Source organism: Glycine soja, chromosome 13, assembly GCF_004193775.1.
Source record: "Glycine soja cultivar W05 chromosome 13, ASM419377v2, whole genome shotgun sequence".
Classification (NCBI taxonomy): domain Eukaryota; kingdom Viridiplantae; phylum Streptophyta; class Magnoliopsida; order Fabales; family Fabaceae; genus Glycine; species Glycine soja.
Window position 1 is genome coordinate 14420975 of NC_041014.1, and position 62567 is coordinate 14483541.

A 62567-nucleotide genomic window follows, 5' to 3' on the forward strand; every position below is an offset into this window, starting at 1 on the left:
TTCACTCATTTATTAGTATTTATTCAATAATATAGTTGAATATAATATATACTGCCTGGATTGAGTTGGTTTTGGCCTGAATTGGTTTTTTTTTTTTTAATTTACAAGTTTGAGTTCATTTAATAAATAAAAAAAATATTAAAAAAAAATATTCATTCTCCCCAAAATTGATGTTGCAAGTACTATACAATATCAGTTATGCCAAAATCGATGTCGTATAGCACAACATCGGTTTTTCTAAAAAACCGTTGTTGTAAGTACTATACAACATTGGTTTTGGTAGAAGTGATGTTTTATGCTTTTTTTTTATTATTTGCTACTACTATACCACATCGATTTTGGGAATAATCGATGTTGTATAGTAAATTTCAACATCGATTTTTATAACCAGTATTAAAAATAACCTACTTTTAATGATGTTTGTTTCAACATCTATTTAAAACTGATGTTGAATGTTCAAAATAACCGATTTTAAAAACATTATTTCTAGTAGTGTGTAGTGTGTATAGGTTATTTCTTTATTAGTACTTTACCCTTTTTTTAGAAATGCATTATTGTTCCTTACATTAAAGTATATTATTTTAGTTTAATTGTGCATGGTTTATTAATGATTGAAGCTTTGCATAACAAATTTAACACCTCATTAACCATCCTAACTTGCTTAGTTGAGGCCTTAACAAATAAGAGGCAATCACATGCAAAAAAGAGGTGAGAAATAGAGGGTCCAATCCTAGAATTTTTACAAGTTGCCAATCACCTGAATCAACTTTTTCCTGGATCAAAATAGCAAGTTTTTCCGTACACAACAAAAACAAATAGAGAGACATAGGATCACCCTAACCCATACCTCTGTGAGGAATAAAACTATCAAGCTAAAGCAGAATTATTCCATTTAAGAGCATAAAAGATAGATGAGGTGCAATTTAGAATCAATTCGATAATCCAATTTTTATTCTTCTTTTATCATTTGTAACTTTTTACATTCATTTAAAGAACATATAGAAGCAAAAATAAATTCTTGGGGAAGCAATTGAACCCATACAATTCAACATGGATTGATTTCGTAAGTTCTATAAATTGCAAATTATACAAAGCCAAGAAAGTTGATTTAACTATGAGCGAAGTTGAAGTATCCTCCAACCAAATCCAACGATCATTCCCTTGACTTCCCACTTTCATATTTTTGATAATGCAAGAAGATAAATCATTCCGTGCAATAAACGCCTCCATAGTATTAATTTGTTGGAGATAAAATATCATATGGGTCACTAAAAAATATAGCAATTTCACATTAGTCTGTGAAAGTAAGAAAATTCAAAAATATCCTTGAAAGTGTAATCCATTAACCAATTTAGTCCAAAGTTCAAAAGCCAACTTGCATTTAAGTTGAATAGAGTATTCAAGTTGACGGTTCAAATAGAGGCATCGGTCTTAGTTCTCCTATTCCTTTTCCAGCACGTCCTCAAAGAATTTCTACTGGAAGAGAATTATTCTACCAGTCATTAATCTTTCTAGCAAAAATGTGTTCAAAATGCACTCTTGTGCTCTAGTTTATTTGTCAACCATGATTTCCTTAATCTTGGGCTTTATATGATTGAAAACTCAACATCAAAGAGTTGTAGGTTTAAAATTCAAATGTCTGGTTCCAACATATTATTAAACTATTAGAAGTTTTGACTGTGTTACATTGTGCAATATTTCTATAGGTAATTTGTTATGCACAAAATCTTGACTCTCTCTTCATCATGTAGGAGATGGTCTTTCAATCTTGAGGGCAGAACTTAAAAGTCAAAAGAATCAAGTTAAACATTTGAAAAAAGAAAGTCACTATGGTCTAGAAGTTTGGAGGAGGTAACTTTAGATTATTATTGTACAGTAATGATTATAATATCTTATTCTCGTCTACTTGACATGTTTTATCCTTTCATTACATTCTATCCATGTATAATGCAATAACAAGTACAAAGACTCTAAATTTTTTTTATTGATAGAGGTGTGTTCTTTTTTAGCATAACATACATGGAAATTTGAGAAAAGTATAATATAATTCATAATCTAATGGATCACAAGCAATGTATATGAAATTATTATTATTAGCAATTTTATCCTGATATTAATATAATTATTAGCTCTATTATTATTATTTCAGAATATATGAAATTGAAATGACATATGACTAGGATAGAAATCTGAGATTGATTGAAAGCAATGTATATGAAGTTTTTAATTTTCTTTTTTTAAAAAAACACATTCTAAGATGGTTCTCTAAAAAATCGTCTTAGAATGTTACATTCTAAGACAATTTTTTGGGAAAATCATTTTAGAATCCTCAATATTTTTAATTTTTTTAAAAAAATCATACATTCTAAGACAATTCTCTGAAAAAATCTCTTAGAATGTCTATCATTTTAAGATGGTTTTTACCTAAGAACCATCTTTAAAATGTTTTATTCTAAGACAATTTTGAGCTAAAAATCGTGTTAGAAAGATAGCATTTTCTAAGATGATTTTTATGGGTTGGCTACAACGACGGTTAATAACTAATGGCGTAGACAACTTTTAACCGACATAGAATGACTTTATTCTAGCAGTATAGGGGATTCGAAAGTTCCTAAGTTATACTAACTATGGAGAGCAATTTTCCAGAATAATATTGTTGGAGAGCAGTTTTATATAATTTCATAATTTAACTCACATTCTTGATTATTAACATTTAAATTTTTGTATTTCTTTAAGATAAAAAAAATCTCATGAAACTTTGTTATAACATACTTAGTTGATGTTATGTATTCCACTACTCACTTGGACAAAACATTATACCTATATTACCTAGTTAACTTATAAATGTGAATCATTTGATTTAATTTCAAGAAAATAACTTTAAGGAATGGAGGTAATTGGTGACAGAAATTAAGTGTTTCACGAAAGTTGACAATGACTTTAGGTTTAGGACCATGCGTTATTGTGTCACGTTTGAAACTATCATTGAAATGAGGTTAATACTGATTCATGTTGCCAATGTCATTTGTAGATTTGGATTAATAAATTACTTTAGAACCAAAAAAGAATGAATAAATTGCTAATAGTTTTGAAGTTAGTTATGATTTCTTTGTGTTTGCTATGTGACTAATATAATATAGAACATATGCATTATTGCCTTCATGTACTTTTTATTTTGTGTATAACCTATTTCAATTTTGATGATTGAATGACGTTTCATGCTTGTAATATAATAGGTGACAATGAAAAAAAAGTTAAAAAAAGTCACATTCAAAGACGGTTATCTCACAAAAATTGTCTTAGAATGTGACACATTTTAAGATGGTTTTAGCGAGATAACTGTCTTTAAATATAACCCCTACTAAGACGATTTTGCCGCCAAAACCGTTTTAGAATTGGCACGAAAATCATCTTTGAATGTAACCCCTTCTAAAACGGGTGGTGAACCATCATCATATATTCTACAATGTTGCCTACGACGACGGTTAATAAGCAACGCTGAATGTGTAAATTAACTAACTTAGAATAACCTTTCTTTAGTAGTGCGACTTTTCCGATTAGAAATCTCTGTCGAAAATCTTGTTGACCACCTTTAATGGGATCTTCCCTTTTAATCAGATTTTTTTACATTTATAAGATTTAAATCTGAGACCTTACTTAAAGAAATTGAATTCAGTACTACTCAGATCAACAATTTGTTAGTATATATTGTTGACTGGATGTCATTTGAGGCCTACATGAATTATTCAAAATTGTAATGGCAAAAAGATATAACTATGAAGAATGAAGGTGATTTTCGAGGGCTTTACATGTGATATATATCGGCCGGTTGACAGGAGTGTGGACACTTCATCATATTTCATTTAACGAGTTATCTTGGATTTAATGAGATGGGGTATGTTTAGATAATGATAATTACATTTTAGGAGATGTAAGTGGATGATTTATAGTTGTTATTGCTCATGTCCTCAATCTTATTGTATGATCGACACTCTTGCATATTGTAAGATTTGGGATCTGAATATTGAGGTTCTGTTTTGAGTATATGAATGATAGATTTTGTAAAGAAAATATTTGATAGACACTTAATATATTATTCAATATTTAAAAAGAGTAAAATAAATTATAAATATAATAAAATTTATAATATGATGATAAAAAGAAAGAAATAAAAAAATAAGAAGTTTTTAGTGAAATATTTAAAATAACGAATAATTTATGTATCATAAATTACTTATTTTGTACCGTGGGAACATGATGGATGGTTACTTTAGGCTATAATTCTTGTATACTAACACACATCTAGCTTGTGATGTTCTTTATTTATAATTATATATATAAGCAATATAATATGATATTTTGGTATACATATTTTTATGTTTATTTTATCTCTTTAATTACATTCATAAATTATTATTTTATACTTGTAACTACTCTCACAAACCACTCATTAACCTTTATTATTATTTTTTATTTAAAAAAATGAAAAAAGCAGTTAGACACGAATTGTCTGTTTTTCCTAGTAATAATATTAACAATTTTATGTTTGCAGACAAAGAAGAAACCATGTTTATGTATCTGCGTTTCCCACGTCTAACAATAATTTATACAATATGATTATATGCACCATGTTAATATTATAATATATATATATATATATATATATATATATATATATATATATATATATATATATATATATATATATATCCGCAACGCCTACGTGTAATATATAATACTAATATTTCTAAATTATTATTTATTTTCACTATGCACCGTGCTAATATATATAGAGACTGACTGATTTTTTTTAATAAAAGGAATGAGATTTATTATTTAATTATCATCCAACTAATTTTTTTTTTATATTGAACAAACTATTTTGAGGCAGGATTCATCCTGAAATCTTGGGGTTCAGATAAAATAATAATAAAGATGTCCACATATAAATATTTTACATATATATATATATATTATAAAAAAATAGATTTATAATTTGAGTAAAATAATGAGGAATGTTAGAGATATTTTCTCATATATTTTTTTTATTATTATATGATATCGGTAGAAAATATTCACCAATTTTATTAATAATGATCACTCCCCACTCAAAAATTTAATTGGTTATTTTTAGTGAAGTTTTTATTTTAATAATTATTTTTTCATCGATAATTATTAAACTTAAAACTTTACTTAACAACATCTAACTTAATTTCACACATACGAATGTTTTGTTAATAAACATTTTCCTTTTATTACTTTATACTTGATTGTAATTTATTAAAAATTATTTATTTTAATAAATCTCATTTTTAAATAGGTAATTTTTAATTAATTTCAACCAATCATAATAAATAGTGTCAGCAAAAGAACATGCTAACATTTTTTTTTAATGATACCGATCTATCATAATATTTATTATTCACATGTTACTATCTATCAATTAGTTTACACCTGCAAGAAAATTATTCACACAAATATTTATATATAAAGACACCCCAAAAAAACAAATATACATAATATGTATATATTTCTCCTCTCCGCTTCATGTTTTTCTTCCCACCGAAGATGATATACCTCTCTAGAAAACTATACAACCATCATTTTTAAATATTTTTAAGTTCTCTCAAAGTTTTTTATAAATGTTTTTTTTAATAAAATTAAAGAAACATTATTTCATTGGTTGAAACAGATGAGTGGATTGGGTTAAGAAGCAAAAGAATTCGCTATCGCTGGGACAGTTTTTGTTTGACAGCACAGCACTCGGAAATTTCTGGCGATCTCTGCGTTTTCCCCTATTTTTTCTGAATCTAACAACAAACATTCCTCTGGTGCGCATTTCTCTTCTTCCCTTTCCGATCTATTATGCATGCATGCTATTCCATTCCAATTCCACGCCGTTTCTTGCGTCCCTTTTCACTCTTTTCTCTGCTTATTATTATTACTCCCATTTTCCCCTCCTTCGTTAACCTGCAAAATTACAATGAAAACAGTGCACTGCACCTTAACTAGATTTGGATCTCCCCACCTTTTGAAACCGAATTAATTGTCTTTTCGCCATCGGATACAAATTTATTTATTGTATCAACTGAATTTCGATTCCATGCTATGCTGGTTAGCTCTTCTAGGTTTTTTATCTGAGAAAAAAACAAACATAATATCAACGATTTCAGAGAAGTTTGAGTAAGGTAATTAATCACAGTGGTTGATAACAAACTGAATGGTTGATCTTGTAATCAAACGATTTTGATTACTTGCTTTAGTCTATAGAGTGAAATTGTTCACTTTAGAGGAGTTGGATCCAAATTTGACTGTGTAAAATTTGTGATTCTGTATTTGGATGATCCCTGCTTTCCTTTAATTTCATTTTTAAGTTTACTGTCTTATGAAGTACTGACACCGACATGGACACCGGACACTACACATATATATCTATATATATATATATAGACACGTGAACACCTATAATGTCCAAAATATAGAACGTAGTACGGGTGTAGTACGGGTGTTGTGTCGGTGTCGGACACGGACGCTAGTCGAATACCGGACACGACAAAGGAATGGAGTGTTCGTGTTTCATAGATACTGTCCCTTCTCACTATTTATTTGCAAGATCTTCGATTGCAACCGGATTTAAAACTTGGCACGTGTGAAACTGATCTGAAACCTCAATATTAATGGTTGCAGTCTTGCAAACACAGTTTGAAACTGTTTTCGACTTTGCAAATCAAGCTAATTGTGATGGACAATGTTCTTATCCCATATCCCAAATCAAAGCATTTTGATATGCCGTTTTGGTGTCGGTGGCTTCCTCCGTAGTTTCGGATTTTGGCCAGTTGTTCTGTTTTGTGTTAATTTCAATATTCTTCTGTTTTCGTAAATCATAATTTTGTAACCTCTTTACTTGCTTATTATTATATTTATACTTTACAAGCTACCAAAATTTGTGTCTTCTTCAACCTCTCTGTTCTCTAGTATGATTGTGATGGTACCATGTGATCGAAATTTCCTTTCCTGTTCAATTCTTCATTTACCTTCTTTTTATTTAATCTGGATGTAAATTAAATGTATAGTGTTTATTTAAAATTTTATCTTATTCTTATCTCACCTTATCACAATAATAAAATAATTTGGTGAAAGATTTCATCACAATTTAATGACTTTATAGTATTATTTAAATAATAATGTGCAAAAGCTTTCTGTTAATATCTATTTAAGATAGATTGGACATGCAAATTCAAACTTTTTGAAATTTATACTAGTTTTCATTTTTTATTTTTTAAATATCCTCCTTTAAATATAATTCTATTCGAAATAGATCTTTTAACAATAATTCGAATATTATTAAGTCACCATGTTATGACGGTAGGTTTAATTTAACTATTTAAATAAATTCACAATTGGCATTTCCCAATCGTGGTGGTAGGATCAATTGTGGCCAAAACGGCATATCAAAATCTTATCCCATATCCGATAATTTTGGTACATAATTGTGTCCATGATATTTTTCTTACGTCCTATATAATTTTGAAAACAAATGATCAATTTGTGTAGCAATGATAAGCGCTCTTCGCGGGACCATGTTAAAAATTGGTGAACTTATATAATTTTAAATTAACCCATACATTCATTTTAAACGAATACAGAATTTCACGCGTTGAGTATGTACTTTTTATTTTTGCCTTTTAAATTTCCAAATCAGGGTGGTTTCTCTAGTGTCAAACAATAAGACATGGACAGTTATTTTTTACTTTCCAAATTCAGAAATATATTTTCCATGGAAACTATTTTGATGTTAAAATCAATAATTTACATATCATTGTTATCATCACACTGTTTGTTAACTCTCCCTTTTTACTGTCCCTTCTTTTTTGTCTTTGTTTCTTCACTTCCTTCGAATTGTTTTTTTCTGACAAGGCAACAATCATCACTATTAATAAGAGTTCCTTCCTTCACTCTCACCCAAGCCAAAGAAAGGAACAAGAACAAGACCAACAAAGTAACGTGAAAGAGAAAGAGATGGAGGCGATTGTTCCAGTGGTGGATTTCCAGAGGCTTTCAGAGGAAGAGGAGCGCAAGAAGCTGAGAAAAACATGTGAGAAACCAGGGTGTTTCAGAATCATCAACCACTCAATTCCACTAACACTCATGGCTGACATGAAGTCAGTGGTTAAATACTTGCATGACCTTCCCACGGAAATCAAAATGCGCAACAAACCCTCCGTCCCTGAGAGTGGCTATAGGGCGGCATCGCCAACAAGTCCTCTATACGAGGGCATGGGAATATATGACATGCATGCATCACCACAAGCATTTGAAGATTTCTGCTCCAACTTGAATGTGTCACCCCGTCACAGGTTCTTTATGTTACTCTCATTCAATCCTTCTTTATTTGGCTCCAACAATATAGAATTTATTTTTGTATGCTTGAAAATTGTTATATATGAAAGTTAATTAATCACGTTTAATTACATAAATTTTAATTAAAAGTTAATTTTCCTCCAATTTATATCTTTTACTGGAACTTAGTATTAGGAATAAAAAATAGTATTAAAATTAAAATCTTAATAAATGAAGGTTGGTTTATAGATAGTAGCATTAAATGAGGTAAAATTAGTTGAAATTATTTTATATTTGAAATTAAATGATGTAAAATTAGTTTATTTTTTTTATATTTGAGGCCAATAATTTTCTTTTATATTTAAGATCAAAGTAGCTTTTGTATTTGTACGAGGGTAAAAAAGTAACTTTTTTCCTTTCTTATGTTCTCTGAATGATCTTTCCTCTTCTCCAAATGATACTTGGCCAGCCAAGGATGAGGTACCTATAAAAGGTACTTCAATGCTTAAGTAATAAGATCTCAAAAGTGTTTTATCTCGATATTCATGTAATTATTTATACACACGGGGTGGACATGAGTCAAATCAAGCCAAACTTTACTAGGCTTGAGCTCGGCTTGAGTTGAATACGCAAGGCTTGAGCTTGACTCATTACTTATCATAGGCTTTTTTTAGAGGCTCGGCTGGACTTACGTAAAAGTCTGGTTTGGCCTACGAGCCTACTTAAAGACATCTTTAACCAATTAATTGTTTTAAAACCTAGTGAAATACTAACCAAAAAAACAATTATAAAATTTTGTATAAGTAATGTACAAAATCATATTGAATTCAAGTTATTAAAACACAAAGTATATCAAAAGAAAATGAAAAAAAAGAACATAATATTTAAAAATATATGAATTAGACATGATTTATACTAATATAGCCAAATAAAAATATTTAAATTGTCTGAAAATGTCTTTACAAAACATTCTTTTCTTTGGAAGTATTAATCTGGTTGTATTATCCTTTTAATTTAAGTCCTTTTCTTTTTAAAAAATTTTCACATGCAAGGGAACTCTCTAAGCACTTTATGCCACTTCATCCTGTCATTCATAATGCCATAAAAATGTTATAGATAATAGTTATTATTATTATTACTTAAACAAGTCGGCTTGTCAAGCTTAACAAGTTTTTTTTTATAGTTTGACATTGGCCTTTTTATCTAAAAAAACTTTTAAAGAGCTTAAGCTTGACCTTTATAGTAAACAAGTCGAGGCGAGCCTTAAATAGGCCGAGTCATAGGTCCTTAACAAGCGACTCAGCTTATTTTCATCCTCACCTTAGTGGATCTTCGACCTATGAGTTTTTTCTCAAGATTGCCTCTTTAGATAATGTATATGTAATTGTCATTGGGGAATTGATCTTATCCCTAATGATACTTTCTCAAATAATCAGGGTGATCTTTTTTTATAAAGATCATCATAAGTTGGATGAGACATGTTTAGTATTCAGTTAGACTCCGTACCTAGTAAAGGGGTATCAAGTATTTGGATAGGCCAAGGACCTGATACTATAGGGGATATCAGGTATTAGGCTAGGGCAAATATCTACCCGGTATAGTACAATTAAAGATTTTTAACCACATGTTTAGATTGGATAATGTTGGAGGCAAGGAAAATTGGACATAGTATGATTTATTTATTTTCATCTATTTGCTTGGTAGAAAAAAGAGGGGTGTGGATTCAGTGACTTTGGAGGAAAACTCACTCATTTTACATCAACCGATTAATTTGATGGTTCAGATTTTACCACTTGTTTTAATAGATATTTTTTACTTAAATTATTAATTTAATACTTATATTTTTATATACTTTAAAATCATAATAAATGAAGGTTGGTTTATAGATAGTAGCATTAAATGAGGTAAAATTAGTTGAAATTATTTTATATTTGAAATTAAATGATGTAAAATTAGTTTATTTTTTTTATATTTGAGGCCAATAATTTTCTTTTATATTTAAGATCAAAGTAGCTTTTGTATTTGTACGAGGGTAAATAAGTAAGTTTTTTCCTTTCTTATGTTCTCTGAATGATCTTTCCTCTTCTTCAAATGATACTTGGCTAGCCAAGGATGAGGTACCTATAAAAGGTACTTCAATGCTTAAGTAATAAGATCTCAACAGTGTTTTATCTTGATATTCATGTAATTATTTATACACACGGGGTGGACATGAGTTAAATCAAGCCAAACTTTATTAGGCTTGAGCTCGGCTTGAGTTGAATACGCAAAGCTTGAGCTTGACTCATTACCTATCATAGACTTTTTTTAGAGGCTCGGCTGGGCTTACATAAAAGTCTGATTTGACCTACGAGCCTATTTAAAAGCCTACTTAAAGACATCTTTAACCAATTAATTGTTTTAAAACCTAGTGAAATACTAACCAAAAAAACAATTATAAAATTTTGTATAAGTAATGTACAAAATCATATTGAATTCAAGTTATTAAAACACAAAGTATATCAAAAGAAAATGAAAAAAAAGAACATAATATTAAAAAATATATGAATTAGACATGATTTATACTAATATAGCCAAATAAAAATATTTAAATTGTCTGAAAATGTCTTTACAAAACATTTTTTTCTTTGGAAGTATTAATCTGGTTGTATTATCCTTTTAATTTAAGTCCTTTTCTTTTTGAAAATTTTTCACATGCAAGGGAACTCTCTAAGCACTTTATGCCACTTCATCCTGTTATTCATAATGCCATAAAAATGTTATAGATAATAGTTATTATTATTATTTCTTAAACAAGTCGGCTTGTCAAGCTTAACAAGTTTTTTTTATAGTTTGACTTTGACCTTTTTATCTAAAAAAACTTTTTAAAGAGCTTAAACTTGACCTTTATAGTAAACAAGTCGAGCCGAGGCGAGCCTTAAATAGGCCGAGTCATAGGTCCTTGACAAGCGACTCCGCTCATTTTCATCCTCACCTTAGTGGATCTTCGACCTATGAGTTTTTTCTCAAGGTTGCCTCTTTAGATAATGTATATGTAATTGTCATTGGGGAATTGATCTTATCCCTAATGATACTTTCTCAAATAATCAGGGTGATCTTTTTTTATAAAGATCATCATAAGTTGGATGAGACATGTTTAGTATTCAGTTAGACTCCGTACCTAGTAAAGGGGTATCAAGTATTTGGATAGGCCAAGGACCTGATACTATAGGGGATATCAGGTATTAGGCTAGGGCAAATATCTACCCGGTATAGTACAATTAAAGATTTTTAACCACATGTTTAGATTGGATAATGTTGGAGGCAAGGAAAATTGGACATAGTATGATTTATTTATTTTCATCTATTTGCTTGGTAGAAAAAAGAGGGGTGTGGATTCAGTGACTTTGGAGGAAAACTCACTCATTTTACATCAACCGATTAATTTGATGGTTCAGATTTTACCACTTGTTTTAATAGATCTTTTTTACTTAAATTATTAATTTAATACTTATATTTTTATATACTTTAAAATCATAAACAATATTATTAATCGTGTTAATTAACTATTAAAATAAGATTACCTCTAATGAAAGATATACACGATGTGCATAAAAAATTATAAAAAAATGTTGTAGATCTTAAACTGTAAAAATTTTCATTTTCGGTAAAAGATTTTTTATAACTAAATAATTATCAGAAATTTTTAGACAATTTGAATAATACTAGAGATCACTGGTTAAATTAAAATAACTTTACATTAATTAATTTATGCGCTCACCGCTCAGTAGTATTTTTTATAATTTTAAAGTATAAAAAATATACGAACCAAGTCAATAATTAAATTAAAAGTATTTTTTAAAATAAATGCATGGTAAAATCTAGACCATAAAAATTAATCTAATGGCTTAAATGGGTGGAAAATGAAGGTGATTTTCCCGCTTTAAAGTCACTGAATTCGATTACAAAAATGAGAGGTAGGGGTTACGAAATTTCGTGGATACTACCATTAGGGAAATCTTTCCAATTTGCCTTGAACGAGAGATGCTTTGTTGGTGCTAATGTATTTCTCTTTTAATTTCTTAAAATTAAATATTTTTATAATTAATACATACATATATATATATATATATATATATATATATATATATATATATATATATATATATATATATATATATATATATAAAGAATAACAATTTAAAACTCATTCAAAGTTGGCCTAATTGTAAGAGTTAGAGTAATTAATATAAGGTATTAGATTTGAAGCTCATTGTTGTCATTATACAATAAATCATTGTTGTTATTATATAATAAATAATTGTGTCGTGAAGAAAAATGATGCAGCAAATATATTTTTTTAATTAGTATATAAAAAATTTTCATATAGTTTTTTTTTCACTCTTTATGATCATCTAAATTAGTCAAGAAAAAATTATATATTTTATTTCTCCTCTATTTTTTTCATTCTTACTTCAATTCTTTCTATTGTGCTTTAAATTCAGATAAAAAGAATGAGCTTGATATCTTTAACATTCATTAAGTTGATTTATTTTTTCTTCATAGGCAAATAATAAAGGAATATGGTCAAGCAATTCATGACTTGGCATCAAATTTATCACAAAAAATGGCTGAGTCTTTGGGTATAATGGATAATGATTTCAAGGACTGGCCATTCATTTTGAGGACTATTAAATATAGTTTTACCCCAGATGTTATAGGCTCCACGGGAGCACAATTGCACTCAGATACAGGATTTATCACTCTACTTCAAGATGATGAACATGTTAGTGGTCTTGAGATGATGGATGATTTTGGCTCATTTAAGGCAGTTCCTCCCATACCAGGGGCCTTCCTTTGCATTGTTGGAGATGTTGGACATGTAAGCATAGATTAACAAGATATTTTTATGTATTTGAATCACATTAGCTAAACCTTATTTTAATTTTGAACATTATGTATCCACTATAAAATAAATATATCTTTGTACAGGTTTGGAGCAATGGAAAATTTTGGAATGCCAGACATCGTGTAATATGCAAGGAAACGGGTACTCGTTATTCATTTGGTGCATTTATGTTATCACCAAGGGATGGTAATGTTGAGGCCCCAAAAAAATTGGTGGAAGTTGACCATGTACAACGCTATCGACCATTTAAGTACGAAGATTTGAGGGATTTCAGAATCACCACAGGAAAGAGGGATGGCGAAGTCCTTGATCAATATCGCATTTGTTAGTCATTTTATGCATCGAAATACATCGCCAATAGAACTTTATTTTGAAAAATAAGTTGGCGATAAAATAAATGTTGCATCCATTCTAAATAATTTAAATAGTTTGGTGTCCTTGTTCGTTCATGAATCCTAATTCGTCGTGTTTTAATTTGGATCATGTTATTGTATTTTGTTCTAGTTGAGTTGTGTTACTATTGATATGCTTGCTGTAGACCAAGGAAAGTCTATATATGCAGCAGGTTATGTGATGAATTTGAGTGTGATCATTAAAGTTGCCATGGTTGATATCTTCAAACAAAATATTTAATAAGAGTCCTTAGATTTATTATTCACCAAAATAAAGTCCTTAGATTTATTCAAAGCACTCTTGAGTAATCTTGTTAGGGAACATGTGATGAGAGGAACGAGCAAAAATAATATCAATTGAAATAGAGACATTCATTATAAGAAAACTATATAACTAACAAGCAAGCTAGTACGGTTTTCTTCATAACCAACCCAACACACCTAACAAGGAAGTGGTTGTAACCTCTACTTTAGAAATAAGTGAAATGAAGTGTGTGTGTGTGTTAATTTACCGATACAGGTAAATATAGATATATAAGAAATGAGTGAGCTTTTGTGACGAAAATAATCTTAGGTTTAAGACTTAAGAAATATGATTTGATGAGTGTAGAAAAATATGTTGAAACTTAATCAAGAAGTAATTGTAAAATTTGAATTTGTTGCATCTCCCTAGGTGAATATAATTTGATGTGTATGGTTTAAGTACAAATCATTGTAAAGTGTAGCATTAAGGTGTACTTTAGAAAGTACCACTACTTGAAAAATATGTTTCTACATCGGTTTTATGGCACATTAAAAGTCGATTATAGAGCCAACAATGTGAAAAGTCAAATTTTTTTATGACGATTCTTAAAAAATCATCTTAAAAAAAGTTGTACATTCTAAGACGGTTCTCAAAAAAATAATCGTCTTAGAATGATTACATTCTAAAATGGTTTGTCAAATAATTGTGTTAGAATATAATTTTTTTATAAATAAAATTAAAATAAGTATAAGATTCTAAGACGGTTTTTTAGAGAACCGTCTTAAAATGTTTTTCAAACAAAAAATGAAATGATTTTAAAATTCAAAAACAATTTTCTAAGATAGTTATTCTGAGAACCGTCTTAGAATATTTTTTTGTATAAGAAAATTAAAAATCCATACAGCTTATTCAATTCCTCTTTTCATTTCACTACACACAGACGATTATTTGGGACTGTCTTAGAATATGACACGATGATAAACTTGTAATTAAAATACCCAAAAATTGTTTTTTACAACTCACATTAATATACATTAGTGGTAATTTTGTAATTATTAACAAAACAACAACCACACTTTTAAGAGAAAACCGCCTTCGTTCTCCACTGGGCGGACAGGTCAGGACCTTTGATATTCTTTGTTTCTCAGGAAAATTGATCTCACCCTAGTAGGAGCCAATAAAAATTTCGAACCCGTGAACTCTTTTTCTTACTAGAAATGCAATTTCTCTCTCTCGACGAGGGGGATAAAGAGAGTGACAATATCGAACAGTGAGGGAAAGGGATTGGCAAAAATGACGGTAGTGGCGGCCGGCTCTGATTGCCGGATATCGGCTCCGACGGTGTTTCCGGTGGTGCTGGTGTTGGTGCTCGGGATTGTGCTGCCATTTCTGTTCGTGAGGATCACGATCTTGATTCTGGAATCTGCTGCGATGTGTTCCTCATTGGGTAATCTATTCCTCCAACTTTTCACTTTCCTAACTTATCTTTCTTATTTTGTGTTCATTTTCTTCTTTTCCTTTCACTTTCACAACAATCTCACACTCTCATCACACTCCATTTACTTAATTTTTTTCAGTTTAGTAAACGCGAAACTTTGCTTTTTCAAGTTTACTTGAACATTCGTGATTGAATGATGCGACTTTACTGTTTTTAATTCTTTTTAGTTTTTGCTCTTAAAAGAAAAAGAATAACCTGAGAAGAGAGAGCGAATATCATTTATGAAACGTGATGTTTGATTATTAAGTTTATCAGCTTAATGGAGAATTTGAGGTTATATTCCCTCAGTTTGAATAATAAGATTATAAGAGCAAATTAACAAAATTTGTAAACATCGTTTGTTTGGCAGATACGTGCTAAATAAGCTTTCAAGTGATTGGTTATTCCACACACAGTATATTCTTTACTCTCCCTTTTTTTGTTTATTTATCCTTTGCAAAGCATAAACTGTTTTCTCAGAATTTTGGCAGTATATACATGTTTAAATGATTTTCTCCCCATGAAATTAATTGGATTTTTTGTGTTTTGCTTTATACTGATTCTCAGGAAGGGTCTTACTTTACCACCAAGTACCACAGTACGTGCTTCACTTACAGGTTGCGACTTACTTTTATGCTAGAACTTGTCCTTTTTGTTTTGAAATAGACAAATATAGTAACTTATGTTTTTTACTTTATTTGCAAGTAGATGTGAAACCTGGTGTGTCCTTGGAGGAAAAAAAACTACCCAAAGGAGAAACTTGGTCTGTTCACAAATTTGGTGGAACCTGTGTGGGAACCTCTCAAAGAATAAAAAATGTTGCTGACATAATTCTTAAGGATGATTCGGGGAGAAAATTGGTGGTTGTCTCTGCAATGTCAAAGGTGAAAAATATGATGTATGACCTTATCCACAAGGCTCAATCACGCGATGAGCTTATATAGCTGCATTGGATTCTGTTTAGGAGAAGCACAATGCAACTGCACATGACATACTTGATGGACATAATCTTGCTAGTTTCTTGTCTAAATTGCATCATGATATTAGTAACCTTAAGGCAATGCTTCTCTTTGATACTCTGTTCTGTTTTCTCTTGTTCAGTTATATCTATTTCTTTTGTAAATCGTCATTTGAACCTAGGATGTTATCTTCAAGTTGTCATTGTTTATTATAAGTTGACATTTATGGCTTTCACTTTCTGGTGTTGTTTTCACATTGTAATGGTATTGATGTTGATCTATATTGCATTAGCTATGTCTTGGTTGCTATTTTATAGTATTGATCATTGCTTATGTCTTGGACACTATTGTATGACCATAATAATAATATTATGGTAAGAATATTAAATGCACAGTTCTACTCTACTTTTCTACAACTTCCAAAAAAGGTCTGTCATTTCAAAGGATTGGAGTTCTGATATTTAGTTGGGGAGCCTTTCATGTTCAGTTTGATTTTTGTTTTTTTTCTGTAATGTAACTAATCATTACCAATGCTTTGGATGACAGTGTTGGAGCGTAGCATCAATACACTTTTTCTCACTGAAATGGTTTGAGGTTTAATGCTGACACTGAAACACTTCTTCGAAACAAAAGTTACAGCAAGTGTCTTCTAAAACTTGTTGCTGGCCAAGATTATTGCAACTTCTTTTTAAATGCATGATTTTTAATGCAGATTAACAATCCTTTTGAGAAAGGCCCTTTGAGCCCCCGTTTCTATGGTGAACATGCACTCCGATGACATCCAATAGGGGAGGAACGTTGCATTGCTTGCAAACTTTGTGAAGCTGTAAGTCTTTGATTGTTTATCCTATAGTTTTGGTTTAACGATCATTGAGACCATGCATTCTACCCAGCATTGTCTATCCAACAGGGGAGGAATGTTGCATTGTTTATTTACTTTGAATTTTTTTCTTTATTACTGTACACTAGTACTGCTTCAACATTATACCTGTAATGTGGGACAAACATATTAAGCTAGTAGAGAGTAGGGATAGAAGCTCATGTACATATTAATTTATAGGAGGCCAAAGCATCTAGTAGTCCCTAAACAATGAAATTACAATATTTTTTTAAAATGAAATATTAACCTAAAAATTTAAGTTTAACATTACGGATAAGGTTAATAGTTTTTTTGTAAGATGATTATTAATTATTAATATGATTAATATGATACGTTTTTTTAAGATGATTTTATTAATTAATTTTTCATCATTGATTTTTTTGTGTTATTACAAAACCTTTAATATGGTTCTATTATATTGATGCAAAGTTTTAATAGAATTATTTTATTTTTTAATGTGGATAATGAAGTTTCATAAATTAGTGCTTGTGAATTGAGGAACGGTGTTGAACGGTCCAACGATAACAAGAATACAAGATCGAATGCAAGTATTAAATATGCACGATGAATGAAAATGAAAAAAAATATATTAAATTGTAAATAAAAAAAAGTATCTAAGTCATAGATTAATCATTGTTGCACTTGCTTCAACACTAGGTATGGTATTGATGCCATGTGGTATTAAAGTACCAGATCCAAAGTTTTGCTTCAACACTAGGAATGATTAAGTGAAAACCTCAGTAAATTTTGTCTTCTATCAGAAGAAAAATTGTTATTCATTTTTCAAAGAGATAAGGACGTTATTCGAATTTCAATTACCTAGTACAGTTTGTATTTTGATATATTCGTTTTTATTGATATACTTTTGCTTTATTTGGTGGCAGAAAATGTATACTTCTATTTTGTAGACACAACTCCTTTTGTTGATAAATACTTCATTGAGAATAAAGGCCATAGCTACGATTGGAGAGGCATACTACCCAGGAAGCGTTACATTTCTAACCTTCTCAAGTTAATTTTATTATGAATTCAAAAATAATAATTAGTATATATAATTTCATAACAAAACATTTAAATGTCAAGAAAGATAAGCCCTCCTATATTTGATATCCTTTCTTATCATATGTAGTTGTAGATAATTCTAGATATATATTTTTCGGTCGAATGGGAACTTATTTCTTCACAAGAAAATGAAAATGGCAAAATATATATTAGATCGTGATTAAAAATAGTTTTATGATTTAATTATCAGTAGAAGTCAAACTTCTTTCTAAAGGCATAAAGACATATGTCTGAAACCAAGCAACAATAAATGCCACGCATGCACATATGCATTTTGCATCTTTGATATCCAAAACTTGAACGAGACATTGTAATACAGGGCAGTTTAGCCTATGCGTTAAACTGTGTTTTTTAATTTTTTATATTAATTAGTTTGATGTTATCAATTTTTTAAATATATGAGAATTTTTAAAAAAATCACAATTTTTTTTTACATATGAAACTGTTTTAATAGATTTTTTAATGAAGTGATTACTTGATGACAAAAATTAAAATAAAAAAATAAAAAAATTAAAATTAAAACAAAAACCTTTAAAAATAGCTAAAATAAAAACAAAAACTCTTATTTATAGGACCAAAACGTTACTTAAGAGAAAAAAAGATATATAACAGACATACTAATAAAAAAAAATTTGCTCTGCCAGACGTACTAATAGTATATTAATGAAGATTTTATATAAACTAACATAAATGCAAAGGCACAGTCTGAACCATGTTTCACTCCTCTCTACCAAACATACAACAACGAAATCCATAGTTCTACTAATTATGGATTTTAAATAAACTAATTATGGATTTTGTTGTAGTACTCTTGAATGAAAAATTGTGTCTGCTTCTAAACTGAAAGGTCTTTCTAGAAATTTGATTAAAGCAATATATGAATGCATTTTGGAAATGGGATTATTTTTTGTGTTTAGTATATAGGTGATCTTGTTAGATGTTTATTCACTACTACAAAAATTCGATTTAACATCGAGAGATTAATATCAATTTTTGACAAAATCGATGTTAACATAAATGCAGTGGCATAATGGTAAATAATGTGTTTCTGTTAATATCGGTTTTCTTAAAATTTGATGTTAACGAAGTGACGTTTACATCGGTTCTTGTAAAACCTATGTTAACATTAATTTGTTAACATCGGTTTTTCCAAAACCGATGTTAATATCTCTTCGTTAACATCGGGTTTGAAGAAAATCGATGTTAACCTATGTTCGTTAACATCGATTTTCTGAAAATCGATGTTAACGTATGACCAGTTAACATTGGTTTCTTGAAGAAAACCGATGTTAACGTTAACATCATTCTGTTAACATCGGTTTTGTATTGAAAACCAATGTTGGACTTACATTTTAAATTATATCATACGCGACCTATTTTGCTCGCGCTCTCTTCTTCTCCATGTAACCTCTCTTGTTCTGCATCTAAGCTTGTTGTTCTCCATCGCGCTAAAGACCGTGACAACTCACTTTTTGTTGTCCATCGCCAACTTACCTAGGTACATTTCGTCTAAGCTTCATGTCTTCATTGTAACTTACCCGTGTTGTTATATTGAAAACCTAGGTCTGTTTCAGGAACTCGTGGTTAACCCAAGGACCTTTTTCGGTTTCTAATGCAAGGATTGGGGAACTCGTGGTGACCTGAGGTATAAGGTAAGCTTCATGTCTCTGTGCCATTGTCACTGATCTCAATGTCAGTCTCGCTGCCATTGTCACTGTCGGGTTCGAGGTAAGCTTCATGTCTTCATTGTAACTTTGTGCCTCCGTGTACGTGCTAAATTTGAGAAGCAATGTTGCCTTTTTCCAACTCATAAGGGATACATAGACAATATATTTAGAAATGTTGCAGTAGTTTTGTTTATTTCACTGGCTCAATTTTAATTCAAATAAATTTCTTTAGTACCAAATTACTACGCTTTTTTCCATATGCTTCAAGCAAACATATACACCAACTTCTTTTTATCGATTTAACTTTGGAAACAAATGTTCTCATTTGAAATAATCAACAAAAAATACCTATGTGTACAACTGTATATTTTGCCAATATAAGTTGTCATTGTTTTTCTTCATCAAGAACTTAGTATAAATTCCAGTTAATGTTGTTTGATTTATAGTTTTCAGTCATTGATTGATGACTTTGATTTACAAGGTTGCTTCAGGAGCTCGGGTTATAATCCAATCTAAACTATATTGAGACAGAACAAGTAACAACTCTTAAAATATTTTTGTTTTAGAGGTTGGACAGCTACCAAAACTGCTAGTTTTTATCTTTTGTTTGAATGAAACATGATGATGGTATATATTTATGTAGGTCCTTGATGATGGTATATATTTATGTAGGTCCATGTGATATATTTATGTAGAATAATTTTATTTTTTTTGCATGTATTGCCTAGGATTATTTGCTATCAAGATGCCAAAAGTTTTGACACTAGTTAATTAATTTCAATTTTACCTTAACACTTAACTCTTTATTGTACAAATTTTTGTATGAAGAGATATATTCTTTATGTAGGTCCATGTGATATATTCTTTCTCTTTATCTCTCTTCATAACATTGTGGCCATCTTATTACATACTTCCCAGTCTTCTCATCCTATCTCACTCTTTATTGTACAAATTTTTGTATGAAGAGATTTTATGAATACAATTTCTCAAAGCAATAATGATAAGAAAGTACTCAAAATTGGATTTCAGTGCAGGTTGAGATTGTCACGTTATTTGATGATGATAGAATGAGTGGCTTCTTCAAATTTTATGGTTCTGAACCAATTGAGGCATATATACGAAAAAGAATCCACACACACTTGCACAAATAAAAAGAACAAAAAATCCACAGTAACAACCTTATCTCTGTAGTCGTCAACACCAATGGGCGAGATCTGCATAACAATTCTCTTTTCCTCTTTTTTTTTCTTCAATTACCATCAATGTATCATTCTGGGTTCTGATTTTTTTTTTTTTGAATAGGAAGAGAAAAAACCAGAGGAAAAAAAAGTGGAGGAGAAAAAAGCAAATGAAGAAGAAAAGAAAGAAAAAGAGAAAAAACCAGAGGAATCAAAAGATGACAAGGAATCCAAGGAGGAATTTGCACCGCCAGAAATCGTGCAAGGCACAACCTTTGCAATGCATGGACACTTTAAGCATGATTTTTGGCATCTTTTAAGTTAGGGACTATTTTGCAACAATTATGCAAAAGATATGGACTATTTTGAATTTTTCATTAAATTAGGGACTAATATACAACAGGGGTACAAAGTCAGAGACTAAATTGTCTATTTACTCGTTTTGTTATCATTAAATGACGTGACATCTTTTAGGAGACACGTCCGCGTGTCATGCCACGCCATCTTTTAGTGTCATGTTGGATAGTCCACGTGACACTAAAATTGACCTCACTAACGGCGTTACTTTAAAATTTAATGAAAGAATTATTTTGCAACACTTATGCAAAGATAGGGACTATTTTGAATTTAATATTAAGTTATGGACTAATATGCAAAACGGGTACAATCTCAGAGACTAAATTGTCTATTCACTCATTTATTAGTATTTATTCAATAATATAGTTGAATATAATATATACTGCCTGGATTGAGTTGGTTTTGGCCTGAATTGGTTTTTTTTTTAATTTACAAGTTTGAGTTCATTTAATAAATAAACAAAATATTAAAAAAAAATATTCATTCTCCCCAAAATTGATGTTGCAAGTACTATACAATATCAGTTATGCCAAAATCGATGTCGTATAGCACAACATCGGTTTTTCTAAAAAACCGTTGTTGTAAGTACTATACAACATTGGTTTTGGTAGAAGTGATGTTTTATGCTTTTTTTTTATTATTTGCTATTACTATACCACATCGATTTTGGGAATAATCGATGTTGTATAGTAAATTTCAACATCAATTTTTATAACCAGTATTAAAAATAACCTACTTTTAATGATGTTTGTTTCAACATTTATTTAAAACTGATGTTGAATGTTCAAAATAACCGATTTGAAAAACATTATTTCTAGTAGTGTGTAGTGTGTATAGGTTATTTCTTTATTAGTACTTTACCCTTTTTTTAGAAATGCATTATTGTTCCTTACATTAAAGTATATTATTTTAGTTTAATTGTGCATGGTTTATTAATGATTGAAGTTTTGCATAACAAATTTAACACCTCATTAACCATCCTAACTTGCTTAGTTGAGGCCTTAACAAATAAGAGGCAATCACATGCAAAAAAGAGGTGAGAAATAGAGGGCCCAATCCTAGAATTTTTACAAGTTGCCAATCACCTGAATCAACTTTTTCCTGGATCAAAATAGCAAGTTTTTCCGTACACAACAAAAACAAATAGAGAGACATAGGATCACCCTAACCCATACCTCTGTGAGGAATAAAACTATCAAGCTAAAGCAGAATTATTCCATTTAAGAGCATAAAAGATAGATGAGGTGCAATTTAGAATCAATTCGATAATCCAATTTTTATTCTTCTTTTATCATTTGTAACTTTTTACATTCCTTTAAAGAACATATAGAAGCAAAAATAAATTCTTGGGGAAGCAATTGAACCCATACAATTCAACATGGATCGATTTCGTAAGTTCTATAAATTGCAAATTATACAAAGCCAAGAAAGTGGATTTAACTATGAGCGAAGTTGAAGTATCCTCCAACCAAATCCAACGATCATTCCCTTGACTTCCCACTTTCATATTTTTGATAATGCAAGAAGATAAATCATTCCGTGCAATAAACGCCTCCATGGTATTAATTTGTTGGAGATAAAATATCATATGGGTCACAAAAAAATATAGCAATTTCACATTAGTCTGTGAAAGTAAGAAAATTCAAAAATATCCTTGAAAGTGTAATCCATTAACCAATTTAGTCCAAAGTTCAAAAGCCAACTTGCATTTAATTTGAATAGAGTATTCAAGTTGACGGTTCAAATAGAGGCATCGGTCTTAGTTCTCCTATTCCTTTTCCAGCACGTCCTCAAAGAATTTCTACTGGAAGAGAATTATTCTACCAGTCATTAATCTTTCTAGCAAAAATGTGTTCAAAATGCACTCTTGTGCTCTAGTTTATTTGTCAACCATGATTTCCTTAATCTTGGGCTTTATATGATTGAAAACTCAACATCAAAGAGTTGTAGGTTTAAAATTCAAATGTCTGGTTCCAACATATTATTAAACTATTAGAAGTTTTGACTGTGTTACATTGTGCAATATTTCTATAGGTAATTTGTTATGCACAAAATCTTGACTCTCTCTTCATCATGTAGGAGATGGTCTTTCAATCTTGAGGGCATAACTTAAAAGTCAAAAGAATCAAGTTAAACATTTGAAAAAAGAAAGTCACTATGGTCTAGAAGTTTGGAGGAGGTAACTTTAGATTATTACTGTACAGTAATGATTATAATATCTTATTCTCGTCTACTGGACATGTTTTATCCTTTCATTACATTCTATCCATGTATAATGCAATAACAAGTACAAAGACTCTAAATTTTTTTATTGATAGAGGTGTGTTCTTTTTGAGCATAACATACATGGAAATTTGAGAAAAGTATAATATAATTCATAATCTAATGGATCACAAGCAATGTATATGAAATTATTATTATTAGCAATTTTATCCTGATATTAATATAATTATTAGCTCTATTATTATTATTATTTCAGAATATATGAAATTGAAATGACATATGACTAGGATAGAAATCTGAGATTGATTGAAAGCAATGTATATGAAGTTTTTAATTTTCTTTTTTTAAAAAAACACATTCTAAGATGGTTCTCTAAAAAATCGTCTTAGAATGTTACATTCTAAGACAATTTTTTGGGAAAACCATTTTAGAATCCTCAATATTTTTAATTTTTTTAAAAAAATCATACATTCTAAGACAATTCTCTGAAAAAATTTCTTAGAATGTCTATCATTTTAAGATGGTTTTTACCTAAGAACCATCTTTAAAATGTTTTATTCTAAGACAGTTTTGAGCTAAAAATCGTGTTAGAAAGATAGCATTTTTTAAGATGATTTTTATGGGTTGGCTACAACGACGGTTAATAACTAATGGCGTAGACAACTTTTAACCGACATAGAATGACTTTATTCTAGCAGTATAGGGGATTCGAAAGTTCCTAAGTTATACTAACTATGGAGAGCAGTTTTCCAGAATAATATTGTTGGAGAGCAGTTTTATATAATTTCATAATTTAACTCACATTCTTGATTATTAACATTTAAATTTTTGTATTTCTTTAAGATAAAAAAAATCTCATGAAACTTTGTTATAACATACTTAGTTGATGTTATGTATTCCACTACTCACTTGGACAAAACATTATACCTATATTACCTAGTTAACTTATAAATGTGAATCATTTGATTTAATTTCAAGAAAATAACTTTAAGGAATGGAGGTAATTGGTGACAGAAATTAAGTGTTTCACGAAAGTTGACAATGACTTTAGGTTTAGGACCATGCGTTATTGTGTCACGTTTGAAACTATCATTGAAATGAGGTTAATACTGATTCATGTTGCCAATGTCATTTGTAGATTTGGATTAATAAATTACTTTAGAACCAAAAAAGAATGAATAAATTGCTAATAGTTTTGAAGTTAGTTATGATTTCTTTGTGTTTGCTATGTGACTAATATAATATAGAACATATGCATTATTGCCTTCATGTACTTTTTATTTTGTGTATAACCTATTTCAATTTTGATGATTGAATGACGTTTCATGCTTGTAATATAATAGGTGACAATGAAAAAAAAGTTAAAAAAAGTCACATTCAAAGACGGTTATCTCACAAAAATTGTCTTAGAATGTGACACATTTTAAGATGGTTTTAGCGAGATAACTGTCTTTAAATGTAACCCCTTCTAAGACGATTTTGCCGCCAAAACCATTTTAGAATTGGCACGAAAATCATCTTTGAATGTAACCCCTTCTAAAACGGGTGGTGAACCATCATCATATATTCTACAATGTTGCCTACGACGACGGTTAATAAGCAACGCTGAATGTGTAAATTAACTAACTTAGAATAACCTTTCTTTAGTAGTGCGACTTTTCCGATTAGAAATCTCTGTCGAAAATCTTGTTGACCACCTTTAATGGGATCTTCCCTTTTAATCAGATTTTTTTACATTTATAAGATTTAAATCTGAGACCTTACTTAAAGAAATTGAATTCGGTACTACTCAGATCAACAATTTGTTAGTATATATTGTTGACTGGATGTCATTTGAGGCCTACATGAATTATTCAAAATTGTAATGGCAAAAAGATATAACTATGAAGAATGAAGGTGATTTTCGGGGGCTTTACATGTGATATATATCGGCCGGTTGACAGGAGTGTGAACACTTCATCATATTTCATTTAACGAGTTATCTTGGATTTAATGAGATGGGATATGTTTAGATAATGGTAATTACATTTTAGGAGATGTAAGTGGATGATTTATAGTTGTTATTGCTCATGTCCTCAATCTTATTGTATGATCGACACTTTTGTATATTGTAAGATTTGGGATCTGAATATTGAGGTTCTGTTTTGAGTATATGAATGATAGATTTTGTAAAGAAAATATTTGATAGACACTTAATATATTATTCAATACTTAAAAAGAGTAAAATAAATTATAAATATAATAAAATTTATAATATGATGATAAAAAGAAAGAAATAAAAAAATAAGAAGTTTTTAGTGAAATATTTAAAATAACGAATAATTTATGTATCATAAATTACTTATTTTGTACCGTGGGAACATGATGGAAGGTTACTTTAGGCTATAATTCTTGTATACTAACACACATCTAGCTTGTGATGTTCTTTATTTATAATTATATATATAAGCAATATAATATGATATTTTGGTATACATATTTTTATGTTTATTTTATCTCTTTAATTACATTCATAAATTATTATTTTATACTTGTAACTACTCTCACAAACCCCTCATTAACCTTTATTATTATTTTTTATTTAAAAAAATGAAAAAAGCAGTTAGACACGAATTGTCTGTTTTTCCTAGTAATAATATTAACAATTTTATGTTTGCAGACAAAAAAGAAACCATGTTTATGTATCTGCGTTTCCCACGTCTAACAATAATTTATACAATATGATTATATGCACCATGTTAATATTATAATATATATATATATATATATATATATATATATATATATAATTATCCGCAACGCCAACGAGTAATATATAATACTAATATTTCTAAATTATTATTTATTTTCACTATGCACCGTGCTAATATATATAGAGACTGACTGATTTTTTTTAATAAAAGGAATGGGATTTATTATTTAATTATCATCCAACTAATTTTTTTTTTCATATTGAACAAACTATTTTGAGGCAGGATTCATCCTGAAATCTTGGGGTTCAGATAAAATAATAATAAAAATGTCCACATATAAATATTTTACAAATATATATATATATATATATATATATATTTTATATTATAAAAAAATAGATTTATAATTTGAGTAAAATAATGAGGAATGTTAGAGATATTTTCTCATATATTTTTTTTTATTATTATATGATATCGGTAGAGAATATTCACCAATTTTGTTAATAATGATCACTCTCCACTCAAAAATTTAATTGGTTATTTTTAGTGAAGTTTTTATTTTAATAATTATTTTTTCATCGATAATTATTAAACTTAAAACTTTACTTAAGAACATCTAACTTAATTTCACACATACGAATGTTTTGTTAATAAACATTTTCCTTTTATTACTTTATACTTGATTGTAATTTATTAAAAATTATTTATTTTAATAAATCTCATTTTTAAATAGGTAATTTTTAATTAATTTCAACCAATCATAATAAATAGTGTCAGCAAAAGAACATGCTAACATTTTTTTTTAATGATACCGATCTATCATAATATTTATTATTCACATGTTACTATCTATCAATTAGTTTACACCTGCAAGAAAATTATTCACACAAATATTTATATATAAAGACACCCCAAAAAAACAAATATACATAATATGTATATATTTCTCCTCTCCGCTTCATGTTTTTCTTCCCACCGAAGATGATATACCTCTCTAGAAAACTATACAACCATCATTTTTAAATATTTTTAAGTTCTCTCAAAGTTTTTTATAAATGTTTTTTTTAATAAAATTAAAGAAACATTATTTCATTGGTTGAAACAGATGAGTGGATTGGGTTAAGAAGCAAAAGAATTCGCTATCGCTGGGACAGTTTTTGTTTGACAGCACAGCACTCGGAAATTTCTGGCGATCTCTGCGTTTTCCCCTATTTTTTCTGAATCTAACAACAAACATTCCTCTGGTGCGCATTTCTCTTCTTCCCTTTCCGATCTATTATGCATGCATGCTATTCCATTCCAATTCCACGCCGTTTCTTGCGTCCCTTTTCACTCTTTTCTCTGCTTATTATTATTACTCCCATTTTCCCCTCCTTCGTTAACCTGCAAAATTACAATGAAAACAGTGCACTGCACCTTAACTAGATTTGGATCTCCCCACCTTTTGAAACCGAATTAATTGTCTTTTCGCCATCGGATACAAATTTATTTATTGTATCAACTGAATTTCGATTCCATGCTATGCTGGTTAGCTCTTCTAGGTTTTTTATCTGAGAAAAAAACAAACATAATATCAACGATTTCAGAGAAGTTTGAGTAAGGTAATTAATCACAGTGGTTGATAACAAACTGAATGGTTGATCTTGTAATCAAACGATTTTGATTACTTGCTTTAGTCTATAGAGTGAAATTGTTCACTTTAGAGGAGTTGGATCCAAATTTGACTGTGTAAAATTTGTGATTCTGTATTTGGATGATCCCTGCTTTCCTTTAATTTCATTTTTAAGTTTACTGTCTTATGAAGTACTGACACCGACATGGACACCGGACACTACACATATATATCTATATATATATATATAGACACGTGAACACCTATAATGTCCAAAATATAGAACGTAGTACGGGTGTAGTACGGGTGTTGTGTCGGTGTCGGACACGGACGCTAGTCGAATACCGGACACGACAAAGGAATGGAGTGTTCGTGTTTCATAGATACTGTCCCTTCTCACTATTTATTTGCAAGATCTTCGATTGCAACCGGATTTAAAACTTGGCACGTGTGAAACTGATCTGAAACCTCAATATTAATGGTTGCAGTCTTGCAAACACAGTTTGAAACTGTTTTCGACTTTGCAAATCAAGCTAATTGTGATGGACAATGTTCTTATCCCATATCCCAAATCAAAGCATTTTGATATGCCGTTTTGGTGTCGGTGGCTTCCTCCGTAGTTTCGGATTTTGGCCAGTTGTTCTGTTTTGTGTTAATTTCAATATTCTTCTGTTTTCGTAAATCATAATTTTGTAACCTCTTTACTTGCTTATTATTATATTTATACTTTACAAGCTACCAAAATTTGTGTCTTCTTCAACCTCTCTGTTCTCTAGTATGATTGTGATTGTACCATGTGATCGAAATTTCCTTTCCTGTTCAATTCTTCATTTACCTTCTTTTTATTTAATCTGGATGTAAATTAAATGTATAGTGTTTATTTAAAATTTTATCTTATTCTTATCTCACCTTATCACAATAATAAAATAATTTGGTGAAAGATTTCATCACAATTTAATGACTTTATAGTATTATTTAAATAATAATGTGCAAAAGCTTTCTGTTAATATCTATTTAAGATAGATTGGACATGCAAATTCAAACTTTTGAAATTTATACTAGTTTTCATTTTTTATTTTTTAAATATCCTCCTTTAAATATAATTCTATTCGAAATAGATCTTTTAACAATAATTCGAATATTATTAAGTCACCATGTTATGACGGTAGGTTTAATTTAACTATTTAAATAAATTCACAATTGGCATTTCCCAATCGTGGTGGTAGGATCAATTGTGGCCAAAACAGCATATCAAAATCTTATCCCATATCCGATAATTTTGGTACATAATTGTGTCCATGATATTTTTCTTACGTCCTATATAATTTTGAAAACAAATGATCGATTTGTGTAGCAATGATAAGCGCTCTTCGCGGGACCATGTTAAAAATTGGTGAACTTATATAATTTTAAATTAACCCATACATTCATTTTAAACGAATACAGAATTTCACGCGTTGAGTATGTACTTTTTATTTTTGCCTTTTAAATTTCCAAATCAGGGTGGTTTCTCTAGTGTCAAACAATAAGACATGGACAGTTATTTTTTACTTTCCAAATTCAGAAATATATTTTCCATGGAAACTATTTTGATGTTAAAATCAATAATTTACATATCATTGTTATCATCACACTGTTTGTTAACTCTCCCTTTTTACTGTCCCTTCTTTTTTGTCTTTGTTTCTTCACTTCCTTCGAATTGTTTTTTTCTGACAAGGCAACAATCATCACTATTAATAAGAGTTCCTTCCTTCACTCTCACCCAAGCCAAAGAAAGGAACAAGAACAAGACCAACAAAGTAACGTGAAAGAGAAAGAGATGGAGGCGATTGTTCCAGTGGTGGATTTCCAGAGGCTTTCAGAGGAAGAGGAGCGCAAGAAGCTGAGAAAAACATGTGAGAAACCAGGGTGTTTCAGAATCATCAACCACTCAATTCCACTAACACTCATGGCTGACATGAAGTCAGTGGTTAAATACTTGCATGACCTTCCCACGGAAATCAAAATGCGCAACAAACCCTCCTCCGTCCCTGAGAGTGGCTATAGGGCGGCATCGCCAACAAGTCCTCTATACGAGGGCATGGGAATATATGACATGCATGCATCACCACAAGCATTTGAAGATTTCTGCTCCAACTTGAATGTGTCACCCCGTCACAGGTTCTTTATTTTACTCTCTCACTCAATCCTTCTTTATTTGGCTCCAACAATATAGAATTTATTTTTGTGTGCTTTTATTGAAAATTGCTACCTACTCTATCCAGTCTCAAATATAAGAAAAAATGATTTATTCTAACTATAAAAGTTAGTTAATCGTATAAATCTTAATTAAAAATTTATTCTTTTTCAACTTATATCCTTTACGGGAACTCGGTATTAAGAATAAAAAGGAGTATTTAAATTAAAATCTTAATTAAATGAAGGTTATTTTAAAGACAATAACATTAAATAAGATAAAATTAGTTGAAATTGTTTTATATTTGAGATTAAATGAGGTAAAGTTAGTTGATTTTTTTTATTATATTTGAGACCAAGATTTTTTTTATATTTAAGATCAGAGTAGTACTTGTATCGGCACGGGGCAAATAGGTAACTTTGTTCCTTGCTTATCTTCTTTGAATGATCTTTCTTCTTCTCTAAATGATACTTGGTCAGCCAAAGAGTGGAATACCTATAAAAGATGTTTCAATGTTTAAGTAAGATCTCGATTAAGAGTAATAAAAGAGGACAATAAATGAGAATCAACAGTGTTTTATCTCAATATTCACGTAACTATATTTATACATATTTTAGTGGACCTTCTACCTATGGCTCTTTCCCAAGATTGCCTCTTTAGAAAATGTATATGTAATTGTCATTAGGGAATTGATCTCATCCCTAATGATACATTCTCAAATAACATGGGTAACCTATCTTTATATATATATAGATCATCATAGGTTGGATGAGACATGTTTGGTATTTAATTGGACTGAGTACTTAGTAAAGGGGTATTAGGTATTTGGATAGGCCAAGTATCCAACACTATAGGGGGTATGAGGTATTAGGTTAGGCCGAATACCTATCTGGTATAGTACAAAAAAGATTTATAACCACATGTTTAGATTGGATAATGTTGGAGGCAAAGAAAATTGGACAAAGTATGATTTATTGATTTTTGCCTGTTTGCTTGGTAGAAAAAAGAGGGGTGTGGATTCAGTGACTTTGTGGAGGAAAAATCACTCATTTTACATAATCAGATTAATTTGGTGGTTCTGATTTTATCACTTGTTTTAATAGATCTTTTTTACTTATATTATTAATTTAATGCTTATATTTTTATATACTTTAAAATCATAAACAATATTATTAAGCGTGTAGATTAACTATTAAAATAGGATTATCTCTAATAAAAGATATTGATGATGTGCATAAAAAAATTGAAAAAAAAATGTTGTAGTTCTTAAACTGTAAAAATTTTCATTCTCGGTAAAAGATTTCTTACAAATAAATAATTGTCAGAAATTTTTAGACAATTTGAATAATACTATAGACGACTTGTTAAACTAAAATAACTCTGGATTAATTAATTTACGCGCTCATCGCTAAGTAGTATTTTTTATAATTTTAAAGTATAATAAATATACAAACCAAGTCAATCATTAAATTAAAAGTATTTTTAAAATAAATGCATGGTAAAATCTAGACCATAAAAATTAATCTAATGGCTTAAATGGGAGGAAAGTGAAGGTGATTTTCCCGCTTTAAAGTCACTGAATTTGATTACAAAAATGAGAGGTAGGGGTTACGAAATTTCGTGGATACTACCATTAGGGAAATCTGTCCAATTTGCCTTGAGCGGGAGATGATTTGTTGGTGCAAATGTATTTCTCTTTTAATTTCTTAAAATTAAATATTTATATATATAAAGAATAACAATTCAAAACGGATTCAAAGTTGGCCTAGTTGACCTAGTTGTAAGAGTTAGAGTAATTAATATAAGGTATTAGATTTGAAGCTCATTGTTGTCATTATACAATAATAAATCATTGTTGCTATTATATAATAAATAATTGTGTCGTGAAAAAAAAGGATGAAGTAAATATATATTTTTAATTAGTATATATAATATTTTCATTAATTTTTTTCACTCTCTTTATGATCATCTAATAAATTAGTCAAGAAAAAATTATATACTTTATTTCTCCTCTATTTTTATCATTCTTCAATTCTTTCTATTTGGCTTTAAATTCAGATATAGAATGAGCTTGATATCCTATCTTTAACATTCATTAAGTTGGACTTTTTTTCTTCATAGGCAAATAATAAAGGAATATGGTCAAGCAATTCATGACTTGGCATCAAATGTATCCCAAAAAATGGCTGAGTCTTTGGGTATAGTCGATAATGATTTCAAGGACTGGCCATTCATTTTGAGGACTATTAAATTTAGTTTTACCCCAGATGTTATAGGCTCCATGGCAGCACAATTGCACTCAGATACAGGATTTATCACTCTACTTCAAGATGATGAACATGTTAGTGGTCTTGAGATGATAGATGATTTTGGCACATTTAAGGCAGTTCCTCCCATACCAGGGGCCTTCCTTTGCATTGTTGGAGATGTTGGACATGTAAGCATAGATTACCAAAATACTTTTATGTATTTGAATCACATTAGCTAAACCTTATTTTAATTTTGAACATCATGTATGCACTTGAAAATAAATATATCTTTGTACAGGTTTGGAGCAATGGAAATTTTTGGAATGCTAGACATCGTGTAATATGCAAGGAAACGGGTACTGGTTATTCATTTGGTGCATATATGTTATCACCAAGGGATGGTAATGTTGAGGCGCCTAAAAAATTGGTGGAAGTTGACCATGTACAACGCTATCGACCATTTAAGTACGAAGATTTGAGGGATTTCAAAATCACCACAGGAAAGAGAGTTGAAGTCCTTGATCAATATCGCATTTTTTAGTCATTTTATGCATCGAAATACATCGCCAATAGAACTTTATTTGAAAAATAAGCTGGCGAAAAAATAAATGTTGCATCCATTCTAAATAATTTAGATAGTTTGGTGTCTTTGTTCGCTCATGAATCCTAATTCGTTGTGTTTTAATTTGGATCATGTTATTGCATTTAGTTCTACTTTACTTGAGTTGTGTTACTATTGATATGCTAGCTGTAGACCAAGAAAAGTCTATATATGCAGCAGGTTATGTGATGAATTTGAGTGTGATCATTAAAGCCGCCATGGTTGATATCTTGAAACAAAATATTTAATAAGAGTCCTTAGATTTATTATTCACCAAAAAAAAGTTCTTAGATTTATTCAAAGCACTCTTAAGTAATATTGTTAGGGAACATATGATGAGAGGAACGATAAAAAATAATATCAATTGAAATAGAGACATGCATTATAAGAAAACTATATAACTAACAAGCAAGTATGGTTTTCTTCATAGCCAACCCAACACTAACAAGGACGTGGTTGTAACATCTGCTTTGGACTTTTTCTTCACTTAACCTCAACTAACCATGAGACAATGAAAACATGAGTGTCAAGAACAAAATATAGAGAGTACTTTAAGGTGTTACAATGAAGAAGAAAGAGTTGAGAACAAGAGGAAATGCAAAGGAATCAAGAAGTTGACATCTAGAAGCTAGGGTTCACCACCTACCCTTCTCCCTTTTCCTCTTCTCTACAATACTTAGAAACTTTGCAAATGATTGAAAAGAAGTGTGTGTGTGTGTTAATACACTCATACGCGGGTGAATATAGACACGAAATGAGTGAGCTTTTGTGACGAAAATAATCTTAGGTTTAAGGCTTAAGAAATATGATTTGATGAGTGTAGAAAAATATGTAGAAACTTAATCAAGAAGTAGTTTATAAAATTTGAATTTGTTGCATCTCCCTAGGTGAATATGATTTGATGAGTGTATGGTTTAAGTAAAAATCATTGTAAAGTGTAGGATTAAGGTGTAATTTAGAAAATACATCTAATTTGGCTAGTTTAGTTCATTTGGAACGGATTTAGTTTGAATGAGAAAGTTTCATGGGGTCCACTTTGTCTATGGAAAATAAGAAGTTATCATGTGTACTGGTAGAGAATACACAGAGAAATCTCAACATGATTTGTTAGAAATCTCAAATTTACTTTATTTCTTGACCAAAGGAAATTATGTGACTTGAAACAAATCTTAGAATGAATATAAGCCTTCTTTTGTGTCTTTGTGGATGGTGAGAAAGTTCGAATTAAGTGTTAGAGAATTTGTTCTAGTTATATTGCAGTCTGGGTTTCAAACTTGGTCAGATAACTCATTTTGATACTTCATTTTGAGCATCTCTTAATAGAATTATAATTAAATTTTATTGTTATTAAATTTTCCAATTTTAGCTTTATTTATCAACTATTTTGTAGTGTACCTTTGCATTGTTGGTAGCCAGATAGGTTAAATTTCTACATAAATCTTTATAGAATTATGTAAGGGATTTTTTGTCTCACTACTAGAAAAATGAGATTTTACAACGTCGAATTAAATACGGTACAAAATCATCATTATAAAAACATATGGTGGCAAACTTTTAAATAATTGTAAATATTTTAAGATGGTTTTCACAAACCTTGTTGAATGTTAATTTCAACATCTGTTTCGCCCAAAACCATCTTTGAAGGCCATATTTCAAAGTTAATTTCAACGATGGTTAAAAACCGTTGTTGCAACACTTCCAGAACCATTGTTAAAATGTTTTTTTTAGTAATGTGTGATCAAGTGAAACCAAGTTTCAAAATAATATTAGGACTTGCGTCCAAGTTATCTCCTCAAGGATTAGAGATTATCCGGGAAATTCCAATTAAAAGACTAATTAAGATTTGTAGAAGTTTTTGGTAAGGTTTGTAATTGAATACCAAACGAACAACATAAGAATAAATGGAATTAAGTAAAAGAGAATAATAGTAAAATGATCATAGAGTTGAGGAATGGATGGTTTGAAGAACCAAGGTTGGACTTGCTTTCCCCCTTTTTAATGCAATAATCTTAATTCTGGCTAGAAAGAAATTAGGAAAATGGAAATGAAAATCAGGTTAGAGAAAGTGAAATTGAAAATAGAGTAAGAATGTGAGTGTGAGAAGGTGTGATGAACCAGTGACGTGGTCTCCAACGAAGTTGTTGGCGACATCTTCTTTGTCGGAGATGAGTTGTTCAGGGTGGAAGAGTTGTTCAATTGCGCATCAAACTTCATTGATGATGGTGGGCTCGAGATCTACATTGAAATATGCAATACTATTTGTGGTCTACCAAATGAAGACCCATACGCACACCTGGCCACTTACATTGAAATATGCAATACTATTTGATTGGTTGGTGTGCCTGAAGATGCAATTCGATTGAGCTTATTTTCATTCTCATTATCTAGAGAAGCTAAGAGGTGGCTTCATTCGTTTAAAGACAACAGTCTTAAGACTTTGGATGAAGTGGTTATATAACTCTTCAAAACACATCTTTATATTGTATATAAGATTAATATGTTGCATACTAAACACACTAACAAATATCTCCTTTAACACTATCTTTACAATGATACTAATTATAAATTTATCCACTGATTAATAAGCTACATACTTATCACACTAACATATAGGTGCCGGGGCAAGATTTTAGCATTAGCCTGCCATATATTTTCACCTTCTTAACATCTTGAGATAGTTTATAGTTAACAATGTTTAGTGGCAGTAATGGCCAAACCAACATTGTTTTCCATGAACAAGTTCCTCCTCCACATCACCCCTGGTGTGAATCCACCACAACAGATTAGTCATTGAGTTCCCATCATCAAAAACTTTCAAGCTTCTTACCTTTTGCAATGCACTTTCTTTATCATAAGTTCCTTCCATGGCATAGATAAACCCCTTCCACCCTTCTCCAACACCTTTCCTATTCAAATTGGGCAATGTCCACTCCACAAGCTCCTTTACATAACCAACATCTGAGAACAACGCCTCAGTAATAGGAGACAATGGTAAAACATGAATACCAAGCCTACACTCTCTCCACTGAGCAGGAGCAAACCATAGTCCACTATCTCTCTTGTTAGCCCAAAGAACACTTACAACCTTGTTCTCTTTGGTAAAATCTTCCTCATACAATTTATGTCCCTCTCTCACATGCCACCACATTTGAGCTGCATGAATTTCCAATGCTGCAAGTGTTGATCCAGTGGCAATAAGTTGAGTGTCACCATATGCCAAACCCATCAATGCTGCAGAATAATATGCATTCACAGCTTCACTAGTACTCTCCTGATTTCTTCCATCTGCAAATTCAGTTAACCCTCCGGCCCAAGAGTGCAATTTATAGAGATCAAAACACCTCAAACGCGTGTAGTTAGAGTTTGATCTTCTTCCCAAATTCATGAAATCTGCCACAAGCGAATAGGCTTCAGGCTTGTACTTCCTTCCCCAAGCTGGATCAATCTTTGCAAGCACTGCAATTCCATAAAGGAAGTACCCCAAATTGTAATGATGATCATTATAAACACCAAACCCAAAATCTGCACCTGAATCTTTAGACCCATGTTTAGTAACAATTCCACCCCATTTCCCATCATAGAGAAAACCATTTCCACTAAAAGTTCCGTCCAACCATGGCTCAATAGACTCCTTCAAGAACTTTTTAATCTCTGTCATGGCATCAAGAAAAGCCACCTCCTCAGCTATTAATGCCAACCTAGCTGCCCTTGCTATAATCTTCCCATAAAAATAACACGATGTTGTAGTTACTCCCAAGGGATTCAAACCATCCACATCTTCAGAAAGCGCTGAAAAAATCTCCTCATGGAATTCATCTTTGATACCTCTTGTGGAATGCCAAGTAACCGAAACCGGATCAGCTTTCAATAGCCATGAGTCTCCAACAACACCAACAAGCTCCCCATCAATGCTTCTATATTTTAAATCATGTAGCACAGTCACACCATAATCACTATCATTCAAAAGCTGAAGGTGAAGAGGGTGAGCTAGCATTAACAACTCCCCCCACCCTTTCTTTTCCCATTTATACTCCACACAGAATGGCTTTGTGAATTCTGCATCTCCAGACACAGGATAACAGGAGCTGAACCTATTGAGGATTACCTCATACTTTGGGTCAGAGTCAGGCAACACTGCTATCCTAATTATGCCAGAAAAGTCAGCAAAATTAATCTCAGAAAGGTTGTGGTTTAAACTGATAGGGGAGGAAGTGTGAATGAGCCATGTTTGGCCATTGTTGAGCTGCAAGGTGTGTTTGGTGAGGGATTTATTGGATGAGAGTGAAAGAATGGAATGCGTGGTGGTGATGAAAAGTGGTGTGGGACAAGTCACTGATCCTGTAACAAAAGGGCATCCCCTAACAAGAAAGAACCTGAGGTTTGAAGAGGGAATATCCAAAGTGACACTGAGATCACTGAAGGAAGAGATCACATGCTTTGTGTTTGAGCCTGGGGTGGTTTTGCACTCAGAGGAAGCGATAGTGATATCAGGGTTGAAAACCTGCGTTATGAAAGAAGAGTTGAAGGTGATAGAAGGGTAAGAGAGGGAAAGGAAGGAATTTGAGGATTTGATGAGGTAAGGGTGAATGTACTCAGGTGAGTCTCCATTTTGGAGAACATAGTTTTGGAAGAAAGAGTTTGTAGGGAGTGGAGAAGAGAGAAGGTTTGGAGAAAAGAAAGTAGAAGGATCAGGGAGAACTATGGAGTGAGTTTGAGGGAAGAGAAAAGGAGCACTTGGTTGCTTGGGAAGAGGAGGAGGTGATGGCGGTGGTGGTGGCGGCGGTGGTGGTGGCGGTGGTGGTGGTGGAGATGTAGATGGAGGAAGTGGTGGAGGAGGAGGTGAAGGCGGACATTGAGGTGGAGGTGGAGATGATGGTCGTGGTCGATGTCGATTTCTGAAGGGTCTTTTAATTTCTCTTTCAATCTTTTTTCCAAGTTTCTTAAACATGGTGAGTTTGGATTTAGATTTGGATGTGGATGTAATGGACGTTAAGTTAGTTGGATGGAAATAGAAAGGGTTGGAGTTACTGTGCTTTATATAACAGAGAAAACTGAAGCTGAAAAGAAAAGTAAGGAATTTGAAAATGTTTGAAGAAAGGAATTGTTAAAAGAAAATGAAGGGATGTTATGAGTGTACATTATGCTATAGAAACAGAAAAATGTCAAGAAGAAGAAATGATGCCTTTCGTTGGCTTGGGTGGGGAAAAAGGGGTAAGGATCACTGCAAGCTACTTTAAGGTTTCATTGTTGAATGTGCAAGGAAGAGATGGCATGACGAGGTTGTTTGGCATTTGATATTGTACCTTGCATCTTTTCCGTAACTTGTTCAAACAATAATTTATTCCCCTATAGAAAAGTCATTCTTATTAAATTTTATGTACAAGTTAATTTTAGCATCTTAATGGAGTTGTTTCACTCCCTTTTGGTAGGTCCTACAATGTGACATAAAATTAAGAATTTCATCAAATTTTCTCTAATGGTGCATGCAAAAATTTCAGAACTTAAAAATGAGTCCTATAATTATTTCAAAATTCTTAAGAAATGTTGATACAATTTTGTTTTTGAAACGTGAGTTTGAGAGATATATTTTCCTATACAATAAAGTTATTCATCTTCTATGTTCCCAAGAGATAAATTGGTTTCACAGTTGTTTTTTCTTCATCATCCTACAATGTCATTCCCGACTAAGAAGAGTTATTAAATCAAAAAACAAAAAGTTTCATCACTTTTCTATAACATTTTTTTTTTCTTTTAACATCTTTCCGTCAGATCGATTATCTTATTCCACAATGTTTCTCTTCTATTGCACAAAACATTGTATAAAAAGTTGTACCGATACGATTATTTCAAATTTTGCAATAAACTGATAATGAGCTCAATAAACTTCAGACTAAAATTGGATAGTTAAGGGAACAACGGTTAGTCAATTAAAGGAAGAATGCTAGAAGAATAATTAAAGGAACACGGATTAGATAAGACTAAAAACTTAAAACGGATAATCTGATTAAAATCTCTTCAAACTCAAACCTCTATTGACCAAGATATCTATATATTGTTAATCACCTAATTACTAAAATTTGGGCAGAAAATTTTGCTATTTGCAAACTAAAGTTTTTTTAAGTATAGATCAGAAATATTATGAAAAAAAATCTTATTCAACTCAATAAGACTATGATGGACGAACAAAACTCTCCTTCAAAGTATTTAACACAACTTGAAACGATTATAATATTCATAATGATCTTATCCGATTCAAACATGATTGATGAAAAATACCTATGACCTAGTATATTGGAATATGTATTTTACTTGTTTTATCATACATGTTTATTCAATTATTAATCCCTATATATACATGACTTATTTTCAGTGATTCCCAATAGAAGTTTTCAAATCAAACCTTATATATATAACTGTTTTCTATTTAGCCCGTACAGAGCAGAATTTTGATCCTTAGACGTTTTTAATTTTGGTCCCTACGTATAATAATGCTGAATTTAGAATAATTTCACATCTAAGAACCAGTTTGAATGATGCAGAGACCAGGTTGGAAAGGAGTTTGACGTATAACAATCAAAAGTTTACAATGACAAGAAAGCCTTTATCCCACAAGATAAGATGGACTATATGGATCACATGATGTCATTGAACTCTGTGTAAAACCAAAGCTTTAGAATAACAATCAAAATTATAATTAATTACAAATTAAAAAGCCGGATGTGTTAGAATGATATAATGAAAAATGGTTTGCAAATAACATTACAATTTTGTTTCAAAAGATAGGAACATTATCTAGCATTTCCAAATACAAGATTACACAGATAATGAAGAAAAAATAAAAGGAATAGGTTGGTGGCATGGGGAATTTACAAACAAATTAAGTTCTCTTGTTGAAAACAAACATTACTTTCCTTCCGGTGTTCAAATCTTCATGGTTGCAGAACAGAATGAGCAGCATTTTCTTTCATTTCATGACAATGACTCTAAATCTGTAATGTTTCTATCACACCTATTCAGACTCATTCATAGCAGATCAAACAAAAATCCTCTAATTAATCCAATCGACTAATTTACTAGTTAGGAATAAATGTTTCTTCCAAAGCACACAATTAAAAATATACCTAAGATATACCATGAGGTATCAAAATAACAAGGGAAGCTACAACGGTTGAAAAGGAATTTGGTGTTTTTGTGATATACCAACTAATTATTGAGACTAATTCTTTTCAATGCTTTGTCACAGATTGCACCATCATGAGCCAGAGTTTCAAACTTTTTGAAGTTTTATCTAATGCCTCATGGCACAAAACAAGATCGCTGTTGGCTACTAAAACAGTTGAGTTGGATGATTTAAGATGTTAATGTTGTATCCAAAAAGAAAAGTTCAGATATTAATGAGAAACTTTCCAGGTTTTTAGTTAAGATCTTTTAATTAACTATTCCTTCCAAATTGACCATAAAAAGAAAATGAAGGGAACAAGAGAAAATGAGAGTCAGTTGAAAACACAGATTGTTATTTTCTTGTCACCTTGACACTGTTAAGAGATTGCACAAGTCTATGAGTTTACATCATCAAAAACCTCTTTAGTTTCACCTACTGTCAAATGCACTACAAAAACAACAAAGCCATATCTCACTAGGTGAGTTTGGCTACATGGATCACACGTCATTCGGCATAGTTAAAAACCAAAGTTTCAGAAATATTGTACCTTGCTGTCAAATACACTGATATTTCAAAAAAAAGAAAAACAAAATAACATGATATACCAAAATAAGTCAATTTTGATCTCCCCTAAATCAAGGGCTTGCAGCAGTTTTAGTCAATACTCATTTAGTGCTTCCTTAATTGTACTTAATGCTTTTAGACTATAGAGGGTATTCATCAGCTAACAGCTGCCTCTACTCTTCAAAATGGAAATGCAAAAAAACACACAATGGAAAAGTAAAGGCCAGATGCTAGCTAAAGAGCTTAAACCATGATGTCCTCGTAACACAGTGAGGGTTAACAGAGAACAAATTCTTAAGTCCACAACACACATTTTACTGAATAAAAATTGTAAGAAACAGACATCAGATATATACAGAAATTTATTTTTGTACAGTGCAAGAAACTATCATAATTTCTTTTTAAATACCCGAAATCATTAACAATACCTAGTGGCAGTAATGACCAAACCAGCAGTGTTTTCCATGACCAAATTCCTCGTCATCAGATCTGCTGTGAATCCACCACAAGAGATTAGTCAATGAGTTTCCATCATCAAATCCATTTAAGCTTCTTATCTTCTGCATTGCACCTTCATCGTCATAAATACCCTGCAGAGCATAGACAAACCCCTTCCATCCTTCTCCAACACCTTCCCTATTCAAAGCAGGCAATGTCCACTCCACAAGCTCCTTCACAAAATCAACATTGGAAAACAAGACCTCAGAGATAGGCAGTATCGGTAAGAGTTGAATGCCAAGCCTACATTCTCTCCACTCAGGAGGTGCAAACCATAGTCCACTGTCCCTCTTATTAGCCCAAAGAACACCAACTACCTTGTTCTCTTTTCCAAATTCTTCATCATACTGATTATCTCCCTCTTTCACATGCCACCACATTTGAGCTGCATGAATTTCCAATGCTGTGAGTGTTGATCCAATAGCAACAAGATGCGTGTCACCATAAGCCAGACCCATCAAGGCAGCAGCATAATATGCATTAACAGCTTCACTAGTACTCTCCTGATTTCTTCCATCTCCAAACTCAGTTAACCCTCCAGCCCATGAGTGCAATTTATAAAGGTCAAAACACCTTAGTCTTGTGTAATTTGAGTTCGATCTTCTGCTCAAGGTCATAAAATCTGCCATTAGTGAATAGGCTTGAGGCTTATACTTCCAACCCCACACTGGATCAATCTTAACAAGCACTGCAATTCCATAAAGGAAGTACCCCAAATGATAATGGTGATCATTGTAAATTCCAAACCCAAAATCAGCACCAGCATCAGTAGATCCTTGTTTGGTGACAATGCCACCCCATTTCCTATCATACAGAAATCCATTCCCATTAAAAGTCCCCTCCAGCCACGGCTCAATGGTTTCCTTCAAATACTTCCTAACCTTGGGAATCACATCAAGAAAACACACCTCCTCAGCTATCAAAGCCAACCTTGCAGCCCTTGCAATCAATTTCCCAAAAAAATACGACGAATTTGTCGCTATTGCCGACGAATTCAGCCCCTCAACATCATTCACAAGCGCCGAAACAACCTCATCCCGGGATTCTTCCCTCACACCTCTAACAGAATGCCAAGTCACAGAAACAGGATCAGTTTTCAAGAGCCAAGAATCCCCAACAACCCCAATAAGCTCCCCATCAATGCTCCCATATTTAAAATCACTCAAAACACTAACATCTTCACAACCACTATCAGCCAAAAGCTGAAGATGGAGAGGGTGTGCCAACATCAACAAATCACCCCACCCTCTCTTCTCCCACTTATACTCCACACAAAATGGTCTTGCAAACACAGCCTCACCGCTCACAGGGTAACAAGAACTGAACCTGTCAAGCACAGCCTCATGCTTCCAATCAGAATCAGGCAACAGGGCAATCCTAATTATGCCAGAAAAGACATCAGAAGTGATCTCAGAGAGTCCATGACTCAACCTAATCGGTGAAGAAGCATACAAAAACCAAGTCTGGCCATTATTGAGGTTAAAAGTGTGTTTGGTGAGTGACTCGCTGGAGGAAAAGGAGAGAATTGCATGGATTGTGGTGATGGAAAGAGGGGTTGGTTGAGTCACAGAGAGGGTCAAAAAGGGGCTTCCCCTAACAAGGAAAAACCTCAAATTGGAAGAAGGGATATCCAATGTAACACTGAGATCATTGTGGGAAGAGATAGTGTGGTTCAAATGGGAAAGGTGGGATTTTTGAGAGGAAGAGATGGTGAGATCAGGGTTGAAGACTTGGTAGATGAAGGAGGAGTTGAAGAAGCGAGATGGGTATGAGAGGGAGAGAGAAAAGTTTGAGGATTTGATGAGGTAAGGGTGAATGTATTCAGGTTGGTCACCGTTTTTTAGGACAAAGTTTTGGAAGAAGGAGTTTGTGGGGAGTGGATTTGAGAGAAGGTTTGGGGAGAAGAAATTGGAGGGGTCAGGGACAACAGTGGAATCAACATTTGGGAACAGAAAAGGAGAGTGCTTTCTGGTGTGAGACATTGTTAATCTTCGTGGTGGTGATAGAAGTGGTGGCAATGGGGTTGAAGGTGATCGTGGTGGTGATGGGGTTTTGATTTTGAAGGTTGTGTTTTTATAGGGTTTGGAGCCTTTTCTGAAGCCACTTGTGAGGGCTGTGCTAACCTTGCGTCTAAGTTTTTTCAACATTTTCTATGTTGTTGACTAAAACTATGTTAGTATGATTATATTATTGTTAAAAAAATAATTTTAACTACGTAGAAGACTGTTATAGGGTCAATATTTGGAAGCTTAACTTTATTCTTTTAATTTTTACAAAATTAATAAAGTATAAGAAAAAAGTTGTAACATCAGATCATGACTGTATAGAGTGATATGTGTGAAACTTGATTGTAAGCAATTCAGGTCTTGAGAGGTTTTTGATATGAGTTTGGTTAGCAGAGTCCGTTAAGCAATAAAAAGTATGATTATAGCATTAAATTGGGTGGTGGGGTTTGGATTTTGGAATGTTGGGTGAGAGTTGTTGGAGGGTTTGACAAATACAATGGGTTTATTGGATTGGGTTTTTCATAGGATGTGGAAGAAGGGTGTGGTTTTTGGAATGGGCAAAATTGAATGAGATTGGTACGCGGGGTGTTTATGAAGGATTGAATGGTTTGATTGAAGGTTAAGGAATAGGGTATGTTGGGGCAGCAAGTTATGTGAATTTGAACATGTCAAGAAAGAAAACAGGGAGGTTTCTCAATAGGAAAGTGCAAGGAAGGGATGGCTTAATGATGTGCAGTTAGAATTTGTGAAGAGTGACGTGTCCAAGTGAGAAGGGGAGGACAAAATCTAAGGAACTTTACGCGGTTAAGGAATTATAATCTTACTGTAGTACATAAATGAATTATGATCTAGAAAAGTGACTTTAGGGTACACTAGCACGATATTCGTACCTTCGCACGAGTCGTTCAATTCTTTTTGTATGTTTTATAAATAAATAAATAATATATTTAATTTATTAAGATCATCGTTGTTAAAGAAATCAATATTTAAATGAATTAATATTTATGTTGTGGTTAGTAAGAACGTAAACATGATACCCTACAAAATAGAAGTAATCATATATGGAGTTTAAATTTAGTAATATTGGCAACCAACAACTGAAAGACAAATGAGATAGATTATTTTGTTTATCATTAACATTATAATATTATATGAAAAATTGATCTAAAAATGACATGGATTAAAGTATTTTTAAATTTAGAAAATAAACCTAAAACTAAAAAAAAAGACTAAGAGGTAGTTTAAACTTGTCTAAATAGTTATTTACAATCAAGAAATATATCACTGATGATTATGAATAGGCATAATAACAAAGAATAAATTGGGAATAGATATATTTTCTCCCGTCTCCACTCCATAAAATTAAAATAAAATAATTAAAAGATTAAAAGTTATTTTAATCTTATCCAAATTTGTAGTTATTTAAAACTAAAAAATATATAAGTGATGGCCGTGAATAGACATGACAATGGGATATGATGAAAATGAGTATGTAGTTCGTCATCCCGGTCCATGCTCCTGTCTTTATCCCTGATCTCCGTTGATGATAAAATTTTGTACTCGTTTTGTCCTTGTCGAAGGATACATACCAATAGATCAAAGCAACCGATTCTTTTATATTTATTCTATTTTTCCGAATTTTATATGATATATATAAAAATGTACAAATTGATATGATATATTTTTTGTTGATCAGAGTAGAAATGTGAAAAATATTCAATTACAAGTATATTTTATAGGATTATGGTATGTAAGAGACACAATCAAAGTTATGTTTTATCTTTTATTTTATAGGTCTCTAGAAAAAAAAATATAATTTATAGGATTATGAATTCAAAATTAGTAATTTTGTATTTTGTAAATTCAATTTTTCTAATCAAATTGTGTTTTTTAATCGATAAACCTAGATTTACATTTTTATTTATCTCTTATTGTTTGTTTTATTTACCTTAATAAGTTTAGTTTTAAAACTTCAAGTTTCAAAAACAATTATTTGTATGCTAATATAATGAAAAATATTTTTCCCTATAAAAAAATTAAAAAATATTTTAATGTATCTAGTTAGAAAAAAAAGATAATATCAAATATAAATATACCATTAAATATTAATTTTATGTTTGTTATATTTTATTGAAATTGATATATTGAATAGTTGATGGCTTTAATTAGATATATTTCACTACGTTAATAATGTTTGGTTGATTATTAATTGATTTATTAAGTATATTTATTTTCAAAATTTATTTAAGAATAATATTGTTTAATACGAAGCCGGTTTCGTAAAAGCATGCAACTGCGTGTTTTCCGTTATAAAACCCACTTGATTATTTTAACTTTTAATTTTTTTATATATATAAAAGAAGGAAGAAACTAACTCTTCAGAAATCTTTGTAAGTTTTTCCTTTCGATTTGAATAAACTCAAAGTTTCTTTTCATATCTATCGGCTCTGTCGCCTTCTGTTTTTGTTATATTCTCTGTTGATTTAATTTCATTTACATTACTACTTTCATTTTTATTTTCATTATTTTAACTTCTGCTCATAAAAAGTATACAAGAATTTCTACATAATGGTACAAAGATAAGTAACCTATTACAGAGTGGATATGGGTAAAAATTTCGTCAAGGCATCTTCAAAGAACAACAAACATTATAGCTAATTAATTAACGAACTATGGATTTTGACTTTGCAAGCAAAACCTCCATAGAATATGATTCATATGTGTGTTGACTGACTCGTGTTTATCTTCTTGTTCAGATCTTCCAATTGTGTACACATAACTTTGTTTTTATGTGGAGTACTAATTTTTCATTTTTGGGTCTGAATTTGGCCCGTTCCCACTGAGAAACTTAGGTTTTGTTTCTGGACATGGTCACAATCACGCACCTTAAGTTTCCCTTCCCTTTAATCAATCATTCAATCTTCTTTACTCACACCCTTCCATCATTCATTAGAATCATTTAGTACTCTCTAGTCTCATCACAACTGACCAACTCAACTTGTGCTGAAATCCAGTTCACCAAATCAATAAATTATGGTAAACTACCCAACAAGCATCCCCAAAACTCCAGAACACAAACCCCACTATCCTACTTATAACATTATAATAACTAACCAAGTTGTAGATAGAGTAGCCGCCAATAATGAAAACAATAAACTCTAAGAAACAAGTACATTCATCACAAGCCCCTCAAACACTCAAAAACCCATATATATTTATGATCACCATTCACCACCTTCAACATCACCATTCAACCATTGTTCACCATAATCAAACTCGAATTAAACCACCTTCAGCAACAATGGTTAACATCCAAACCAATACATCTTACATCTTCCCTCAAACACAATCCACTGTTCTTCCTGATCCCTCCAAATTCTTCTCCTCAAACCTTCTCTCAAGTCCACTCCCCACAAACTCTTTCTTCCAAAACTTTGTCCTAAAAAATGGTGACCAACAAGAATACATTCATCCTTACCTCATCAAATCCTCCAACTCTTCCCTCTCTCTCTCATACCCTTCTCGCCAAGCCAGTTCAGCTGTCATATTCCAAGTCTTCAATCCTGATCTTACCATTTCAGCCCCACAAGGTCCCAAACAAGGTCCCCCTGGTAAACACCTTATCTCCTCCTACAGTGATCTCAGTGTCACGTTGGATTTCCCTTCTTCCAATCTGAGCTTCTTCCTTGTTAGGGGAAGCCCCTATTTGACTGTGTCTGTGACTCAACCAACTCCTCTTTCAATTACCACCATCCATTCCATTCTCTCATTCTCTTCAAATGACTCCAACACCAAGTACACCTTTCAGTTCAACAATGGTCAAACATGGCTTCTTTATGCTACCTCCCCCATCAAGTTGAACCACACCCTTTCTGAGATAACTTCTAATGCATTTTCTGGCATAATCCGGATAGCTTTGTTGCCGGATTCGGATTCGAAACACGAGGCTGTTCTTGACAAGTATAGTTCTTGTTACCCCGTGTCAGGTAAAGCTGTGTTCAGAGAACCTTTCTGTGTGGAATATAACTGGGAGAAGAAAGATTCAGGGGATTTGCTACTCTTGGCTCACCCTCTCCATGTTCAGCTTCTTCGTAATGGAGACAATGATGTCAAAATTCTTGAAGATTTAAAGTATAAAAGCATTGATGGGGATCTTGTTGGTGTTGTCGGGGATTCATGGGTTTTGAAAACAGATCCTTTGTTTGTAACATGGCATTCAATCAAGGGAATCAAAGAAGAATCCCATGATGAGATTGTCTCAGCCCTTTCTAAAGATGTTGAGAGCCTAGATTCATCATCAATAACTACAACAGAGTCATATTTTTATGGGAAGTTGATTGCAAGGGCTGCAAGGTTGGTATTGATTGCTGAGGAGTTGAACTACCCTGATGTGATTCCAAAGGTTAGGAATTTTTTGAAAGAAACCATTGAGCCATGGTTGGAGGGAACTTTTAGTGGGAATGGATTCCTACATGATGAAAAATGGGGTGGCATTATTACCCAAAAGGGGTCCACTGATGCTGGTGGTGATTTTGGATTTGGAATTTACAATGATCACCACTATCATTTGGGGTACTTCATTTATGGAATTGCGGTGCTCACTAAGCTTGATCCAGCATGGGGTAGGAAGTACAAGCCTCAAGCCTATTCTATAGTGCAAGACTTCTTGAACTTGGACACAAAATTAAACTCCAATTACACACGTTTGAGGTGTTTTGACCCTTATGTGCTTCACTCTTGGGCTGGAGGGTTAACTGAGTTCACAGATGGAAGGAATCAAGAGAGCACAAGTGAGGCTGTGAGTGCATATTATTCTGCTGCTTTGATGGGATTAGCATATGGTGATGTACCTCTTGTTGCACTTGGATCAACACTCACAGCATTGGAAATTGAAGGGACTAAAATGTGGTGGCATGTGAAAGAGGGAGGTACTTTGTATGAGAAAGAGTTTACACAAGAGAATAGGGTGATGGGTGTTCTATGGTCTAACAAGAGGGACACTGGACTTTGGTTTGCTCCTGCTGAGTGGAAAGAGTGTAGGCTTGGCATTCAGCTCTTACCATTGGCTCCTATTTCTGAAGCCATTTTCTCCAATGTTGACTTTGTAAAGGAGCTTGTGGAGTGGACTTTGCCTGCTTTGGATAGGGAGGGTGGTGTTGGTGAAGGATGGAAGGGGTTTGTGTATGCCCTTGAAGGGGTTTATGACAATGAAAGTGCACTGCAGAAGATAAGAAACCTGAAAGGTTTTGATGGTGGAAACTCTTTGACCAATCTCTTGTGGTGGATTCATAGCAGAAGTGATGAATAGAATGGATTTGGTTATTGAACATGACAACACTGCTGATTTGGTTGTTATTATTATTGCTACTATTACTATGCCAATAAAATCATCAAATATGTCTTACATCATAATAAAAAAATTATTACTATGCCAATAAGTCAATGATTTCGATATGTTATAGAAGAAGAAAACTATAATAAAGTTACAACAATATCATGATCTATAACATGTCTGTTTCTTACAATTCCTTATTATATGGATATGAATCTCATATATATATATATATATATATATATATATATATATATATTATTGGATGTTGCTTTCAGTTTTGGTACAAGACTTTGGCAATTCATTGCTGTTGCCAGCACTTCGACACGAGGACTTTATGTGTAACATTTAGGTTTATATACCAGTAGCCGCCCTTCACTTTTTTTAATGTCATTTTTTTGTTGTTACTTATAAATATAAATATTGAATGAATTGGATAGACGTGAAGTGCAATAATAAGATCAACTAAAAAAAGAAATTAAGAAATTGGAAAAGATCATTGTGATTAGGAAGAGGATAAGATTACATTTTTTTCTCGATTTGTTTTTTTTTGGACAAATTTTTCTCGATTTGTTAACAATATAAATGATAATAATTAAAATAGTACAAACTTGGGTGATTCTCCAACCCTTAGTAGAATCAGACAATCTTCTAACAAAAACAAAAGTAAAATCATCAGACAAGGAATTGGAAAATACTCCCAATTATTTTTTTTGTTAAGTTTACAAATTTTCTTACAAATCTTCTTAATTATATTTTATAAGAAATGTATTAAATTAAAAAGTAATTGGATCTAATGCTTCGAAAATATGAAAATCATTCCATACTTATTATACAAAGTAAAAATATTTGTAAGACGCCTTTGGAGCAGGTTATATCTTTGTCTTTGCGAACCTATAATTAAGACATTATGAATAATTAAATTGTAGAATTAAGAAGTATAAATTTATAATTAAGATATATTTTAAGATAAATAATATCAATATAATTATAATATCTTTTATAAAATAAAATATTGTTCATTGATTTAATTTTTTTTTATTAATAATACATAACTATTTAAAAAATTAAGAAAATATTGGATATACGGTCGGGTTGAGATAACCTAAACATGAAATCGTATTCAAAACACGTTGGGTCTAAATTCTATAGCCTTAACCCATAACCCATTCAAATTAATTTTGGGCTAAGATTATGTTAGTGAAATGGGTTGAATCATATAAACACCCTTAATTCAAAGTAAGTAGAAGAATTAGTAGGAGGATTTAATTTAAAATTATTCTTAACATAAATAATACTTTTAAGCATATAAATAATTCTAAATTCTCTTGCAACACTATTCTCCTATTAGTGTTGCGTGTGTGAGTGAGTGGTTGTATGTGTCGGTCGTTTGTTACGTTGTTTTGTTACCAAAGGAAGTAGAAACAAAGTGAATATTTCTTTTGCCTTTTTTAAATATACTTTTTTTTTCTACGTACTTAAGTTGATGTAAAACTATAATTTCTTTTCTTTCTTTTTGTTACCAAAAACGTACTCCCTTTTTCTAAATCTATGAAATTAAGATAAGGCTGCTATTGGGCATGACTCAATTCCCTCACATGCTATTTTCCAAGAGTTCGGGGCCCATCGACCCTTTACCATGCTATAATAACCCATTGTAGGACTCATATTTGGCTTTATAGATAAGGAATGTGTCAATCAAATCTAGTTTAATGCATTGAATAGGACGTGTGAGTTATTGTGTAAATTTTTTTATATATCTTTAATTTCATATATAATAATGGCTGCATGGAGATTATCCTAGAGGAGATCTGACTTGATTTTTCAATTCCTTGTTTGATTCTACTAAGGGGCACAAAAGTCTATACTCATTTTTTAAAAAAAAATAAATTAATAAAAAAATATTACTATTAACTAAATTAATTAAGTTTAAGTGAATTAGGTAAAAAAATATTTAGATACGGAATATTTTATTGCAATTGTTATTTCAAAGTTAAATAGGCCAAATAAATGTAATTGATCATGTCTTAAGTTAAATTCTTAATAAAATAGACATAGAAATGAAACATTTATGTCTATAATTACATAAAATGTAATTAGAAACAAAAAAAAAAAAAATCCAAACGAAATCTTTCACATTCTGTATATATACTTTGTGCATTGCACAAGTGAAAATCTTTTAAATCTTAAAGAAAGTTTCGAGTATCAAAAGGCTTAGATTCAATAGTTAAAGAGAGGATGCAAACTCAAACATTCTTTATTAAATTAGGTGACGAATGGTTGTGGAGCATTTCAAGAAGACTTATTCAAAATCTCGACCATTCATCACGTTATCTCTAATTCCTAATTACTGTGTCATAAGTTATAACTAATCCATTGGCTCATATGTTATTTGATTTTCCAATTCCTTGTTTGGTTCCAAAAAGGGGAAGGACAGTCAAATCACTCAAGCTTGTTTTCTTTCCTTTTTTTTAAAACCTTACTATTAACAAATTCTGAAGAAGAAAAAAGAACTTGTAACATTAGACAGTCCCCAGTATTGTTTCCACAATTCTACTTTATTATTTTTTAGTTATTTAATTCACAATTGTAAAATTGCAGCCGAAAACTTGCATAAAAAAAGTGAAGGGTCCAGCTACTTGGTATAAGCTTACATCTTGGCAAGTTGCAACTAACTATTAATACAAAATTAAGCTCTGTACCAAAATTGAAAACAACGTCCATAATGACCAACTATGAATACAAAAACAAGCTTACATATATATATATATATATATATATAAAAGGAGTTGTGCGAAACAAACATCTGATACAATGCATGATATTGGCATACTAATAATAATAACCAACTATGAATGCAAAAGTCTTATACCAAAAAAGAAAGCAATCCATGTCCACAAATATTATTGTCATACATGTTCAACAACTAAATCCTTCTTATTCATCTCCTCTGCTATAAATCCACCACAAGAGATTAGTTAAAGAGTTCCCATAATCAAAACCTTTCAGTCTTTTTATCTTTTTCCATGCACTTTCCTTGTCATAAATTCCTTCAAGAGCATACGCATCAAACCCCTTCCATCCTTCACCAACACCATCCCTATTCAAAGCAGGCAATGTCCACTTCACAAGCTCCTTCACATACCCAACATAGGAAAAAAGGGCTTCAGAAATAGGAACCAATGGTAAGAGCTGAATGTCAAGCCTACACTCTCCATTTGCAGGACCAAACCATAGTCCATTGTCTCTTTTATTAGACCACAAAACACCTATTATCCTGTTCTCTTTTGTAAACACTTTCTCATACATTTTTCACCCCTCTTCCACATGCCACCACATTTTAGCTCCAAGAATTTCCAATGACATAAGTGTTGATCCAAGGGAAACAAGACTTTCATCTCCATAAGTCATACTCATCAAAGTAGCCGAATAATATGCACTCACAACTTCACTTGTGCTCTCTTGATTCCTTCCATTCTCGTCAAATTTCTGCTCCAACCATGGCTCAACGGTTTCCTTCAAAAATTTGGAAACCTTGGGAATCATATCGAGATAGCTCATCTCCTTAGCAATCAATGCCAACCTTGCAGCCCTTGCAACCAACTTCCCATAAAAATAGGACGAAGTTGTTGTTATTATTGATGAATTTAGGCCATTCACATCTTTACAAAGGGCTGAAACAATTTCATCACAGGAATTTTCTTTGACACCCTTAGTTGAATGTCAAGTTACAACTACAGGATCTATTTTCGAAATCCACGAACTACCAATAACACCAACAAGATCCCCATCAATACTTATGTACTTAAAATCACCAAGAACAGTGATACCACTGTCTCTATTAGAGAGAAGCATGAGATGGAGAGGGTGAGCCAACAGTAACAAATTCTCGGACCCTTTCTTCTGCCACTTATATTCCTCACAAAAAGGTTCTCTAAACATAGCTTCACCAGACATAGGGTAACACGAACTATACTAGTCAAGAACAACCTCATGTTTTGAATTAGGAAAAACTATCCAGATTGTGCCAACAAATGGATTAGAAGTGACCTTATTAAATGGCAGAAAATGCATCAGAAATGCGCTAGTAAGGGTGTGACTCAACATGATGGGAGAGGAAGCATAAAGAAGCCATGTTTGACCATTGTTGAAACGAATGATGTACTTGGTGTGGAAATTATTTATATTGAATGAGATAATGTTATGCATGGTGTTGATGGAAAGAGGGGTTGGTTGGTTCGCAGACACAGTCACAAAAGGACTTCTCCTAAAAAGGAAAAACCTCATATTGGAACAAGAGATATCCAAGGTGACACTGAGATCACTATAAGAGGAGATACGGTATCTCCCTTTGGAACCTTGTTTGGATGAAATTGTAATATCAGACTTGAATGGTTGGTAAATGACACACTACTAGAAAAATGTTTTTTTATGATGGTTATTTTGGACATTCTACGTCAGTTATTAATTGTTGTTGTTATCAATGTCTTAGAAAGTTTTTAGAGAACCGTCTCAAAATGTATTTTTTTTATAAAAATTAATAAAATATATTAAAGATTCTAAGACGGTTGTGTATTTTTAAAAAAATAAAAATAAAATATATTATTGATTCTAAGACGATTTTTGAGAATATCGTCTTAGAATATAGAGATTCTAAAAATTTGTTAACCGTCTTAAAATATATTTTTTTTAAACAAAAATTAAGGATTCTAAGACGATTTTTCAAATAATCATTTTAAAATGTGTTTCTTTTTTTAAAATAATTTAAAAAACCATTACAAATGAATAAAAAATTAAAATTTGAGAAGAACATGTCTAATTCTAAACTAAACCAAATAGTTATACTAGTGTACCAGTAAAAATGCCAATGCAATTATAGTGTCTATAATTTTCTTATCCCTTAAAACAAATATGTGAGACATCATACCAAACTCTATATAATTGAATCCACATCAAAATAAGATTAGTTCAAATTTTGAGACCAATGACAAGCTTAAAAAATAGTTTATGGTAGTTTTGCCAACCCTTTATTGAGAATCAACATCAGAATTGACTTGTCTAGATGGATAAGAAAGAGAAAGGGAAGAGTTAGAGGATCTAATGAGATACGGATGAATGCATTTTGGTTGGTCACCATTATTGAGGATAGAGTTTTGCAAGAAACAGTTTGTGGAGAGTAGTTTTGATTGAAGGTTTGGGGAAAAAATGTAGGGATTAGTATTGTTTTGGGTGTTAGCCATTGCTGTTGAAGAATATGGAAGTGGTGGTGTGTAGTTGTGGTGATCAATGCATGAAATTAAAGGTTATTATGGAGGTGGTGATGTACTATATATGTATGGATTTTGGAGTGTTGAGGGGGTTGTGGAGTGAATGCACTTCTTTCTTACATACTTGAAGGTTTCAGATATTTTGAGGATTTTGGAAATGATGGTAAGTTATTGTACATTGCACTACCAGTAAATGAAATTCAAAAGGGTACGTGCAATTTTGTTGGCAGAATATATGTTCACATTGGTACATCTCATAATGGTGGTGAGGAGATGGAACGGTTTGCAACATTCACTCAAGATGCATGGCGTATGCTATTCATAATTGATTGGTCTTGGAAGCTGGAAGCTGGAAGCCTAAGGGCGCACGTTCACAACTTCAATGAAACTTTAAACGGACGGATAAAAGATAGAAGAACCAAGAAGATTACAATATTTTAATGTAGTTTTTTAGACGCATTGTAGTAGTGATAGAGATTTTTATATTAATAACCCATTAGAAATCATACTAGATATGACTTTTTCGATAATTAATACAGAGGTCCACAATCTTACAATACATGACAATCTTTGATTGGACAATATTTAATTAAGTCCACCAAATTAATTAATAACCCTTAGAGTGTGTTTGGATAGAGAAATTTAAAATTTTGAAAAATTTTAAATACTTCAATTAAAATTCTTTTATTTTCAAAATTTTGTGTTTGGATAAAAAAAAAAGTTAAAATTATGAGGATGAAAAAGAAAAGAAAAAATATGATTGGTGTGTTAATTATACGTGTTCCTCTATACTCACTCACACATATCTTTTAGGAGCTCAGACGGTGTTTTTTGAATAAGATTGTAAGAAGAGAATTTCAATTTCTCTCATTTTAGAAGGAAATTGAAATTCCAGATTTTTAGTTGTTTAAAATTCTGTTTTAAAATTCCAAAATTTTAAATTTTTCATAAAAAGCATCCAAACAATGAATTCTAAATTACAGAAATTCAAATTCTCTGATAAATTACTTTCCTTAGTTAAAATCATCTATTCAAACGCATTCTTATTTCATTTCAGAGTTCGATGGAGAATGATATACAAGAGTTGGAGAAGAAATGGGCAGAAGTGCAGGAAAATGCACTTAAACAGCCTTCCCCGGGTATTATATCTTATTTATTTTGTGTTAAAATAGATTTTTTGAAAGAAAAGATCTAAGTATAAATTAGGGATCCCTTTCCTTGAAAGTGGGGGTGGAACATTGATCACCTGGGCCATCTTGCACACTACTTACCAGTTATGCTGCTAGTGCTTTGAACTGTAAAAGGAATAATCATAATTATTAATACCCGGATTATGTCAATATCTTCTTATATGGTTGTTTTCTGAATGATAATTTTTTAATCTGAAAGCATGAACTGTCTTTTTTGTATCCACAAATACCTTTGGATATACTCCTAGGAGGTTTTGTTCCATGCGTGACTGCTAGGAGTACATTTTTTATTTTATTTCTGCTAGCAGTACATTCTATATTTAATTATCTAGATAAGATAAATTGACTCAAGGAACCCTATCATGTCCCCATTCCCTCCCCTCCCCTCCCCTCTGTGCAAGTACAGGTTAAAAAGTACTCATACTACTTTGCTAACTCAACAAATAAACAGTTTAATATTATTGCATGTAGAAAATTTAATACATTGCTTTTTTTTAGAATAAAAAAATTGCTTTTCGATTTACATTTCTTTTTCTTCTCACTTCTTTCTTTAATTTCCAGTCTTTAAATTTGTGCATTTACGTTTCTACCACCTTTTATTTGCTTTTCAAAATTTTAAGTTTTATCCTTAAAAAAATAGTTTTATTGTACATTTACATTACAAGTACGGCATTCTTTCTACGTCTCAATTCTTTAATTTCGAATTGCTTTTAATTCATTTTACCTTTTTTTATAGTTTTTTATATTTATGAAATTTACATGCTCTAATTTTGGAATTAGAATTTAATGACTATATACTGAGAGCGAGAGTGTAAAACATTTAATTACAAATTATTATTCATATATCTTTTAATATAATTATTATAAAAATTAATAAATTTATTATACATAGGTTTGATTGGATGACTTTTAAAATTATTTTACCATTTTTCTCTTAATTTTTATTGCACTCCTTTCAAGTTATATTTCCGGTTTCTACATACAAGTTTCTTATAAACTTTGCGAATTCCTGTCAAGGTTTGTCAATTTGATCAACTTAACATGCAATTCGATTTACATCAAGACTATATGAAATCTTTATATACACAAGTATTCATAGTTATTCAAAACAACTAAATAAAATTTATAATAAGTTTGATTATACAATAACTAAATCAAATTTGGTTATTGATTATTGTTTGCAAATCAAATTCTTAATCGAAATATTAAATCAATATTCTTGACTCGTACATATGTAATTCAAATTAAAGTTAAAGACGCACTGTTGACTTACTAAAACAAACTGCGAAAAATTTATCTTAATTGTGGTGATTTTTACGGTTGGACAAAATTCGTGATATTTTATAAACTGAGATGCAAGATTTGTGAAATAAAAGTTGGATTTTTTTTTGCACAATTGTGTAATTTGAAAAATAAAAATTGCAATTAAACCTAAAATAAAACAAACCAATGCCTAAAGTAATTGAATCACCCATTTCTATTTTTTTAATCATTCTAATTAGAGTCTTTGATTTTTCAATAAGACTCTACTATATCTTTATAAATTTCGATCTTTTAGATCAATTTTTAAACTAATTCTCAGTCACACTTAAAATTTTCCATCCTTTCCAATATTATGGGGACATCAAATTCGCATCCTCTCACAAAATTCGTATGTATTATTAAATGAGTCGGAGGCATTATGTACTAGTAATTTCTATCTAACAACCCAAATGTTTGTACTGAAATCGCTGTCGGGCTAGTACCAGAGTCTTGAAAACTTTCAGTTATTATACTCGTACAACTGAGCTTCATGGCCGTGAACATTGCCCCACTTAAGACTTTATTATGCGTGAGGGCTAATAAAAAAAAATTGTATCCACAAAAATACCTTTTGATATACATTCTATATGAGCAGATAAATACATTCATATTTCAGAGTGCCCTTTCCACATTCCCTCCCTTTTGTGCAAATATGTGCTAAAAATATACAAATATTCTTTTGTGAACCCAAAATAATAAGCAATAAACAATCTCCCCCTCATGGTTAACAACAATATCCTCCACATGGTTAGCATGGTAAATCCAATGCTCTTAAAAAACTCTCTCTAGCTTAGAACTAAAAAATGCCTCACTTCCCATAGTATCCAACATATAGAGCAAAAACTCATTCCATGTGTCAACAGGCCCTGGCAGGCACCAATGAACACAGTCATTCAGTGTCATATTTTTGTCCTTTGAATGTCCATAGTTGTTGGGGTGTCCATCAGGCCTAAGCAACATGATTTCAGTTGTGTTCATCATCAGAAACTCCAACCCTCTCTTTGTGGCCACCCTTTGTGCCTCTCTAAACTCCTCCACTTGTGTCACATACATCTCTAGAATGTACTCCACTGCCCCATCCTCAAGCCTCATTTCTTGCTTGGTGAATGGCATAGTCCTCACACACCTCCCTCCCTTGTTCCAATCCCCATTCTCAAAGTGTGCTGGTGAGAATGTCCTCAAGAATGTGACCCCTTTGTAGTTTTCAAGGCTGCTGAGTGCCCTAAATGCTGTCCTGAATGCCTTCTTGTATCCATAGAGGTGTGTGAGGTCTGTCACATTGTCTATCCTACACTTGTTGCATCCAACAAGCTTTCCCTCTTCATAGAACAATAGGGGCCTAAAGAACCATTGCCCTGATGAGATTATGACTATGTCAAAGTTTTCAACCAGGCTTGTCCATGCTTCATCTGCCTCATCCACATACAGCTTCATGATGCTGTTGTAGGTGTGGCCTCTGGGGTCTGCATCACTGGATCTCACAAAATATGGAGACCACAGGTTTCCAAGTGTGAAATTGTAATCATGATAGAAATAACGTTTGAAGTATACCACATCTGAAGAGTATTTGTGAGAAACATCCTCAGGCTCAGACACCTAAAAAAAGTAAAAGCACATAAGCATGTTTTAGGATTGTTATCTTCATGAGTAGGACTTTTTTAACATGACCAAGGTTTAAAAAACAGTTCACGACTGCAATTTCAATTGTAACATCAAGGATTTTAGGGTATGGCTAAATTAGTCTACAATTTCTCGCAACATCAAGGATTGCGATGAAACTGCAATCACCACTGCAATTTAAAACCTTGCACATAAGCATCCAAAGCAGCACATTAACAAAGTTTTCTATCATAAATACAAAACTAGTGAATGATTGATCAAGAATTGAGACGATGGGGTAGATTGAGTTGTATAATGCAAGGATGGAGCTATATGATTAAAAACTTCTATCTTCTAGTCTCATCCAAAAGCAAGAAAAAAGAAGGTATGAGTTGTTTACTTACATGACTTAGGAGGCACTACAAAGACTGCATCTGGTTTCTCCCCACTGAGTCTCCAACAAATGCCATCTTCTTTCCTCTCACAAGATTTAAGAATCGAGTTGCATTGAAGAGTGGAAGCTCACATTCATCTGGTTTCCACCTCCAATGCAGGTACTCTCTATCAGGTCTCCCAAACTTCAAGCAGTTTTGTTGGTCTATTATCCAATGGCATGTTTCATTGCTGTAGTAAGGTGCTGCAGGATTATGCATCCATCTTCCAGAAAAGATGTTACATTGTTTTACTTCTGTGTTGTTGTCCAAACTGCTAACACTTACAGAAGATATCTCAGGAGTTGGTTCACGAGAGCTTCTCATGAGAGAAAGAGGGAGCATGATGAGAAGAAGAGTGAAGGGTACCAGGAAAACACTTTTGGCTGTGGTTCTTGTTGTGTACTTCCCATTGAGAACCTCATTGGCCGGAAACTTCATTGTCATTGCCGAGTTATCTTCTGAATCAAAGGCTTTGGTGAATGGCTCATATAAATATGAACTTATTCTAATGTTTGGTTAGGATAAACTCTTCAAGTTTTAATACAGTTTTAAACTAAAACTTATTCAAGGTCTTCCTTATTATAGTTAAACCATCTTCATTAGCTCATGATATGTACAAGTCTGGTTAAAGTGTCATTATTCGTTAATGATATTTTGACTTGTACATACATAGTGGGGGAAAAAAAATAAAAAGTCTTATTTCCACTTCTTCTTTTTCCTATGCTCACCTTTAATGCTTTGGTTGTACAAAGTGGCAATGGCTTCTTTTCTAAACCAGTGGCTATAGAATACTCTGGCTTCTGTTCTGCTTCTAGATTTTCATAAACAATGGTTCTTATGCTTGCTTATGCACATCTTTTAATATGTACGCACAAGGACAAAGAACCTTTGAGGGAGGATGCTAGCCAATTCATAAACAACCAAGTCTGACTAATAAAACATGTCAAAAACTACAAAAATTAAAATAAAAATAAAATTGGTGTTAGAAACAACCAAAGGGAATCCAAGAATATAGGCCCCTTTTGCACTCATTGTTTAGTAGCATTTGTCGGTTCCTTTGTGGAAGTGAGAGAACCAAAACAAAAAGAAGAAACTAAAACTGGTAAGAAAGATTTACTATTATTTATTTTTCATGTAAGTAAGCATGTGTTGCTATCAGGTAGATCTTATGCTGTATATTCATGCTGGTTGGTGAACCTTCCTCCTTCCAAGGAATGTATAGTAAAGTTTACTCTCAATGAATTTTGTACATGTTGATCAAAGAAAAAGCAATCTGATTTCATCCCAACAGAAATGAAAATAAAAGAAAGCTGAGATTGGTTCAGGATTGAAGTACACAATCAAAAATCAGCACTGAAATATCAGTGGTGTCTCCTTTATTCCTTTTTAATTTTCAGTCCTACTCCCAACACAGTTATTGTCTAATTTTGATGTGTTTATACTTAAGAATATTATTATATATACTATTGGCTCTGGCAGCTTGTATTACATATTATTTATCCAATGATTAATGCTACATCCAAAACTAATATATTATATGGAAAAACATATCCTAATAATCACTTTGAACATGGTTATAGCATGCCCTTCTAGGAACAGATGGTCTTTTGAGAATTTTTCCTATAAAAACCAATGACATGAAGGTATAATTTGTGTTCCTTTGTATCTCCATAGTTGTGACTCTACCATTGTTCACACAGCAAAGGCACATGAAACCTATATTTGTAGAGTTTGGAACAAAGCGGTGGTTCAAGAGACAGGAATATTGCCGACAGATTAATGAGTATTCAACAGGTGTTTTTATCCTATATTTTCGGGAAAAAAGCAAAATGAAATTACCAAAAATAGACAATAGCAAGACCTTTGTCACTGTGTGGTCCAATTCTTTTTAATTTATTTTAGAAAATATGACCAAAGTGGTGGGTTCGCCAGTATGTTACATGAAGTTGGGATATGATGGAAGGAAGTGATGGGTAGGGAAATAAAATACTATTGGCTGAGAGTGAAAACATATAAAAGCCAACAAAGCAATGACTTTTAGCAAATCCTCATCTCTTAAAAGTAATTGTTTCATTATAACATTCAAAACGCCCAATCTGTTAGTTCAATTTTCATTTCATAATATCTGCTTTGTATCTATTCTTTATATTTTAGATGGCCTTCCTTAATTATTAAAGTATCTCTAAGTCACTACAAGAATCTTTAAGCCATCATGTGTAATAAAAAAATTAGATATTTGATGATAATAATGATGATGATATAGATATGCTTAAAAGTTTAATTTTTATATTTAATGTTAATGTGAGGGTGAGTCTTTGAGTTAACGGAAAAGTTATATCGTAGTGATAAGTTAGTGATGAGCTTAAATCTGGAAACAATCTCTTCTTATGTATAAGGATAAAGCGTGCGTCTTTGACATTGGGGTACGTCAATAATTTTATGTACGACGACTAATATAAATATTTTATAGTAATAATTAATTAAAAATCATGATAAATATAATTTTTAAAATAATTATTGTCAAAAAGTTAATAAAGTTATCATGTATAATTTATAATTTGATGTAAATGTAAAATCGCTTTAGATTGATAATTGTTAGAGTATGTACTATTTTTTTTCTATACTAAATAATGTGATGTAATAATTTAAATGACAATATTGACATAGAAAGCTAAATGCCATAAGAATATTTGCCTCTATACATTCTCTTCAGTAACTTTCTAAATGGAGATTATTAGATTATTTTTATCAAAATTAATTTCTTTTCTTTAAATCATTTTCATGACTGTTTAGCTGAAGTTACGTATTGGAGCATCTCTCAATTCTATATGACAATTATTTCTGGGAGTACCATTTGAACTAACTTTTCTCTTGTTGGGGTTCTCGTAGGGTTCCATCGTTCATGACAACCCGAAACTATGTCCAAAGTTTGGTGGTTAAGATATCGGTTTCTGTATAATTATTTGATGATAACTTTTGATTCATAATTATTCGATGATAATTAATCAAGCGGAAGCTTTAACTTTAGCCACTAATAATTGAATTCAATAATAATAATAATATAATTGGAAACATCTCGTTCAAATGGAAGGGAATCAAATTCTCTAAACATGCAGATGTGAATTTTAAGATTTATGTGTTTGGAAAAAAAAATTCACAAGAAATTCTTTTTTTTAACAGATGACTATATATAATAAATTAGTCTATATATCACTTTTCCGGATGAGGGTCAACTATTACTACCTGCTAGTAAAATATGCATTGGCAATATATAGTTTTTATCTATCATCGGTATGACAGTAAATAATTAAATATACGTTGAATTCCTTTACTCTACAGAGAGAAGTGTATGAGTATGGTAGAAACCACTTCACTTTTTTCAGTACAGTATTTATATATGAATAGATTTGGCATGTACGTATCAAATTATTATTATTATTATTATTATTATTATTATTATTATTATTATTATTATTATTATTATTATTATTATTATTATTACTAGAAAATACTGCTTTTTTCATGTTTTTTTAATAAAAAGAAATATAATAAAAATTAGTGGGTGATTTGTGAAGGTAATTATAAAAATAAAATAATAATTTATGAATGTAATTATTGGAATAAAGTAAACATAAAAATATGTATATCGAAATATCTTATTTCTTTTAAATATAATTACAGATATAAAGAATAATATGATGTGACAGCATAGTTCAATGCATGTTTCATAAAAATCGTAATTTTTTTGGTTTTTAATCAACATGAACTTAATAATCCGTGTAAACTTAAAAAAGAAGGGTTTGCTTTTAAATTAAAACTTGGTCATATATGCAAATCTAAAGGAAAAGCTTTTCTGTTATAAAAAAAGAAAAAGGGGAAAGCTTATATGGAATCATATATTGCTCATGAATTTTAGAATTTGTTCTGAAAGTGAAAAGTGTCAACCCTCCAGCAATCATTAGGCTCTTGAATACTTTTGATATGAGTCATCTCGATCGTGGTGGTAATTTCTCTTGAAATGATTGTGATTCATATCTATGAATCTGAACACAAGACTATCAACAAACTCTGCCATTTTGGCTTCACTTGGCAGTGAAGCCACCATTTTCTAGACACAATTTTATCCACTTTTCACATTTCACGTCATGTTATGTTTCTTCGACACATGTGACATGTCATTTGGTTCAATTTTATAACACGTCACCACATATGATT

At 31.5% G+C, this 62567-nt stretch overlaps 5 protein-coding genes, 1 long non-coding RNA gene and 2 pseudogenes across 7 annotated transcripts; 4 read left to right on the top strand and 4 right to left on the bottom strand.

Annotated features, from left to right (window-relative positions):
* The first annotated feature begins 5643 nt into the window (after window positions 1-5643).
* On the top strand, window positions 5644-13832 carry LOC114382400 (2-oxoglutarate-dependent dioxygenase DAO-like). Its single transcript, XM_028341788.1, has 4 exons — window positions 5644-5831; window positions 7918-8357; window positions 12886-13201; window positions 13312-13832. Exons 2-4 carry the CDS (start codon window positions 8020-8022, stop codon window positions 13555-13557), a joined length of 900 nt encoding a protein of 299 aa, XP_028197589.1. The 5' UTR covers window positions 5644-5831; window positions 7918-8019; the 3' UTR covers window positions 13558-13832.
* A 1182-nt stretch (window positions 13833-15014) lies between these two features.
* Window positions 15015-17434, top strand: LOC114382173. Its single transcript, XR_003660192.1, has 3 exons — window positions 15015-15311; window positions 15909-15958; window positions 16050-17434. It is a non-coding gene; the product is annotated as an uncharacterized LOC114382173 (long non-coding RNA).
* Window positions 17435-27416: 9982 nt separating this feature from the next.
* On the top strand, window positions 27417-33191 carry LOC114382247 (2-oxoglutarate-dependent dioxygenase DAO-like). 2 transcript variants are annotated; one of them, XM_028341529.1, is made up of 4 exons: window positions 27417-27604; window positions 29690-30132; window positions 32270-32585; window positions 32696-33191. In XM_028341529.1, exons 2-4 carry the CDS (start codon window positions 29792-29794, stop codon window positions 32936-32938), a joined length of 900 nt encoding a protein of 299 aa, XP_028197330.1. In that variant the 5' UTR covers window positions 27417-27604; window positions 29690-29791; the 3' UTR covers window positions 32939-33191. The 2 variants fall into 2 exon arrangements, with proteins under 2 accessions (XP_028197330.1, XP_028197331.1); XM_028341530.1 differs by lacking the exon at window positions 27417-27604 and adding an exon at window positions 27611-27961.
* Window positions 33192-35467: 2276 nt separating this feature from the next.
* On the bottom strand, window positions 35468-38232 carry LOC114381871 (probable endo-1,3(4)-beta-glucanase ARB_01444). The gene has a single exon (XM_028341098.1). The coding sequence runs from the start codon at window positions 37944-37946 to the stop codon at window positions 35694-35696; it is 2253 nt and encodes a 750-aa protein (XP_028196899.1). The 5' UTR covers window positions 37947-38232; the 3' UTR covers window positions 35468-35693.
* A 2705-nt stretch (window positions 38233-40937) lies between these two features.
* LOC114382267 (probable endo-1,3(4)-beta-glucanase ARB_01444) lies at window positions 40938-43388 on the bottom strand. The gene has a single exon (XM_028341561.1). It carries the CDS (start codon window positions 43367-43369, stop codon window positions 41153-41155), a length of 2217 nt encoding a protein of 738 aa, XP_028197362.1. The 5' UTR covers window positions 43370-43388; the 3' UTR covers window positions 40938-41152.
* Window positions 43389-46043: 2655 nt separating this feature from the next.
* Window positions 46044-48735, top strand: LOC114382577 (probable endo-1,3(4)-beta-glucanase ARB_01444). Its single transcript, XM_028342097.1, has one exon. It carries the CDS (start codon window positions 46371-46373, stop codon window positions 48534-48536), a length of 2166 nt encoding a protein of 721 aa, XP_028197898.1. The 5' UTR covers window positions 46044-46370; the 3' UTR covers window positions 48537-48735.
* Window positions 48736-51497: 2762 nt separating this feature from the next.
* Window positions 51498-54006, bottom strand: LOC114381611 (annotated as a pseudogene).
* Window positions 54007-56822: 2816 nt separating this feature from the next.
* LOC114381830 lies at window positions 56823-59241 on the bottom strand (annotated as a pseudogene).
* Between the last annotated feature and the right edge of the window lie 3326 nt (window positions 59242-62567).

Coding starts and splice junctions, on each gene's coding strand:
- LOC114382400 (XM_028341788.1), top strand. CDS start 8,020: ATGGAGGCGATTGTTCCAGTGGTGGATTTCCAGAGGCTTTCAGAGGAA. Junction 8,358..12,885: donor AATGTGTCACCCCGTCACAG/GTTCTTTATGTT, acceptor TTTTCTTCATAG/GCAAATAATAAAGGAATATG. Junction 13,202..13,311: donor TTGTTGGAGATGTTGGACAT/GTAAGCATAGAT, acceptor ATCTTTGTACAG/GTTTGGAGCAATGGAAAATT.
- LOC114382247 (XM_028341529.1), top strand. CDS start 29,792: ATGGAGGCGATTGTTCCAGTGGTGGATTTCCAGAGGCTTTCAGAGGAA. Junction 30,133..32,269: donor AATGTGTCACCCCGTCACAG/GTTCTTTATTTT, acceptor TTTTCTTCATAG/GCAAATAATAAAGGAATATG. Junction 32,586..32,695: donor TTGTTGGAGATGTTGGACAT/GTAAGCATAGAT, acceptor ATCTTTGTACAG/GTTTGGAGCAATGGAAATTT.
- LOC114381871 (XM_028341098.1), bottom strand. CDS start 37,946: ATGTTTAAGAAACTTGGAAAAAAGATTGAAAGAGAAATTAAAAGACCC.
- LOC114382267 (XM_028341561.1), bottom strand. CDS start 43,369: ATGTTGAAAAAACTTAGACGCAAGGTTAGCACAGCCCTCACAAGTGGC.
- LOC114382577 (XM_028342097.1), top strand. CDS start 46,371: ATGAAAACAATAAACTCTAAGAAACAAGTACATTCATCACAAGCCCCT.